The 72,089-nt window shown below is 35.9% G+C and overlaps 1 protein-coding gene across 2 annotated transcripts; it reads right to left on the bottom strand.

Annotated features, from left to right (window-relative positions):
• Positions 1–13,382: 13,382 nt before the first annotated feature.
• LOC128982470 (ras GTPase-activating protein-binding protein 1-like) lies at positions 13,383–70,885 on the bottom strand. Of its 2 annotated transcripts, none has more exons than XM_054401430.1 (11): positions 70,651–70,885; positions 60,147–60,312; positions 54,305–54,488; positions 53,914–54,030; positions 52,539–52,640; positions 28,062–28,416; positions 24,653–24,762; positions 21,998–22,175; positions 19,518–19,645; positions 18,421–18,567; positions 13,383–14,215 (listed from the first exon to the last, which is right to left on the bottom strand). In XM_054401430.1, exons 2-11 carry the CDS (start codon positions 60,242–60,244, stop codon positions 14,003–14,005), a joined length of 1,632 nt encoding a protein of 543 aa, XP_054257405.1. In that variant the 5' UTR covers positions 60,245–60,312; positions 70,651–70,885; the 3' UTR covers positions 13,383–14,002. The 2 variants fall into 2 exon arrangements, with proteins under 2 accessions (XP_054257405.1, XP_054257406.1); XM_054401431.1 differs by having other exon boundaries at positions 28,062–28,413.
• Positions 70,886–72,089: the final 1,204 nt, after the last annotated feature.

Raw genomic sequence — 72,089 nt, 5'->3', positions numbered from 1 at the left:
ATATGAAACTTTAAAGGGCCCCAGGGCCTCACTCTCTAATTATTTACCTAAAAAGAAAGTTTCCTGCACAACTTCAAGTTACGCTCTTTCCAATGACACCAAAAACATGTCAATCGGTTCAGTAGTTTCGGAGGAGTAATTGTCACAAAAATCCTGCTTGCGTATTAAATAAGTACTAGTTGCTCTGCCCGTGCTTCGCTACGGGGTGAGAATGCAGAAAAGAATAATTTGGTTTTACTTTAAGATACTGTAACATACTGTAAAACAGTTATAACACACTTAACGGGAAACATATATTCAAAGGCTCAATCGTACTTATTGATTAATTAAATGAATATCTTTTAATGTATTACAATGGTATTACAGTACCATCATTTTATATAGTGTATATCATTTAAAATATATGCAAAAATATAATTCATTGACCACATGGCACCAAGAAACAATTCTCCTTGTAAACAAATTAAATTAAATAGCAGAACAGCATTTCTGACAACAGCTGGAGTTTCATAACAATGTTTGTTTCCCATGTTAATCTTATGGAGAAATACGAAACTTTAAAGGGCCCCAGGGCCTCACTCTCTAATTATTTCCCTATAAAAAAAGTTTCCTGCACAACTTCACGTTACGCTCTTTCCAATGACACCAAAAACATGTCAATCGGTTCAGTAGTTTCGGAGGAGTAATTGTCACAAAAATCCTGCTTGCGTATTAAATAAGTACTAGTGTCCCTGTTGCTCGAATTCGAGCAATTGCTAAATAAGTTATTACAGGCGTTATTTTAAAACGAACATCAACCAAGTCAGCAAATATTTGCAGCAAACTGTTTTATTAGCAAACTTATTGACTGTTTACAATTAACCTATGCTCTTCTTCTCACTTTTGATTTCTGACAACAGCTGGAGTTTCATAACAATTTTTGTTTCCCATGTTAATCTTATGGAGAAATACGAAACTTTATCAAAGGGCCCCAGGGCCTCACTCTCTAATTATTTCCCTAAAAAGAAAGTTTCCTGCACAACTTCACGTTACGCTCTTTCCAATGAGACCAAAAACATGTCAATCGGTTCAGTAGTTTCGGAGGAGTAATTGTCACAAAAATCCTGCTTGCGTATTAAATAAGTATATAGATAAGATATAGATAGATTCTTTTCAATGATAGAAAATACTAGTGTACCTGTTGCTCGAATTCGAGCAATTGCGAAGCATTACAGGCGTTATTTTAAAATAATTTCCGATGACTTTAAAAGAGTAAACTCAAAGATTATGGAAATACTCAAGATGTACACAACAGTTAGATGTAATTAAAACTGTTTGTAATATCTTTTTTCAAAAGCTGACCTTGTTTTTTAGTGTTTTCTACAAATGCTTCCCACTCATAGCCGCATTAGGTTGTCTATAATAACGATTATAAATGAAAAAAAAAACATTATTTCTATTTCTTCTACTGTACTTGGTTGTGTTCTACGACTTTCCTGTTTTTAAATCGGCTCTTTCAATTATTGCTCAAGAAATGTAGCACAGTGTTAATTCAGTTTTATTTTTAGTATATCAAATTGTCCATAATTTCTCGCTTTTTTCTATTGCAATTTTAAAAATGACACCAATCAAGTATCGTCTTCTACAGATGCAATACGCCAAAGAATATTGTCTACGTGCAATCTCCAAGAAGTGGTAAAAAAGGCAGAAACCAAAACCCATACAATAGATATAAGTTAACTTCATAAGAAATAATTTTAAGAGTTACTGTGATATTAGGATTTTCCACTGATTTGGTAAAAGAACATTATATTGCAAAACATAGCACGATTCAGAAGAAAATTGATTTTAAAATCAGCAAAAAACCATTGCAAATACTTTATTTTGACAAATTTAGTAAATCACAATTTAAATATTAACAGCTGTTTCATTAAAAAGTAGTGTAAATGTAGGCAATGGGCATATGGTCGTGATGTAAACAATCTGAAGAGGGGACTTTAAAGGCATCTGGGGAGGAGCCCCAAGGGAATTTACCTTGTTTCTCTTTTGATGGCTCATTTACAGACTAAGACCTTTCTTTAGAGACCCCTACCAAGTTTCTACGCCCAGCCGTTCTCTGAAATTAGCTGTGACAAAAACCCGTTTTTCCTCCATAAGAACAACATGGGATGGGAATTTAAAGGCCACTGGGGCAGAGCCCCAAGGGAATTTACCACGTTTCTCTTTTGATGGCTCATCTACAGACCAAGACCTTTCTTTAGAGACCCCTACCGAGTTTCTACGTCCAGCCGTTCTCTCAAATTAGCTGTCACAAAGAAAAGCAGTTTCAAATTAGCTGTCACAAAGAAAAGCAGTTTCAAATTAATATATAGATTCCTAAAACCAAAGATTACATGTAGCATATATGTAATCTTTGCTAAAACTAATATCAAGAACTTCTGAGTGTTATTCTTTAGACCTATCATAAATAATCGTACAGGTGAATGCAGGCCCTATCTCTTACAATAAATGAAACTCGATAAAAGAAAATCAAAATTACTGTGGCAAGTGTTATGTGATGTGTATTCACCAACTGTACTCTTCAACTTCAACAATAGACATGAGACTTCCAGACCTTCAACCGTTGCCTCTCCTCATAGATCCTGCCAGCTCTTCATAGTGTTAACTTCTTTTGTAGGTCATTGCCTTGTCTTTTGTAGAGGTGTATGTATAGTCAATGACTACGCAGTATCACTGTATGCCGTGCTTGTTACTACATAATGACTATAATAACTGTATCTACTAGCATTGTATAAAGCTCAAATGGTGATTGTATCACTGTATGGCATGGAGTGCTAGACGACATTTAGTTACTGGTTGTGAGATGGAGCTGGAGGTTCTTTTATAGTCCCGCCTTGTCCATCCAGGCGTTTTTCATTTTTCTTGAAAATTTTGATTTTTAATATGATTTTCCCCATAAAACGCATAGTTACTCCACCACTAACCTATAATAATAGTGTAGAAGGATGTTCAGTTTTAATGCCAGGATAATGGGAGAAAGTGTGTGTCGGTTTGCTGATAGGTACCAGTAGTTTATTTATTTCTGTAAACAACTTATGTTGGTTTTGTTGTTCCATAATTTTCTTAATAATAGGAAGAATAGGAAATGACTATTGAGCTATGGAATTCCAAAAATATCAACATGGATTCTCTGAATCTGTGAGTGGGTTGCCCTTTAGCATTAGCCAAGCTGTTAGTCTTGATGCAATTTATTTTCATTACATGGTCTTTGGCTATCTACTTCCCTAAATCATTCAAGTAGTTTGAACAGTGTAGATCAAGGAATTGACTAGTTGACCTCAATCAAGATCATGATGTTCCCCACATATTTTACTTATGAATTTAAAAATTACAGTGTTTTGGTGACAATAAATGGAGCATTAGAAGAATTTTTTAAGTAGATGTTTAGTTTATATAGTATTTTCTAAAATTGTGTTGTATTATCCACATTACATTCAGGGCCATATTTCCGAATAGGCGGACTAGGAATGCGTCTTGGTCGACAAATTTTAGGGGGCGGCAACATATTCGAAGATAAATAATCAAAAAAGAGGTTTTAATCTAAAAAAAATAAACATTGTGCAATTAATATTGAGAACTGCAAAATTGATATTTTAAATACTTTGATTAAGTAACCTATCTAAATATATAAAAGGCAAAGCCCTCACTGACTGACTCACTCACTCACTCACTCAAAATGTTGATCTTATTAAGACCTTTTTTGTTTAAAATTATACTAAAAAATCATCAACCGTTTCAAAATGGCGACCATTTAAAATATTTTATGACAAATTTCACGAAAACCATTAACTTTAAAAAAATTGCAAGATATAAAAAGTTGGTAAATTTTATTTAGTTTTCAATGATTTGTTGAGAATGGATAAATAATAACAGAGAAATGTGTTCTTTTTGTAATGCATGACCACTTTTCTTCATTTAAACAATGCTAATTCTCCTTTTATACAGGGTGAATTTTAAATGAGTTCCCCCCCTACTTTTTTCTACATTTCTTAAGATATCAACTTCGGACCACGTCAGATCATTGTAGGGTAGTAAGTACTTCATTTTAACTGGATAAACATTTATGGCTGCCATCTTGGATCCGCCATATTGGTTACAAAATTTTTTTTTCAAATGTAAAGGTAGGGTTGTGACCCATTATTCCAAACTAGAATTTTACGCTGATTACAATGCCACAATTAGTTTAAACAAATCTTGATCCGTTCTAAAGTTATGAGGACTTTTTATAACTTTATTTTTAGCCCATTTTAACATTGTGCCTTTACAAACTAAGACCATAATCTCAAAATAATGCTAGATAAAGATAAGTATACACCACCATTCATTGTCGACCTATTATCACTTGGTTATGACGGATGTATTTTTTTGGCCGCCATCTTGGATCTGCCATTTTGAAATGTGATAAATTAATTTAAATATGAAGGTGGTGTTGTGACCCATCATTTCAGACTACTTTTTTATGCTGAATTTAATGCCGCAATCCGTTTTGCATTTTCATATTTGTTTTTTTTTAAATATTGGAAATTTAATTAAGATAATTTTAATATTTCATCAAGAAAGCCTGAGAAACAAAAACGGATTGCGGCATTGAGTTCAGCATAAAAAAGTAGTTCAAAATGATGGGTCACAACACCACCTTCATATTTAAATTAATTTATCACATCTCAAAATGGCAGATCCAAGATGGCGGCCGAAAAAAAATAATCCGTCATAACCAAGTGATAATAGGTCGACAATGAATGGTGGTGTATACTTATCTTTATCTAGCACTATTTTGAGATTATGGTCTTAGTTTGTAAATGCACAATGTTAAAATGGGCTAAAAATAAAGTTATAAAAAGTCCTCATAACTTTAGAACGGATCAAGATTTTTTTAAACTAACTGCGGCATTGTAATCAGCGTAAAATTCTAGTTTGAAACAATGGGTCACAACCCTACCTTTACTTTTGAAAAAAAATTTTGTATCAAATATGGCGGATCCAAGATGGCGGCCAAAAATGTTTATCCAGTCAAAATGAAGTACTTACTACACCACAATGATCTGACGTGGTCCGAAGTTGATATCTTAAGAAATGTAGAAAAAAGTAGGGGGGGAACTCATTTAAAATTCACCCTGTATTGTCTAAATATCTTTTCCTACAGTTACCTAACAATGTACATGTTCTCTCACTGATTTGAGAAAGCAAAGTGGCCAATTCGCTCATCAGTGAAAAACATTGTCTCACTCTAATTACTATGTCTCACTCTAATTACTTTGTCTCACTCCAGATTTGCAATGTGAAGGCACGAAATAGTGAGCGCGTAACATGCAGACAAGGTTGTATGGGCGCAAAATACGTTGGCAGCACTGGCTGTAAATCAGCTGGTCAGCTGTTGTGCTGTTGTATTTGTAACTTCACATTAAATGTTATATTAAAAGTTCACTTCTGTGTAAGGGTAAAAACACAGTGGAGCAGGGCAGGTAGCTGGTAGCCTGGCTGGTCGCTTACTCGCTTACTGCGATCTAGAATTAAAGCACACGTTGTTATGGGTAACCACACAGTCGCGCCTAGCAGGTAGCCAAGACGGTAGCAGTGGTAGCAGTAAGCTATGCGGCAAGCTAAAAGAATTGCCAAGTCGATTGTTTGGGAGCTGCAAGCGGGGAAGGCACGACTGGGGCATGCGCAAATAGCAGAACTTGACAGCCACGTGTTCACGAGTTCGCAAGTTCAACGCGGACTCTTTCACTGCGCATTCTTGTATACGGAGTATTGTTTATTTTCATTGATTTAATTGGTTGTTGTTTTGTTCAAATGAAATACAATAATGGACGTAGACAAATTGATATCACAGGTTTTATCCGTGTGCCTTTGTGGAACCAAGCCCATCCGGACCACCACAACCGTCACGTACTCAACGATCTGTGGAATGAAATAGCAATTGAACTATGATTCAAACATAAGTTTATTCTATAATACTAATATTATAAGAGATAATATTAGTATCGGCGGCTGACAAGCGACTGTACTGAGCGCCACTGTGTGTATGTCCCAGCTAGCAGGGTGTCTACCAACTGGGAAATCTGGGAAAACCGGGAATTGTACTTAAATTTTTACTGGCCATGAAATGTACGGGAATTGTCCTTAAATGCCAGACTATGTCCTTAAATTTTTAATGGGCCATAATTTTATTGATCGCTAGTTGGTTAGGAGCACATAAAAGGTTTATCAGATGTTTGTTTACATTTTCATAATTTATTACTAGAGTAATTATGCAATAAAAATCCAATAACAAAAATGCAATAACAATCTCAAACCCATTAAATATTTTATCACGACAATCAAGTGTCAAGTCAAGTACTTCCAAGAACTGTTGACTCAGCAGCTAGCTCATAAAAGTTGTGTCACTTTTATTCCTTTACAACTTCTTTTTTTATTACTAGGGTAATTATTATTAGATCCCAAACCTATTTTATCATGAAAATAATAGCTTTATAGCTTTATAATGGCTGTTAAATTTCACTTCTTACTTGTACTTTCGGCAATTCAATTTGCCATGGCCAGTGCCTAGTGCCATAAAACTTTTTATGGTTTCATATTAAACATGTAAATAATCTACAGTCTTATTTTGTAAGTTAACCCCTTTTTTATGGACATTTTATCTTTCAATTGACAAAACCACGAGCATTGTTGTTTGCATTAATGTTTTATCACTATGTAAGCCTGCTTGGTTTCAAATTATGTCATTGCATTGTCTGTATCTTTGTCTTATATTGTTGGCTATTCAGGCTTCAATGTTTTTTGTTTCCCATATATTTATTTATTGAGTTGTATGCTTTAAGCAATCTAAATCTTATGAACTAGAATGATGATAGTGACTTTGCTGCTATTATAACCTCATTGTTTGTTACTCAGTTTATATAGGCCCTCCTAAATAATTAGGTCTAGGCCTGGGTATTTTGATTCTTGAAAGAGCTGTAAAATATATTAAGAAAATGTAATTTTGCCTAAGATAAACAACTAATGATTGCTATGTGTCGATATTAACTTTGCAAATGAAAATACAATAATCCATACCTTGATTTTGTACTAAGAATTGAGTAACAATATGCATTAAAGATGTTTTTTCAAAAGTAGTCAAGAACCTAATGTTGTGCCAGGGCGAATCATGCCAAATTAATCGGCCTGGATCGGATAAGCTATGTTATGAAGTTTACGTGACCGATGGAGATATTTGTCGCTATCGCAGGAGACAATGATTGCGTTTCTCTGTTACACTATACAAGCTTTACCTAAAGTATAGGTAGGCCTATGTTTGTTTACTTTCAATATATTTCTGTAATTTTTAACTCTTATCTATTATTATTTACTTTTCTCTCTGGTACAACTACAGTGAATAACAAGATTAATACAGTTTGACAAATCAGGAAAATTATTCGGTAGGCCTAATGACACCGACAAAGGTTACGGCAAAGTGTCCGTAAATGTACGGGAATTGTCCATGAATTTTTTATCCAGAATGCAGTAGACACCCTGGGAGCTACCCTCCAGGTAACCAGCCGTAATGCAGGGACCAGCGTATATACAAGTATGCGACCTGCCCTGCTCCACCGTGTTTTTACCCTAAGGATTTCTCTCGAGTGAGTCAATTGCTCACTAGTTGCACAAATAACTATTACAATCATTTGTTATATGTCAATCAGGAGTTTTATAACATAAAACTGATTAAATAATTTGTTTTTGTTATTTATAAGTATAAGTTATTGTTTATTATAAGTAACATTAATCTCTCTTTCTTTATTTACAAGAGGCCTCCTTTACTTACAACAACTGTTGAAAATGACACTTTCAACCCGGTTGCGTAAGCACCTAGTAAAGACTTGCAGTGATATTCAGAAAACAATACTTTTATAAATAACAAAAACAAATGATTCAATCAGCTGTTATGTTTTAAAACTCCTGATTGACTTATAATAGATGATTGTAAAGATATTTAGACAATGTAAAAGGAGTATTAGCATTAGTAAAATGGAAAAAGTGGTCATGCATTATGAAAAGAACACATTTCTCTGTTATTATTTATCCATTCTTAACAAATAACTCATTGAAAACTAAATAAAATGTACTAACTTTTTTGTATCTTGCAATTTCTTTGTAAAGTTAACGGTTTTGATGAAATTTGGCATCAAATATTTTAAAAGGCCGCTATTTTGAAACGGTTGATAATTTTTTAGTATAATTTCAAATGAAAATAGGTCTTAATAAGATAAACATTTTTGCAAAATCTCAACGCTGTATTTCAAACCGTGTAGGTGTTATTAATTTTTTTGTAAAAACACATAAAAACAGACAGACAGGAAAACTAGGCACCACAGACCCATGTTCCTATGGTGAAATGTGTTTGTCTTTACCTAAGCAATAAGGTTTATAACTATGTGTCCAGATAGTTACAGGACACTCTGTATAATGCTAATAAAGCTTTTCATTTAACACTTTAAGTCAGATCCACTTAATTTGTTATGCTTACTTTTTTCATTTGATTCATTTAGTTTTAAATTAAAACAGCTTTGTAAATAAAAGTATTTTTGATTTCATATCCAACTATAAGTGATCATTGAAAAGCGTTATCAAGAACCCTTGTATACGGACGTTTTTGTGTGCCGTTTCCACACCGCAAAACTTGATTATGACTCTTCTAATTGGATACAACAATGTTGCATTCCATGTATCCAAAACAGAATCCCGTACTGCATGAAAACGGCAAAACAAATCATCTGTATAAAAGGGCTCAATATGTTTTCATATTTGTTGATGGAGCATGTAATTGCCGATTACTTTTCTACAATATCAGCTGACAGGGCATGTATTGGGGTAATCTTAGTGAGGTCGGAGAGCGAGCTAAAGAGTGGTGGGGGAGGGGGCGGCTAACTTCGCTACCTAGAGGTGGCAGATAGTTAAATATGCCCCTGATTACATTAAGCACGGGTCACACTAGGCTGGCATCAGCGGCGAATTGAAAGAAGCCGCGACTGTCAGCTTAATGTGACCACAAAATTCGCAGCTGACACTGAGCTGACTCAGCCTGGATTGGTGAGCCGGTGATGCTGGTGCCAGCTGCTGATCACCAGTGCCTGGCGAACAGCTTAGTGTGACCCGTGCTTTAGTTAACACGTTCGCGGCGGCATGGGAGCGATCGCTCCCATACGGAACCCTAATGCCATCCTGGTGGGTGCGATCGCTCCCAAGCTGCAATGCAGTACGAAATGATTTATTTTTAAGCCAGGATTTGAGCTAGAAACTTGAAACCTCACACAGCACTGCTCAATAGTATACTGTATTTTGTTGTGGTGTAGGTTGGTAGTAAATTTCCCCGTCTGGCAATCTCAAAATTCTACTTTTGTCCCGTCTTTTTCCCTCCATTTGGCAATACAATTCCAATGGGACCGGCTACGTTACAAGCAGTGCTGCTATCTGTTGGTGTTTAGCGAACTACGTCGACTCTTGTTGTAAAGCAGGACATCCTCGCTCGTTATTTGCTATTTGTCAGACCGAAATTGAAAAGCCAATCACACGAGGCAATCGGGTTTGTTCGATGCTGAGGGCTGCGCCGCACCTGGGATACGCCCGCCATTTGACGTGCCGCCGCGAACGTGTTAATTTTCAGTCATGGTTTTGATTCAGTTTGCACTACATAATTTTAGCAGTTAGCAGGTATATAAATACACCCTGCTGCAGCAAACCTGCCGACTAAGTGGATTTCCATTAGCCTGGATTGATTTTCAATTAATCTATTATAAAGGATTTGCAATGTGAATTATCATTTATGTTTAACGAGTACCTAGATTAGCTGCTACAGGGAAACTAATAAAGTGTGTTTTCTACTAAAATATCAATAGCTTAGTATGAAATAAATAAATCTGCCAATAGTATTATCAAAATATATCCATAAACAAGCCAACTACAACATTTTACAATATTCTCTATAAGAATAACATGGGAATTTTAAATTAACTTTTTGAATTTTCTCCGTAACCAATCACCCTACAAACACACTTTGATATACTAAATTATTTGTTTTTGTAAGCTCTTTAAAAATTGATAAATTTTGTGTTTTAAGGGTAAAAATGAGAAAACCCCATTTTTACCTCATAATACCCCTCGATAAACCCCGTTCCCATGGTCCGATCATGCTGGTTCGCGAACTCATACCTTCAAACAAAATTTTATCAAAATCGGACAAAAATTACTCAAGTTATCGCCAGGACACACAAACACACATGAATATATATATGTTTATACACAGTGGTATAACAGAAGGGCCCGCAATGCGGGGGGGCCCGGGAGCTGAGGGGGCCCGCGAACCGGTGAGCAGAGAGGCCCGTGAGACGAGTGGGGCCGAAAAATTGGAGCTCATTCTTATTTAATTGTATTATCAATCATTCAATAATTGTATTGAACAAGTAATAACATTAATGTCATTAATAATATGTTGTTATCTGTTATCAATTAATTTCGTTAGGCCTCTTCAGTGATACCGAACTAGGGTAACAAATGTAGGCCTAATGTGTTATAACATGGGTCTTTGATTATTATGCAATCTTACTTTCGTCACCGAGAAATATTTTACTTCTCGGTGATTTCGTACACTGCTTGTCGTCTGCAAACATTAAGTTACTTTGGAGCCTGGAGTCATGAACGTTGGCTGTTGGCTGGGGCTTTTAATATTGTATTATTTTACATTTTAGTTTTGCCCTAATATTGATTGCATTTTGTTAAATACAATATACTGCAACTCTACTGGCTGTGTTTGTTAGCCCATATCTTATTTGACCTCACAATTAACCAATACTAAAGACATTTGTTGTAAGTTAAACGCTTGAAATCCATACAAAGATAAAATTAAAAAATGCAATACGCTATTTTAGGCTGTGATAAAATTACGTCAATCTATTAAATTAACCAACTTTTAGTTTTAGTGTATGAGTTAATTATAACCAAAGACTAAACTAACCTAATAAATTAATACTTTAATACTTTACTTTGAAATGGCGACCATACCAATGTAGGTATTTTAAGCCAAGAATTAATGGAGAGATGTGTAGGATGAGTGGCCCAACCTTTTAGTTTTGAATGGGACTAAGGCCGACATATTCATAAGACACAGACTAAGGGGCCGATAGTTTATAGGTGAATTCGAACCACATTTTTACCTTGTAACGAATTAGTCTAATTAATTATCTGGGTAATAAAATGGATAACGTGTGTGATAAATTAAATGTAAAACCTCCTTGATATAAACATTCTGATACGATGGAAAATAAGGTTTTTTTTATTTGATTTCAAAACTATTTAGCCTACACACACTGATATTGATATAATAATGTAGTGATGTAACATTTTCATCAAACCAAGACTGAAATACTTAACACACCCTTTTATGGAACATAACCCATAATTTATTTACTACTCTATATTTATGATTAATCTGTTTAATCATTGTAAAGGTGGTCCAAAAATAACTCTGGGGGAGGGGGAGGGTGTTTCACTATGTTGTATCGGTGGTCTAAAAATAACTCATGAGAGGGGGGCCCAAAAAATAAGTTTGCAGGGGGGCACGTAAAAATTTGTTACACCGCTTTTATACATATATAAAAATGTGAACGATGTTTTTGGCCTCTGGGGACATCAAAATTAAAAAGAAAATCAGTCCCGGGCCTAGGTCTTACCATGAGACCTACGATAATAGCTACTTTCCTATAGGGAAATTCGCGAAAAGAATGTTTTGATATTCTGTCAAAATATTGTTTTGTTGGGAGAGTGTTTAATTAAGTAAGGATCCTCATTTGGTAATATGAAGGAATAACTGTATCATAGGAGTAGAAAACCGTTTAGCCCCTATGAAGTAAAAAATCAGCTGTTGTACATTTTTATTGTAGCAATCGCATGGATCAAAATTATTTATGGATTGATTTATGGTTTTAGATAATTGTTGCATTCTTGTCAAAAGTTGCGACATATTACTGTTAAAATATACCGGGTCACAATCATAAACGAAATGAAACAGCTGCTTATTTTATTAGTAGAATTGAAAACAAGCTGGAAGTCGTTTTGGGAGGTTATCTTTAGGTTAGTTAATTAATGATGCAATATGATTAAAAATATAGTTCATCACACGGGCAAAAGGTGTCTATTCAACCCTTGCTCATTTTCCGACCTCGGCTTCACCTCGATAGGGTCAAATACCCCCGCCGCAGCAAACCTGCAGACTAAGCGAATTTCCATTTGACTGATTGGATTTACACTGAAATGTCTACTTAAAAATATAACATTTATTCCGGATTTAAATAGAATTAGTTTAACACGTACTTAGGTTTGCTGCATCAGGGAGGGTAAAATTGTTTTTTTTTTGTAAAATGTTAATAGTTAGTAAGAAATAAAAACATTTTCCAAATGTGATCAAAATATGTTCATAAACAAGCAAACTACAACAGTTTACTTATTCTCCATAAGAATAACATGGGAATTTTAAATTTACAATTTTTTGGAATTTTCTCCGTAACCGTTAGGCGCATAATAACGCTTCAATATACTAAATTATTTGTTTTTTTAAGCTCTACAAAATGGTTTGGAAATAAATTGCAAAATTTTAAGTTTTTTGGGTCAAAAATGGGAAAAACCTATTTTTACCCCATAAAACCCCCCGTAAACACCCATTCACATGGTCCGATCATGCTGGATCGCGAACTTGTTCGAATAAACGTAGGTTTACACGTTTGTACCAAATTTCATCAAAATCGGATCATTTTTGCTTGAGTTATCGTGCTGACGGACACATATATATATATATATAAATATATATATATATATATATGAATTTGAACGGATGGTGTTTTTGGCCTCTAGGGACCTCAAAACGAAAAAAAAAATCGGTCCCGCGTCCAGGTCTTACCATGAGTACTACGGTAATAGCTTATTCCCTATATGGGAAATTCGCTAAAAGAGTCACTTTAAATCCCAGTGATGAAATATACTATTATTGCGCACATATGTGATCACTATCAATCACTTATGTTGATTGCTTGTTGATCACAGGCAAATACCAATGTCCAGGAACCAGTGGTATTGATAATCGGTTTAGTATTACCAGATTATTTGTATTAATAGTGTATGGCATCACTAATTTAAATAGCACTAAATTGAGAACAAAATTTTACTGTCAAAGTTGTATTACTTTTTAGAACAACAATTTGAGTTGAAAATTAAAAAGTATGTAAATTAAAAAGAATGTTCCACAGTGTATTCCAATCTGATTCAACCTTATAGAACATTCTTAATAATACAAAGGGGAATAAAATAAACATTCATTCAATTATTGTTGTGTAATCGTTTGTTATACAAATACAACAGGAAAACTGAAAAAACAAAGTGATGAAAACAATAATATAAACTGATAGATATAGAAAATAGAGAGTAAAAAAGAGATAACTAATAAAGGAGGTGACTTTTGAAATACTACACATTACGATGTTTTTGGCTGCACCATAAATTACAAATATACAAACCAATCACAGATGAAATAAGTCCGCTTAACAGTGTTTGCAATAGTTGATTAATCGTCTTTACGTGTTAAACTGATTTTTTCGATAATTCGAATAACAAAATCGGCGTATCGGCGAGACCGGGATTCCTTTTGCGGTTTCTTCTTTGGCACATAAACAGAACAAGATAAAGAGTCTCAAATGGAAATGAGCTCAATACAAACCGGAGATCACCAGAGAAGCCTTAAGACCGGATCGACAGATACGTCTGCTAGATTAAAGCCTCAATGTTTCACTTTGACTGCTTCCAATTCACAGTTCAACACAACTCACTATTAAATAAAAAAAGAAACATGATAAAAACGCGGTGTCTTACTGCTCGACATTAGTAAAAAGGTAACTCTAGCGAGGTTCAAACACTCTGTAAGTGCACTGTGACTGGTGTGTTAGCGAGGTCCCCCACGCTGTGTGAAGCCAGCTCCTGGCCGCATGCCTGTACCTCCCCTGCTGAAGCCTCCCCTCTGTCCTCCACGATTCAGCCCTCCTCTCATGCCTCCTCCTCGGCCACCACCACCACCACCACCACCGTCAGAGCGAGGCTTGGTCTTCTTCTCTTCAACATTCAGCTTGACGGCGTTTTCACCAGGGAAAAATATAGGCTGTAAAAAAAATTTTTTTATAAACAAACTATTATCCCTTGGTAATTATTAAGAACTAGATTTTTTTATAGGACTTAATAAAGATTATGGTTTTGAGATGTTTGGATTGGTTTGATTATTAGATAAAGATAAGATGACCCTGCGTTTTCAACTTACTTTTTCAACTTACGATTTTCAACTTACTCCCTATGGGCCGTCCTCCTTAGGCGATATCCGATTACCTCGTACATAAAAAGGTTTGCTACACACATACATATGTGTTTGCTTGAAAATCCAAAAAATAGTGGAAATGTTTTTTGGGTTGATGGAAGTAAGTGTGGTGAATAGCTAAGAGGCAGTGACTCAGGGAAATCTTATTGTTGGAGCTGGTTGGAGACTTTCAGAACCCGAACAGCCAAAGACACGGTAGGCCATCTACAAACAATAAATGACTGTGCTATCTGCAGGAATAACAAGAAAAAATTCCAAGGACACTAGGCATGAGCCTACGACTTTTTCACATTACATCAGGCTAAAAAAAAAAGTTATGCTAGGGGTTGCAGCAATATCACTTTGATAAAATTTATTGGTGAATTGGCAGGTTTTGAACCTGGGACCTCAAGGACCAAAGTCCCGTGCTCTACCACTAGACCAGCTCGTTCCCCACTATCTGCAGCATTAGGAAGGTTCCAGGCCAAAGAAGGGAGACCCACTTCTACTGTGAGACATGTGATTGGAAACCTGGACTCCACCCTGGACAGTGTTTCAAGCGCTACCATACCATGAAAGACTACAAGCAGTCTTAGCTGAATAATCTAGGCTAGTTAGGATCCCTATGATCAAATTCTTAAATGCTAAATAACCAGGATTGATTAGGTACCAATGCCTGTTTTAAAATCTCAGAGTACGCTGATTTATATATTTTTTATCATTAGCTATATTCTTTTATCACAGTTCACTTACTAAAAATAAAACAAACAGACAATAAGAAGGAAAATGATAACAGTTGACAAAAGCTATTAAGAAACAATATATTTGTTTAGTTCTACTTTTTAGTATATAGATAATGATAATCTAATCCTTATATATAATACGTGAAGGCGATTTCTACGAAACACTACTCCTCCGATAATAATGGACGGATTTTTACAAACAATGTGTCAAAATTAAGTATTTTTTGTGTAGACGCCCCCTTTCACCAATTCATGTAATAACTGTCTTCGGGCTTTGCCACACAGGTCATCAAAATCCCAATGTACTTCTTGTGAAGAAAAGATTTTATTTACATAAACAGACGAATAATTTGTATTAATTACAGCTGTTCATAGTAACACACATGATACACACAAGAGCATCGTTTTCAGTTTCGATAACTGGAGTGGAGTGATTGATTACATTATCTTTGAGTCATTGGAAATTGTGACTGTTATTTGTTTTGAAATATAACACCTGCAATACTTTGCAATTGCTCGAATTCGAGCAACAGGTACACTATTATTATATAACTAGTGGCTTGAAGGGACATAAGTCCCTGAAAAGCTCAAATGTAAAACAAACTATTGTAATACAGTATAAACAAACTTAAATAAATCTAATACATATATGAGATATATATCCAAGTACAACATATCTTTTTTGTAAAAAATAGTTTGTTGTTTGTCTTTGTTTGCTTTTGTTGATGTTATTTTTAATAAATAATTTAAATTACTCCAAAGGTTTAACTCTGCTAAAGGCAGCAAACATGTTTGTGAATAAATATTAGTTTACTAAGGTAGCTTTGGTCTTTTGATAGTAAAAAGGCTTTCCTGATTAAAATATTGGAAATTGTCTTCGTCATATATGAAAAGACAAATAAAGGTGTGTTGAGATAAGCTAAGTTCTTAGTTAAAACCGCTAAATTAGCACCCCGTCCCAATTATGTCTAAGTGCATGCTCCTTTTGTAAACACTACAATAAATCTCAAATTAAAAATGTTAGTAAGTATACAAAAAAGTGTAGAATAAATCTTTAACTAATGTTTTGAAATCAAAACAAAGCAGAAGTTTTCAACAATCTTGAATCGATTAATATTTAGTCAATGTAGTTATTTCATGTTGAACATTCCTTCAACACAACAATAACCGTTATGTTAGAAGAAAAAAACTTCATAATTTTTTTCAGCTATTCTAAGTTTAATTCCTTTGATTTGAGCCATCTCCTATGATTCTACTACTTATCATACGCTAAACTAATTTACCTAAAAATACGCAAGTTTGCCAATTGCACAGTAAAATAATTGATTTCAACATTCTAAGACGTAACTAAAAGTATTTATAATTATAGGTAGGCCTAAAGTTATCCCTGGTCTTATATAGTATACAGTACATTGTAGAATTGACTGGCAAATGACTAATCCAAATGTAATATTGCTTACTGGTTTGATTAATCACGATCAGCTGTATTGAAGTAAACAAAAATCAGCAGTAAATGGCTTCTAATGCATTTCTTATGGAGAACATTTTATGTTATATCCAATTTTGTGTAAGAATTTAGGGAATTTCACTATTTTTCCCGCCGTCACAGGATCGAGACCTTTAATTTGAGCCCTCTCCTGTCGTTCTACGACTTCCCAGTCGCCCACAATCGGCTTACGTAATTAACATATGTAGATAGATGACCGAGATGAATGTGTAAATAGGTAGCACATGGAAATACAATTTCTTGAAAATCCTGAACAAATGTGTATCTATTTTTTGTAGGGCCAATAACAAAACTTTTCTTAAAATTGATTTTTGGGTTTTTGTTTACTGAATTACAAAAAAAATTTCTACCTAAGAAGCTTTAGCCACCGAATAACCAGTATAGAAGAGCCTCACTGATACCAGTCCGCTAGTTATGGTTAAATCCAGGAATTTCGTATCTTGAATCCTGAATTTTGAATCCTAACCTTATCCTCAAATTCCTATTTAAAAATAACAATCCTCATCAAACATCAGGGTTAGTTTATTTCCATTCAAGACTAAATCCAGACTTTTCAAGACTACTTTTTTCAACAATTAGTGATGTGTCAATACCAACATTTATCGATTCTCGATACAGATACCTGAAAAATCTCTTCTTAATTTTCGATAGATAGGTCCCTACCGATACATTTTCATTCAGTCCTACCAATTTTCTTAATGAATTTGTTATATTAAACCAACCTCTGTCTAAATGTCATAAAGTATTTTTGAGATAATAGACTATTTTTCAAGAAGAACAAAATTAATGCAGCAGTGCTATCAAGCCTATTTGAGTTTAAACCCTTCTTAACACATTGAATAACTATTATATGAAAGGAAAAAAAGATCTAAAAGAAAGAACAATTTCATTATAACTAGCCAGTAGCCAGCCTGATATTTTCAGTCAAGCCAAACTAGAGGTAATAGCGCGATCACCTCCTGCGGTTGTGGAGACATCATCTTCAACTTCTGGGATCACTGCAAAATCCTGAATATCTTCCTCAGTCACAGAAACATCATCGCTGTCGTTCCCAATCCTGAATATCTACAGAATCGCCATCATCGTTTCCCACAGTCATGGTTGACAATGTAGTCGATTACAGATTCGATTCTTGAATCCTATTAGTCGAATCTTGAGTCCGAATCTTTCCTTGAGATTCGGGCCACATAGATTCTAAATACGGCCCTAGTACTAGTATAATACCCCTACCGCAGCAAACCTGCCTACTAAGCGAGTTTCCATGAATTTATTTCAATTAAATCTATTTAAATAACATTAGGTTTAACCAGTACATAGGTTTGCTGCTACAAGGAAACTAATAAAGTGTGTTTATTAACAAAATATTAATAGCTTAGTATAAAATAAATAAAATTGCCAAGCTTGATCAAAATATATCCATTAAGAAGCAAACAACAACATTTTACAATATTCTCCGTTACCAATAACCGTACAAAATTGATTTGATCATGCTGGTTCGCGAACTCATTCAAGTATATCCCGCCTTACACCAAATTTCATCAAAACCGGGCAAAAATTACTCAAGTTATCGCGTTTACGGTCACACACACACACACACATATAAAATGTTAACGAATTGTGTTTTTGGCCTCTGGGGACATCAAAATGAAAAAATAAATCGGTCCCGGGCCTAAGTCTTACCATGCCACCTACGGTAATAGCTACTTCCCTATGGGGATATTTGCTAAAAATAAAATTGACAATATTAGTAAAACTCCGCTACTTACCCTTGCATTAAGGACAGCCTGCACAGTCTCAACTCTCTCAAAGATTATAAAGCCATAGTTTGGGACCTTGTTCCCATTTTGCCCCTTCAAGTTGGACTTGCTCATTATCCTAAGATCCACGATGGGGCCGTAAGTTTTGAATAAATCCTGCAAAAAAAATTAGTATAATATAACATTAAACTAAATCAAAAATGTACAACCAAGTGAAAAATTGGTTTGTTTGTATAATTTCAATCAGCGGATGTTGTATGTGGGATTATTAAATTGAAATGTCATAAATTGGTAAATTTGTATGCAAACACTCATGAAACTTGACCGTACATAAAAAAATGCCGCTTTCAGTAGGCTACTAGTAATGAAATGTAATATGACAATGATACAAAATGTTTGATGTCGTAAGTCAGAAGTATATTTCTCCATTTTTATTTTAACAAAACCGTTACCAGAGGAGAGCGAAAGGAGCACATTTTCAGCTTTAAACAGGTTGTAGCAGATATTTATATCCTTGTGTTTTCAAATTTAAGTATACTACAACTAAGATTTCATACAGTTTCACTTGATTGTAGCCTATGCATTTACTATTACAGTAGACTTCCTTTAGTTCTGCCGGTCTCAGAAGTGTGCAAAACTCCCTCTAGTTTGGCCGTTTTCAGAAGCGTGAGTCATATCCGATACATTGTCGCACCACAGGTGAATGAACTATGCAGGACTTAAAGTGAAAAGTTTAGTTTCTGCCCGTGGTCGTAAAGTGAACATTGTTAGTAATGTAGCGTAGGTGAAAGTTGTAGGTGTTGTGTGCTCGAACTCTAAGAAAATGTTTTCTAAAATGACTAGCTGAAAAACGTAAACATACTTTTATTACAATGGAACAAAAACTCACGGTCCTCCTAAAGCATCTGGATGGAGAAAAATCTGAGTAAAGCATTTGCAACTTAGAGGTGGTCGGACTAGAGGGAGTCTACTGTAAGCATAAACGCCAGAAAAAAATATTTTGCAAGTGTTATAGTAGTTTGAGTTTTAAGTATATAGTCTTTACGTCCAAATATTTTTATAGTTTAGTATTAATAACGATTTCATCAGACATATCTAATACCTACCCTAAGGTCGTTCTCAGAGGCATTGAGAGGCAAGTTTCCAAGAAACAGCTGATGGTCGTCCGAATACTGTGTCTGGGAGTTAACAGATCTCCGTCTGTCTCCATCAGAGGCTGGTTCTTCTCTTCCACCTACAATAATATGTCACATCTCATACCTGAACTACATGATCTTATAGCCATGCACCACTACAAAATCATCACTGTCTCCCGTGCATGGTTGTGTCATATTCCTGAATATCGATCAGCAGTAATAAATACATCATCGTCGTCTCCTGAGGTACGGAAAAGTTACACCAAGATATCTCTATCGGAGTTATGGAAACGTTATTTAGGTTTTCCACTGTTACAATAACATTATTAAGTTGTCAAAATCAGCAACAAAGGATTACTGTATGCAGGTATTGTAAACCATTTTAAGTATAATACAGTAATCCGGAGGCTATACAACTATTTTAAATAGCGAATTTCTCATATAGGGAATAAGCTATTACCGTAGTACTCATGGTAAGACCTGGACCCAGGACCGATTTACTTTTCCGTTTTGAGGTCCCTAGAGGCCAAAAACACCATCCGCTCGAATTCATATATATATATATATATATATGTCCGTTAGCACGATAACTTGAGCAAAAATGATCCGATTTTGATGAAATTTGGTATAAACCTACATTTATTCTAACGAGTTTGCGAACCAGCATGATCGGACTATGGGAACGGGTGTTAATGGGGGGGGGGGGGGAGTTTATGGGGTAAAAATTGGTTTTTCTCATTTTCAACCCATAAAACATAAAATTTAGAATTTCTTTCCAAACTATTTTGTAGAGCTTAAAAAAACAAATAATTTAGTATATTGAAGCGTTATTATGTGCCTAATGGTTACTGAGTATATTCCGAAAAATTGTAAAATTAAAATTCTTGTTATTAAATAAATGTTATTCTTATGGAGAATAAGTGAACTGTTGTAGTTTGCGTGTTTATGAACATATTTTGATCAAATCTGGAAAAAAACACTTTTACCCTCCTTGTTGCAGCAAACCTAAGTACTTGTTAAACTAATTCTGTTTAAATAAGGAATAAATGTGATATTTTAAGGAGACATTTTAGTGTACCAATCAGGCAAATTAAAATTCTCTCAGACTGCAGGTTTGCTGCAGCGGGGGTATTTAAAATGTTATAAAGGTTTCCCGTGGTCATAAAATCGTTATTAATGTTTTCCACAGTCACGGTAAATAAAATATTGAATATCTCTCACAGACATGTGGACATTATTATTGTCTTCCCTGATCACACAACAAATTCTGATACTCTTCGGTAGTTGTGAAGTCATCATCTAAGTCTTCTACGCTGCAAAATTCTTATCACGTCAGGCGATTGTGTAAATGTGGTATTTTTTGCTACAACGACGATCTTCCGATATATCAGAAGTTCAAACAAACTATTATTTTTTTATAACGTATATAAACATGTTATATTTACAAAAAAAATACTAACTTTATCAAAACTAACCACTTTTGAGAAGAAAATGAATTAGTCTTAGTGGGTTATTTTCACTTGGAAACAAGAACAATGAAATCGTCAGCTGATCCATCCATTTGCTGCTTAGTAATAAAACGTATGTTGGTGTTGCTTTGTTTACTAAGGGTGTTTAAATAAGTTTTTACTTTTTCAGAACATTTTTTTTATTGTGTTTCCAATAGTTTTATGTAGTTTGGTGTTACATAACGTGTGAAATGAGTGATGATTTGAGGTCAAACAAAGTGGACAGGTTATTAGATCTGGAATATAGTGATCTAAGTGACAATAACCTTAGCGATGATGATGAAAACTACGACGACGATGGTAATGACTATTTTAGTCTGAATATGTGGATTATACAGGCGAAAACCCTGACTATCGGTTATTTACCTTTATTATTTGTAAAAAATTTTTGTTAGGTAACTGGAATCTGAAATCATAATATTTTTATGTTCATTACTTAACAACCTTAACCTACAAATAAATTTCCTTTTTTTTGTCTTTTTACAAACATGCATTTTCACAGAGACTTGAATAATACTTTGGACTGCATCTATATTGATTAGCCTACATATTATTATTAGGTTTGAATTGTCATTTTCCAAGTAGTTTGGTTATCCAGCCAAATCGTTATCCAGCTAGGGGCTTGGTCCCGTGGTGGCCGGATACGAGCGGTTCTACTGTATAGTAAAATTCACAACATTTAAATGTTGTTTTGCAATTTTTTTAGTTCTGCAAAGGGTGTTCATCTGAGTTTAAAGTTAGAAGTCACAACACAGACTGTTGTAACATGTCTGAGAATCAAATGATTCTACAGAAAACTGTAATGTAATGAGTTTAAAATTAAGAGCACAGGTTTAAGCACATTGTTATCTAACTGTGGACTCGGCAGAGAGTTTATAGGACAACTACTGTCAAAGATTCTAAAATTCTGATTAAATGGGACAATGACTGATCTGTACTCACCATACTCTCGACTATCCTCAGACAGACTCTGACGAGGGGGTCTGTTCTCCATACCTCGGCCCATTCCCCCCCGCCCTACTGGTCCACTTCCTCTCAACGGACGCATTCCAACACCTCCACGAGGCCCACCCATGTTGATCTCGTTGTTGCGGCTTTCCAATCTTGTCATTGGAGGTGGCTTTAACAACAAATCACTTATTTACTTGATTTTATTTTGATTATTCATCAGGCAATTTTAAAAATAGAAAATATACATATAAATAGATCTTGTATTAAAACAGAATCTAGTTTTATACTGTATTAAAAATAACTATTTAGTCTAAAGAAGCCATCGTTAGCGAGAAAATATAACATGGAAGTAGTGATTCAATCTACAGAATATGATTGATAAGCTACAATATCTATAGAAATTACAATTTTTTATAATAATACTGAGTAAAACTCACTGTGTTTGATGACCATATATGTTTTATTATACAGTTGTCTGATGATAGGTAGGGGTGTGCGAGTACTCGAATCTTCGAGCTTTTTGGTCGAGCTTTTCATTATTCGGCTCGGCTCGAGGCATTTTGAAAAAGCTCGAAGTTCGAGCCGAGCTTTTAATACAAAGTCAAAACACTTAATTTTGGGTCATAATTGAAAACAATGTCATCACAATTCTACGTTGTTCATGCATTCGAGGTTTGATAAGCACGAACCTCAGCTCAGTCAAGACGCAATGATTATCGATCGTAATTTTGAGGAGATAGGAAAGAGACAAACGACCACCTATCACATTGTCTTTCTAACAGCTATTCGTATCGTAATATACAACGCAGTGCGAGTGCGTGATTGGCCTATCGCTATGACGACACACGGTTGCCGTGACAACCTACAGTGCGCACTGAGCACTGCGCCTTGTGTGGGAGGGGAGATTATACCAACAAACAATTTCAGGAATTCTATTTTGGGACGGATGAAAGATAAGGAAGAAACAAAAAGTGGTCACGTGTGCAAATGTAGTGGGCGACACAATAAGGCTGTAAACGAGTATCGTCGTGTCGTTGTTCCTTGTTTGTTTACTTTTTCAGATTTCTTGCGATCCGCCGAAGTTCCTCCGAGCGATCCGCCGAAGTTCCTCCGATGACTCTATCAAACGCCCCTATCTGCTATCTCTCTTTCTCTCTCTCTACCTCTCTCTCTCTAACAATGTACTGATTAAACAGATTGTGGTTGAAGACTTTTCTACTTATAAGTTTCCCTGCAGTTATTTTAGTTCAATCAATCCTATAACCTTTCTAATGTTTATCAAAATAATTAATTATCTGTTTTGTATTTTATTTCCTTTAAACCAACCCCTATATACCATATGTATTTTATAGAATAAAATGTTTGTTTATAAAGTTTGACTGGCCACACAATTTTGTACCTTTTTTTTATTTTGTATAAAGTAACAGTTACCTTGATGATTATATGTATCAATAAGTTGTGCGTGCTGTAGTGAATGCTTTTTATTATCAAAATAAGTAATGAATTATTAATTTTTGATAATAATACATGGGTCATTAAATACCATAATGTGATGTAGTTTCCTATTTGTAACTTGCAAATAATAATAATTGATAGTTAATTCTGGAAAATGAAAAATAGTGATCGCATTCATAAACCTGTTGTCAAAACAGCAACACGGGTGTAAGGGTTTATTGTTTCATAGGGGTACAAAGGACGTGGGTGTTTCAAGGACAAAGTGTTGGGCCTCCCGGTTTAGGCGGGAGGGGTGGCGGTGAGACTGCAAGAAGGGGAGGAAACTGGTTTTGGCTATTTATTGATTAGTTCGCCGACCCTTCTAGATAACAAAATTGAGTGATAGTGTTAATTCATACTGTTCTTTATTTCATTTCTTGTTTACTTTGTGTGTTATTCTATTAATTTTAGTGTTTTGGTCTATTTCCTCCATATGTCAATTATATCTTTTTTAATATAAGTTTACTTTTTACTTGTCTCTCCACCTTTTTGGATCCAAACCAACTATGTTCTTTTTTGATTAATACGATTGATAAAACTAAAATATTTTGTGCATGGAAAACAACAAGAATTATCACGTGTTTTTAAATTTATTTTGTATTTATTTATACAAAATAGAATTAAATATTCATAGTAGTTACAATATACATAATAATGTAATCGACTTGCTAGTTGTTTTGTCGTCATTCAAGGTCGCGTTGCTGTTCTGTTATGAAAGACAATCTGATTGTCTCAGTCTGCACTGCATATCTCGTCAGGCCTTCAATTATCCTTTTATTTCATGCATCTTAATTTAGTTCAGTTGAGTTCTTATCGTGATTATCTACTATTTGTTGTCTTGACAATTCTCAATGTTTTTAAACATATTAAAATAACATTGTGTTTATTTAAACACTGACTGAACATTATTATTATGCACTTTTTGAAGAAAAAAAAAAGTTTAATAATTTAGATAAGGTGACGCTAGAAAAAGCTCGGCTCGAAAAAGCTCGAGCTCGAAAATTTTTGAAAAAGCTCGGCTCGGCTCGGCTCGAGGTTGAAAATCACTATTCGCACACCCCAAATGATAGGTATTTGAAACTAATAAAAAACACAAACCAACTAATTGTTACAACAACACTGATGTATTGTTAACTAGATTCATGTATGTACCGGTGAGGGAGGAGACTTGGATGGTGCGCTGGGACTGGTGTTGAAGTTAGCCACACCACCTCCAGACTTGACCAGAGTTGAGGCATAGGTCTTGGGCTCGTTTGATGATACTAAACAAATAGAAATTATAAATTAATTATTGTGTTCGAGATATTGTCAATTAGGACTAACAATAAGAAAAAACACCTAATAGCCCCATTCTTGGCAGCTATTTAAAAACTTTTTAGTGGCAGGACATTTTATACTTTCAAGTGTAGAGAAAGTAATACAAGTTTACAGAATGGCTGCTGTCATGGCTATTGCCAACTATGAAGTGTTGCCACATATCAAGTACAAAGCATAAATTTATACACACACACACCTATACACAATAGGCCTATTATGCATTTAGCTAGATGCTTGGACAGGACTATCTTAGATTAAGGTTGGGGCAGTGACTCGTCCGTTGGAGCACATGAACCCCCTATGAAATAGGGAACAAAAAAAAAACAATGATAACACAAGTTTATGCTCAGAAGACTATGGTCTATTAATTAGTAGGTTTTAACAAGTTACGCCATGACAAGGTATGTCGGCGTGACTGAAGCGCCTGCAATCTGAGTGCGACAGTACGCACAAACACTACGAGCTGAGCTGCCGGCTATGCAGCTCATGCTCTACTATACGAATGGACAGGTCTATTTCATGCCGGTGGAGAGGAGGTCGCTTCATTCCCTGCAAAGCTTACGAGGAGCTGCTCATTGGCTGATAGACGCACACGTGACTTTGTTGTTGTTGATCTGTCACTTGCTATTGCACTTCACTGCACTAGTTCACTGTGTCACCATTGACTACACACAGAATAGACGTTCCATGTGATATGAAAGTTTGAAGACAAGAAAATAGATGAAGTTCAGGACCATCTCACCAGAGTTTACTAGTGCAAACAGCTGATTGATTTATCACTTAACATAGAATATTGTCATTAGTTGGTGACAATCTCAACAGATTTTTTTTTTTTTTTTTTTATATATAAGTCTATTCTATAGTATAGTCAATTGTAAGGTCCCAAATTAGACCTCGATTCAATTTTAAATCAGAGCGGGAAATTTTACCGGCAGTGTTCACCCGCCGCAATAGTAGCGTCTTAAGGACGTAGTGGTAGGGGTAGGGCGAGAGTTCTCCAGGACCTAGGATCAACCGGCACTCGATTGGCCGGCGTGTAGCTGGTCACTTCCCTCTCTTGGCTACTCCCTGTTAACCTGCTCTAATTTACCAAACCCATTGGGTAAAATAAACGTGGACGTCGTCCCTATTCTGGACGATCACCAACTGTAAGTACTCTGGGTATTAAATATAATTAAATTCACTATTATTATTTTTTGCTGTTATATTCCTTTTTGGTGGAATTTATAGGCCAAGGTAGTTTCGAACTAAATAGCTAGATAGGTTATACTCTTAACAAGACTAGTTTCGGGTATTGTTAGTTGTCTTCTTGAGAATTAGATTGATTAATTCTTGGTGTAGACTAATAGATGCCTACTACCGTATTTTATTAAATTGAATTGTTAGGGGACGGGCGAAACAGCTCACGTCCATCGATAGTAGCTTAGCTCTACACTTGCCATTAACAACCATATGTTAAAGAACGTATTCTATTACTTTTGTTATTAAAATTTGGTGGTTAGGGGACGGGCGAAATAGCTCACGTCCATCGATAGTAGCTTAGCTCTGCACTTGTCACTCATAACCATAAATTATAGTTGTTACAGAACGTATTTTATTTTGTTAAATTGAACTACTAGGTGGCGGGCGAAAAAGCTCTGCTTATATTACTTCACTTGTTACCAATTTAAATTCTTATTAGGTGACAGGCGGAACAGCCTTGTCGTGATCCGTCCCGTCGTGTGGTCTATTAATTAATACCCATCTATTTAGATTAATTCACTTAAAATTGATTTAAACCTGAGATATTCCCCACGTCACACCCGGGTGAAACAACTTAGGGAACCTAGGACGTAGTTGTTAGTCGTGACAATAATTTTCATTAGTATTCTTATTTTTGATTTTATTGGTTTTTATTAAAAGGTGAAGTGACCTTTTTGGAAGTAATTTTATTTTGGTGAGCGTAGGTAACGCACTAGAGGTAGTGTTGGTTCACGGCTAACCTACGGTTCTTTCCTTTTGTGACGCTTGATTAGCCTTTTTAACTCAACATAAATGATAATAAAAACACGACCGGGGATTAATTGGCTTTAATTTGGGCAATGATGATGACCAATGATTTAATGAATAAATGATCAAATCCTATGGTCTGAGCCCAGCCAATTAATAATTTAACTTTAACCCTGGACACACCGGACTGTAGCAGATCCGAGGCATATAAGGTGTATTTTTACCCCCAAGGAATTAACACCTTACACAATGGTGTCACTTACGACCTCAGAAAGTGTTGAGAAATACTAAAATGTCACCTGCAATGTTCTTATTTTTTTGGTGGTAGGCCAACTCCGAAACTTAATTTATGTAAAACGTTATTAATTTCCAACAGAAAGGTTTTAATGAAACCTTTTTAACAAAACATATGACAGCAATGAAAAGCTACGTCAAGTCCGATATGTCATCTTTGTAACCCATACTACCCCTCTCCACCCTGGTGTTCCCCATCCACAGGGCCTGTGAACCTCCTAAAATCAATGGTGTGTTGATACCAAAATGTATCGATTCTCAATTCTTGATCCCAAAACCAATTTTTGTACTTTTACCAAATTTATTTTGAGCTACCCCCCAACCCCGCTACCCCTAAACGCAAAATTTTCAAAACTGACCATAATTATTGTAGCCCTTTATATCCAAACAAGTTGCCGCAAACCGATTTCAAATATCTCTAATGGTTAAAAAGTTAAAGAGGGTGCAAGTTAATGTTTTTGCCACCCTCATGGTTATTTGCATTTGAAACGTTTTATGGCGCCATTTTGTTATTAGTGAGCCGATTTTGGTTTTCTTTATGTCAATGTTTATGTTTTGTCAAGACCTGTAAAATGATACCAAACTCGACTGTACTTGTCATTTGAAAATGTTGAGCTACCCCCTACCCACGCTACCCCTAAGGGCAAAATTTTCAAAATTGACCATAATTATTGTAGCCCCTCTCCCTCATATCTAAGAAGGTTGCCGCAAACCGATTTCAAATATCTCAAATGGTTGAAAAGTTAAGGGGGGGTGTAAGTTACTTTTCAGCCACCCTGTATTTGTAACTGTTTACAAGTGAGTAAATGAGTTTAAACGTACATCAACGCAAGATGAACCCTGTTCAGGATGACGCAGTGGAAGTGACTACACCCACATAAATTTTAGTGAGAAAATGTATGCTTTTCTTAATACTGTATAAAACTTAATAGGCCTACTATTGTCTAGCCACTGATTATACCATTGTCCTGAGTGAGAGGGGGGTTGTTGTTGTCCTGGTCCAAGGGAGGAGGAGTGGTGTACTGGTCTTGAGGCTGCTTGTCCTCTATCTCTATGTCTGCTGACTCAGGCTGTTCAGGCTCAGACACAGTGACAGCTCCGTACACAGGCACTGTCTGTGGAGGAGGAGGCTGCATCTGTGGAGGCTGCTGCGGGACGTGGTGGGGAATTATGTCATTGTAAGAGGGAGTGGCAGGAGTAGGCTGTACAGGGGTGGGTTCAGTCACATGTTCCACGTGAGGTGTTCCATTGACAGTAGGCATGGTCGGGGGCAGGGCCGTCTGGTAGTAAGTGCTCTCCTGCTGCTGCTGCTGCTGCTGTGACATAAAAAACAAGTACTGAGTCTGGTATAATATTTGGTTTCTATATTATATTATTATATTGGGGGTTTTTATAGGAAGCTGACCAGTTAATTGGTGTAAATTGGTTGACAGATTGTCAAAATGAAACAACAAGTCCTCAAGATTTATTTCTGGCTAAAACATTTTTAAAGGGTGATGTGACACAATCAACTGAGTCTCCTCCACCATCTCAAATGAATGATTCAAAATGTTCAATAAAAACCTATTCACATTCTCCAATTAGGAAAACACTGGAAATACTTTATTTTTCACAACAAACAACATTAAGACTTTTTTTATGTCAAAAGCAAATAGTTAACTGAACTTGCATTACACACAAAATTTCAAGCTACATACACAAACATTAGAATATTTCACTGTCACTGACAGCATTTTCAACTGGTCTAATGGTGGCAACTGTTTCAACAACACCTTGGACACCATAGAAATGTAGAAAGCTATCTTCCTCAGTTGAAAATTCTGTCAGTGACAGTGAAATATTTTGTGTTTCTTGTGCCAGTTTAAAGTCTTCCCCATTTATTTAAGAGGCCTTGGAAGCTGGAGGCTGGCGACCATATTGGATAATTTTAAACAGCTGCTGAAGAGTTAATTATAATCCAAAAATAGTTTTTCAAACACCAAAGTGGTTATAATGTAAATAGTGATGGGTCAGGACCACTTTTTCAAAGTCGGTAGTGGTTCTTAGCCAAAATTGATTCTCGGTTCTCGGTTCCGATACCTTATTTTAATTTTTTAGGATAGTCTACTTAATTTTTATTTTTTAAATAAAACAGTATTTCAATTTTATAGTATTTTGCATTAGTATAGGATTGTACAAAACTTTTTGTACAAAAAAAACACACTAAAGTAGCCAAACACATTCAAATCAAAATAATGTAGCTTGTTATTTGATGAATTGGTGATGTGTCGATACCAAAACTTATCGATTCTTGAAACCAATACCTAAAAACAATTCTCAATTCCAATATCATTTTTTAAATAGTTTAACCAAGTTTACTGAATGGATTGGTTATACAGTTGAACCTCTATAAGACGAATTTCAAGGGGTACGGTAAAAATTTGTACTATAGAGGTTTTCTTAATAAAGGGGGTCGTTTTATCGAGGTTTAATGCTGCTGTTATTCTTCTTATAGAGGTTTCTCTTCACTCCAAGGTTTTCTCCAAACAATGACTGAGGAATGAGGAGGGATGGATGGGGGTTTCATGTTGAGACAAACTTCTGTTTGTTTTGAAAACTACGTACTATGGAGGTTAAGATTATGAGAAATTCGTCTTATAGAGGTCACGTTCGTCTTGTAGAGGTTTTGTGCTAAGAATATTCGTTGTATAGAGGTTAATCAGTCCTAGCCCATGTAACAAACAAATTCGTCTTATGGAGGTTTTTAACTTAATTAATACGTTGTATAGAGGTGTTTTTAGCATTGACCTATATGAAAGTTTCAAGGGTATTAAAAAAAATTTGCCTTATCGAGGAATTCGTTTTATCGAGGTTCGTACAAACGAGGTTCGACTGTACTATAACAGCCCCTGTCTTTATGAATTTCTATTAAGTATTTTTGATGTAGGCTATTAGGGGTATTTTTTAAGTAAAAAAAAGTATGCAGCAATGAAACATTCTAACTAGCCTACTAGTGTAAACCCTTCTTATCACATCAAATAACTACCATATTTAAGGTACTAGAGGTGTGCCTGTGCCTGCCTGATATTTTCAGTCCAGCCAAACTCAAAGTAATATCGTGATAATCGTCCTATTCTGAGATCACTGCAAAATTCGAAATATCTTTCTCAATTACTAAACCATCATCACTGTTTTTCACGGTCCCGACAAGATCATGAACATCTTTTGTGGCTGTGTAGACCATCAATGTTTTACGGATGGCGGCAAGATCATAAAAATCTCCCGTGGCCGTGTAGACATCATCTTCCACGATTGTGGCAACATCATGAACATCACCGACAGTCATTTAGACATCATAATCGTCTCCTGCGATTCTGCTATCGCGGCAAAATCATGAACATTTCCCACGGTTGCAGAAATGTCTTAGTCGTCGTCCACGATTGGGGCAAAATCATGAGCATCTCTTGCGGCCATGTAGACGTCATTGTCGTCTCCCGGGATCGCAGTAACGTCATCCACGATCGCAGAAAAATCTTCTCCCGCGGTCACAGAAATGTCATCGCCGTCTTGCGCGATCGCGGCAATATCGGTAATCTTTCAGCATTATCGGTACCGACATTTCACCGTTGGTTCTCAGTCCCGGTTCTTTTGCCAAGAGCCGGCGGAATCGACATTCGACGTGGAGACCTATCACTAATAAATATCTAGTATACTGTGAGATTAGAAGTGTTGTATGTTGTTTTGAATGTATTTCCAAAGGAATCCATGGAAGCCAACGGCCATGTTGGATTTGCCTGCCATAAGAGCAATGTTAATTTTGTTATTTTCAAATAGCCGTTGAAGAGTTATTTACTAATTCAAAATATTTTTTCAAATACTAATGTGATTGTAATTTTAAAATCTAGTGTACTACGAATTAGAGATGGACTGACCAAGTATTGAACGACATCAGGACAATGGGTGCAAGTGTCAACTTGGCAGAAGACAGAGAAGGGTGGAAGAGGCTGGTACACGAGGCGAAGAATCAACTGAGATTTGTGGAGCCACGGCAGTAAGTAAGTAAGTGTACTATGAGATTAGAAATTGGCTTTGTAGTTTTTTAATTGTTTTATGAGTTAGAATGTATAGGCTCCAAGCCTGATATCCTCATAAAAAATCGTGAAAACCTAATCTCTTGTGCTCTAGGTTACATTCTGAACTTCTAGTATCTATAAGTATTAAAGAGGATGTTTGTATATATATATATTTGGCAGTGATAAACTCAGACACCGCTAAACCGATTTCCACGAAACTTGGTACATACGTGTAGAATTTCATGGAATAGGTTCATATACCATCAATTTCGTGATCCGTCCAATCGGCTCCCCCCCAGTGGCTCTGGAGTAAAGAAACTTATTCTAGTGTGGTATTTTTTTTATATTTTTTTTTAGTTTTTCATGCCTGAATGAAAAATTATTACAATTTTATTCTTTTAGCTGTTGTTTTGAAATTAGAAATGTTAAGAAACATTGTTTTCAAGGACTAACTCTGTTAGGTGTTCATGTACTCAGGGGTGCCCATCCCCCCTGTGGGATAATTTGAATATGTTACTTTAAAAATGTAATAAAAAGACAAATTTTGTAGTGATAATATTTACATATTTTGATGCACGCACCTTTTGACGTCTTGAAGTCGAGTTGTAGTTAGGGGCGCCCCTGTGATGATGGGAGATGCTTTCACTACTTGCACTGTTACCTAGTTTCGTCCTAGTTCTTTGCAACACTGAATTTAATATAATAATGTGAATGTCCAAAACAATAAATAAAACAAAAAACTGCTGCTTGCTTAACTAAAATAATAATAAACTGGTATTTTAAAAAGGGAAAGTAAATGGCAACTGATGGCCTTAGAATGAGAATTGAATACAGTACAAAGTTACTGATGAACTTGTAGTTTTAAGTTTAGTGGACTGTAGTTGAGTTGAGAGTGACCGGTTGACCGGTAGAAAGAAGGGGGGAGGGAGGGAGAGAGAGAGATAGAAGATATGACAGTCTGTCTATGGAATTGAAACAATTGGATTGGGACTGAACAATATGGAACTGAAATATTCTTCTAAGGCCAAATGGGAACAAACAATATAGTAGAAATCCTTGACATATTCCCCCCCTTGAACCAATCCGGTTCAACAGAAAATAAATGAAAGACAGCTTTTTTGAGAAAAATTAAGAAATAGAGGGGTACAGTAGCCAGGTTTTGAGGTTATTGTAAGGGTAAGCAGGACACCTTAACAGCAGGACGGGTTAAGGATCTGCCTGAAGTCTTGACCTTTACCACTCTCACGGTTCCGTCGGAGCCAGGAGAAACTTCGAGGATTCGTCCCATTTTCCAAGACAGTGGAGGTAAATTGTCATCATGGATAATAACCATATCTCCTATCTTTAGGTTCTTCTGAGGTTTGGTCCACTTGGAACGCTCTTGAAGTGTTTGAAGGTACTCTCTATTCCACCTACGCCAGATGTGTTGTGAGAAAGCTTGAACTCTTCTCCAATGCTGCACAGGTGTAGAGTCTAGAAGATAAGGCTCAATTAAAGAAACTAATGGTCCTCCAGTGAGGAAATGTCCTGGTGTGAGTGGTTCCAAGTCATTGGGGTCAGATGATAATGGTGTGATTGGTCTAGAGTTCAACATAGCTTCTACACGTGTTGTTAAAGTGATAAACTCTTCATAAGTCAAAACTTGGTCACCTATGACTCGATAAGACCTACTAAGTAAGATGATACTTAGCGCTCTTGATTGCGCGTTCCCATAATCCCCCTTGATGAGGTGCTTTGGGTGGATTAAAGTGGAAGGTAATTCTGTTATCTTGAGCATATTGCTGAGTTTCTGGTGATTTCATCAGATCTTCAAAGGTTTTCCGAAGAGTTGAGCTGGTGCCAATGAAGTTGGTGCCACAGTCGGAGTAGAGATCTGAGACTAATCCTCTTCTAGAAATAAATCTTGTTAGTGAGGCAATGAAAGTGTTTGTAGACAAATCGGTAACAACTTCAAGATGTACTGCCTTGGAGACGAAGCAGATGAACAAACAGAGGTATACCTTGATGGGTTGTACTTTTCGAAGTTTGAAGAGTTTCACTGTGAATGGACCTGCATAGTCAACAGCAGAAACGTTGAAACATCTAGTAGGAATTACTCGACCTGAAGGTAAGTCAGCCATTAAAGGGAAGGTGGTTCTAGGTTTAACCTTAAAGCAGCGAACACACTCAAATATTACAGAACGGATGACACTTCGTGCCGATAATATCCAATACTTCTCTTGGAGTATTGCTTGTAGTTGCAGAGGTCCTACATGAAGATGAGACTTGTGGTAAAAATCAATGAGATGACGTACAACAGGATGACGTTTTGGCAAAATTATTGGGTGTTTTGCCGAAAAAGGCAAGTTAGAGTTTTTTAATCTTCCTCCAACTCTTAAAATTCCTTCAGAATCCAGAAAGGGTGCTAAGCGTAGAATGCGATTAGAACAGACTTTGTTCTTGCGCAACACTTCATCCTTAAAGGACAAGCTTTGAATTAGCCAACAAATTCGTTTGTCAGAATTCTCAAGTTCTTCACTGGTAAGGGAATGTGTAATCCTTTGTTTACTTTTCAGACAAGAAATAAAACGCAAAACATATCCCATAACATGTAGTGTAGTTTTCCACGAAGAAAATTTTGAAATCCATCCATCATTGTCCGATGTGGTTACAAGATTGAGGGTCGTAGTTTTCAATTCAGGAAGCTCATTATCTGGGACGAACATATGGCAAGTTTGAGGCCAGGTAGAGGAGTCTCCTTGGAGCCATTGGGGACCAGACCACCACTGCTCAAGATGAAGTAGGCTTGAGGCGGTTAACCCGCGAGAAGCGTAGTCCGCAGGATTATCGTTGGTAGACACATGTCTCCATGTACAAATAGGTATAAGTTCTTGTATTTGAGCCACACGATTAGCAACAAAAAGCTTGAGTAGATAAGACGGGGTTTTAATCCATGACAGGGCGATACTGGAGTCACACCATGCAAACATGGAAGTTTTGTAAGAGCTAGAAAATTGCTCGTGACAATAATTTAACAATTTTGCTAACAGATGAGCACCACATAATTCCAATCTCGGAATTGTTACACGTTTCAACGGTGCAACTTTTGACTTTGCAATCAACAGATTCACATTGACATTTCCAGAAGAATCTTCAGCTCTTAGATAAACACAAGCTGCATAACCACACTCGCTTGCATCGGAAAATCCATGTAGTTCAATATTTACACAATTGGCTAAATGTAAGTAGGTATCGAGGTATTCGGAGAGTTTCTATGTTTGGTAGCTCTAGAATGAACTGTGACCATTTTTCAGCTATAGGCTGAGGGAGTTGTGTGTCCCAGTCGAGTCCTAACGTCCATATGTGTTGCATTAGGGTCTTAGCCCAAAAAGTAATAGGGGCTAACATTCCAATCGGGTCAAAAATCTGTCCTATGGTAGAGAGGACAGACCGTTTTGTTATGATCTCAGAAGGTTTATTGATCATATAAGAGAATTCATCTGTTTCAGAAATCCATTTTAGGCCTAATACACTGTGGTACGATTGACCTGTAGAACGAAATATGTGAGGGGTTTCACAGAAATTCTTTGGAAGATGATCGAGTAGTTTTGGATGGTTAGAAGACCATTTGCGGAGCTCAAAACCGCCCTTCTGCAGGAGATTGATGACGTCCCGTTGAAGTTCCAATGCTTCTTCAATGGAGTTACAGCCTAACACAGCATCATCTACATATATCTGATTTTTCAGGGCCTTTGCCGCAAGTTGGTGATTCTCACCCTCGTCAGTTATTAACTGTTTCACAACTCTATTAGCCAAGTACGGTGATGAGGTAAGTCCATAAGTAACAGTAGTTAGCTGGTAGATCTGTAGAGGACAACTTTCATTCTCTCTCCAATAAATCAACTGGAAAACTTGATCATCACGATGAATCTCAATTTGTCTGAACATTTGTCTTATGTCGCACAGTAGTACTATTTTATGCTGTCGAAATCGAAAGATTATATCGGATATTTCACTATGTAGTTTAGGTCCTAGATGCTGAATATTATTTAAGGTTACACCAGTGGATGTAGGAGCCGAAGCGTTGAAAACTACTCTGATTTTTCCGTCTTTGAAAACTCCATGATGGGGTAAGAAACAGTGTGGATGTGAAAGATTCAAATCTGAATCTACTAGTTTCATATGACCAGATGACTTATAATCCTCCATAAATTCAGAATATTTTTTCTTGAATTCTGGCTGTGTTTGAAATTTGCGCTCTAGTGACTGAAAAGTGCGTTTGGCAATGTTAGATGAATCGCCTAACTTAGAAGGACTGTCTTTGAAAGGTATGCGACATACATATCTACCCTTAGGAGTACGAGAATGTGTCTCGATGAAATGTTTTTCACAGTCTTTATCTTGAGGCGAGAGAAGAGGTATTGAAGGTGGTTCTTCGAGAGACCAAAACTTCTGTAGAGTAGAGTGAAGATCGATATCAGTGGTAGATAAGAATGTAGAAGTGCCCATAGGGTATGAAACTGATTTGAAGATAGGTGTGGTACCTATTACAACATAGCCAAAAATAGTGTTGAGAACATATGGCATGTTAGCTCCAAGACTGACTGAGGATCCGAGTAGAGTTTGAGGGAAGAGGTCCGCTCCGATGAGTAGGTCGATGGGACCAGGCAAATCAAATGTTGGGTCAGCAAGAGTGTAACCCTTAAGTGTGGATTTCACAGAGTTAGGTAACTGAACGGCTGGTTGATTATTTGAAATTTTGTCCAGAATAAGCACAGGATGTGAACCAGCAAAAACATGTCCACTAAGAGTGGATAGTGACACATGAGAGATGCCTCTTGAATTTACTTTGGCAGAAGAAATTCCCATTATAGAAGGGACATTTGCTTTTGTTCGCTGTAGTTGCAAAAGTGTAGCACAATGCTGTGTGATTATAGTATTTTGCGAGGCGCTGTCAAGTATAGCACGCACTACTAATGACTGGCCGTTGATTGAGGATACATTGACTAGAGCTGTAGCTAGGAGTACTAGACCTCCATTTTCAGCTACACTGACAAGACTTGCTGAAGTGCTCCCGGTTGTCGAAGATTCTGAACAATTGTTTTGCACATTTCCGACAATAGTATTCGTAGACAAAGGACTACTATCAGAGGAATTAGGTAGGCCTAAACGTGTTTGCTGAGAAGCATTATTCTCAATTTTGCCAAAATGAAGCAAAGTATGATGTCGTCTCTTACAGGTACGACAAGTATGTTTAGAGACACAGCTGCTCAGTCTATGCTGCTGGTTTAAACAGTTAACACATAGGTTCTTAGATTTCACAAAACCTTGCCTAGTTTGTGGAGTAAGGGCTAAAAACTTTTCACACCTGTAGATTGAGTGTGTATCAGAATTGCAAAATACACAATTTGAAGTGAACGGCTTGCTTGTTAGCATGACATACTTGGCTGTTTTTCCACTAGTGGAGTTTTTGGAAAATGAAGCATTTTTGCTAAGACTAGATGAACTGACCTTACCATGTGACCCACATGACACAGTCAAGAGGCCTATGTTTGCTGCCTCCCTCTGTGAGCACTCTTTTTCTAGAAAGGAAACAACATCCTTAATGCTAGGGATTTCTTCATAATTACTGCGCTTACGCTCAAACTCAGCACGGAGATTGGTGTCGAATTTTCGCAAAATACAAGATGTCAGAAGAACACTTTCATTAGAGATATCATGGCCTAAGGCCTTTAATGCCTCATAGTTTTCGTTGTATTTTGATAAAAAAATCCCTTAGTTGGTTGACAGTGGGTTTTTGTAAGACAGGTAAATCCAAAATGTTGCTTACATGAAGATTAACTAGTAGCCTAGTGTTCTTATATCGCTTAACTAATGCGTTCCATGCAATTAGGTAGTTAGCCGCATTGACAGGTAATGATTTGACTAAGTTTAGAGGCTCATTTGCCAAACAAGACAACAAGTATGTTAACTTTTCAACATTTGACAGAGAATCATTTTTGTGGACAGTTTCCTCAAATAAATTTTGAAATGCAATCCATTGTTCTGCATCTCCAGAAAATGTAGGTAGAGTTATGCGTGGAAGTTTTACTGTGCATTGTGAAACAGAGGGCTGATTAGGTTGAGCAACCTCAGTCGATTCATTAAGTTGAGGTACATTGCTAGGAAGCAAAGTTGTTGCTGTACATTGAATTTCAATAAAAAGATCTGAGATAGTTTCCTGAAGTTTACTTATTTTGTCAGTGTCGATGTCAGAATCACATACAGTGCCAAAAAGTTTATTGAGAGATTTTTCAAATTCATTATGTTTTTTAGTAGCAGTGTCTAAGAGTGCTCTCAATTTATTTAACTGTGGATTAGTTAATTCCGCAACAACACTTAAGTCATATAAAGCCTTGACTTGTTTATGAATAGCCTTAATTCTAATCTCAAGAAGCTCAGAAGATTTAATAAATGTAGTAAACCTCATATTGTAAGACGAAATATGCTCAGTAAATTACTGTACTCACAGATAATTGCTGTAAAATCACATAGCCTAACTTGGGCAATATCAATCAACATTAAAACATTTCATTAAATAAATCCATAAATTTCCAAAATAAAAATATATTTCTCTTCCTCAGTAGATTTTAAAACTGTTCCTTAATAATCCATCAAGTTTATTTGCATTAACAAGTCCATAAATAATACGACAAAGTTTGTAAGCAAAAACATAACCTCAAAGTTGCACTGACTTTGATCATCAAACAGACGATTTGATCTATGTAGCATCACACAGCTGTTGATTCATGTAGGTTAGGTTGTGGACATGAACTCATGGACATGGAACAAGGAGATTGAGATTTTTACCAATAGGATTGGGTTAAGGTGGCTACTAGTGGCCTAGAAATGAACTAAATACACTTAGTTCTGGAAATCGCCTACAGATGGCATTAGTGAAGTGACATCACATGATTTCTATGATGGCTGACAGCTGACAATGCTGACATAAGAAATGAAATTGTGGAAATGACAAATGACGTCATAGCAGCACATGGAATGCGTGAATGTTTGGACATGAATGGTTTGGACATGAAAAGTTTGGTCTTTGCAAGCAGCTTAGCAGTAAATTGAACAACTTAATTAAATAACAAATTGATATGAAATTGACACTTTTAATTAATAAATATTGCACAATGTATTTGTCTTCAAAATAATAGGCAAATTAGTCCATAGTCTGATTAAATTATCCTGCTCGAAGGCCAAAAAATGTGGGATAATTTGAATATGTTACTTTAAAAATGTAATAAAAAGACAAATTTTGTAGTGATAATATTTACATATTTTGATGCACGCACCTTTTGACGTCTTGAAGTCGAGTTGTAGTTAGGGGCGCCCCTGTGATGATGGGAGATGCTTTCACTACTTGCACTGTTACCTAGTTTCGTCCTAGTTCTTTGCAACACTGAATTTAATATAATAATGTGAATGTCCAAAACAATAAATAAAACAAAAAACTGCTGCTTGCTTAACTAAAATAATAATAAACTGGTATTTTAAAAAGGGAAAGTAAATGGCAACTGATGGCCTTAGAATGAGAATTGAATACAGTACAAAGTTACTGATGAACTTGTAGTTTTAAGTTTAGTGGACTGTAGTTGAGTTGAGAGTGACCGGTTGACCGGTAGAAAGAAGGGGGGAGGGAGGGAGAGAGAGAGATAGAAGATATGACAGTCTGTCTATGGAATTGAAACAATTGGATTGGGACTGAACTGTTTAACAATATGGAACTGAAATATTCTTCTAAGGCCAAATGGGAACAAACAATATAATAGAAATCCTTGACACCCCCCCTAGACTCATGACGCACCCCCCCCCCCCCAATTGAGCAACAGCCCCCACCCCACCACCATAAATGAGGTACACAACAAACGAGAAATATTATTCCCCCGCCCAGTACAATTTGTAAAACTAAAAGAAGTTTTATACATTTTTTTAGATATTAAAAATTCAAACCCAGTTAGTTAATCTATAAAAATAAAGTTATAGTTTTGTATGTACATTGCTCAGAATTATACATATTTTGGGTTATTTTTATGTTTTATACATTGAAGAAGATGAAACATGTCTTATCTCAATTTATGTCCGTCTGTCACGGCCCAGAAGGCAATTTACGCGGCCTACTCTAAAGAAAACTAGAATACCGATTATGATTCTAATGGTTTAATTGTATTCACAGGATGTATTATATATACAGATCTGTTAAGAGAACACGTCATATATGAAACTACGAACAGCTGTTTTGATAAAGATTCCTTTTTCTAGCTGTCACTGATATGTTTACATAAATGTTGTTTACTGTGTAGGCCCTAACCATTTCCGATCACGTTTGTAAGCAAATCCAAAACCAAGTAAGATTAATAACCGTGTGGCTTTGGCTTACATAACGGGTTTGATTTATCACGGGTACTAATATGTAACTGTAAATTAAATTATATAACTAGCCATCATCCAGGTCGGGAACCGGAGATTCTGTGTGTATCAAGTTGTACTTGAATTTTGATTATCGGGAAAAGACCGTGAATCAGTGTTGTACAGGACTGGAAAACTTATCTTTCTATATAAATAAAATTAGAGTATTATAAGTCACCTCAATTAAAGGAATTTTTTATTGCCAGAATATCTATATATAGCGTTCGTAACCTCTGCTTAACCAATTGTCAGTCTTTCTCTTGATACGAGTATAACGACCTCCTCTCCCTCCCTTTGGAAACATCACAGCTCCTTTGATGAAAATGAAATGGAACAACAATCGTCTGCTCCGTTTTACACTTCTGTCTGCTGTGCGCTATGTTACAACAGATTTCAGATACAACAGCTCGGGAATGATGACGATATAATGCTTAGTAAACTGTGATTAGTAACCATGGTACCTTTAGTAAGGCTGTGATTGGGCAATGAGTAGGCCTAAATATGGCGACTTGTTGAATTTGTGTATGAATTGAAGAGAAACCGAATAAAGAACAGAAGAACAAAGAAAAAGAATAACAAGATTGTTCTCGTTACATTCTTTTTAAGAGTGTTTTTATTATCTCTAAAATATACTTTTACACTTTTTTAGCAAATTTCCCTATAGGGAAGTAGCTATTACCACGTGGCACGGTAAGACGTCCCCAGAGGCCAAAAACACCATTCGTTCAAATTTTTATATATGTATATACACTTGAGTCCTGCTAATCCGAACACGGTTAATCCGAACGTCCGCTTAATCCGAACACGTTCCCGGTATTAATTTTAATAAATTTGCACTATATAAAATACAATGGGAAAGGTAAAACATCTTGAAATGAAGTATAAACAGAGTAATCAATTAAGGAATACAATGGTTTGTTTATTACGTAAAGTTTAAATTTACAAATCGTAATAAAAAACAAATTGAGATAAAACATGAATGTACTCATATGTGAATTGTAGCTAAATTACTTTTAATATTTATTAATTACTGTATTTTCAAAAAGAATATTTAAATTTAATGAAATATAAATTAGTGAAGAAGAAAAACTATATTCAAAAATACCATTCTAAAATTAAATAGTGTCTAGGTAGGAAATATTTCTTTTGTACTGTCCAGTGTCCAGGTGTGAAGTAATTGTTGGAAAGAAAGCTAAAGAAAAGGAAGAAAATGTGCTTGTGGTGGAAGATATAGAGAGAGATGGATGTGGGAGCCAAGTCTCCAGTGATTTAAATATCCAAAATTGAAAATTAACATTCAGAATACATATAAATATTGAATATAAAGAGACATAAAGAAAGAAGAAAATCACTATTCAACAAAATTGGTAATATCAACCTCAATTAACACTTAAAAAAACTCATCATCAATTTCCAACCACCACATTGTGAATTTACTAAATTCAAATGACTTTCAAATTAAGAACTTATAGCCTAAATTTTTTTATTCTCATTATTAGCCTATCTCATATTATTTAGCCTACTTTAGTACTGTATAAATTAAGTTAATTAGCCTATCAGAATGTCATACCCGGCACGAACCAACCCCTAGATTAAGATAATTTGCTCTCCAAATTGTTAACTAGCCTAGCCCAATGAGATTGTTAATAGCTATAGAACCTAAATATATTTTATTGTAACTTTATGGGAATTTTATTATCTAATTTAAGTAAATTCATATTTTGAAATTCATTAATAAAGAGGAGTAGGTTGCAAAATGGCGTCCCAACGAGTGGGCTATTGAAAATTCTGATCTAGGCCTAACCTACGATTAACCTACACAATTTAAGATAGGCCCTAGTAACCAAATTAACACACAACTAACAAACCTTCAAATACACAAATAAAAAGTATATGCAACAACACAGGGAATAATCATTTATTTAATCAATATGAGTGACGATGACAAAAGGTACAATTTACGACCAAAGCCGAAGTTATCGTGGAAGGCAGCCGAAAATAATTTGCGTTACAATACCGACAGTGAATCAGACCCAGACGATAATTGTGGCGAATTAGCAAATGCTAATAAGCAAGATAATTTTGTGAACACCGTAAACAAAATACAATCAAACGACATGAACACACAGCACAACGAAGGACACGATCTACAAGAACACATTCATACACAAAGCATCACTAGAACAGCAACAGACAACACAGCAGCAGACGCACAAGACAACGCCGCCATGACATCCGCACCGAATTCACACCAGCCAATGGGAACACAGGGAATGGTGGAACGAGAACTGGACACAGCAGAAGGACTTGACGTAGAGGAGAAGAAGAACGGCGGAGATGAATCGTCACAACAACAGACAGACAAATCAGCTGATGTGAGTGACGTCACTATGAAAGCCACCACACTGACATCGAATGAACATACGACTGGAGTCACAGACATCGCATCACTGCCTCTAACAGCTGCGAGTGAAATAAATATGAATGATTCTATTCTTCAATTAATGCGAATGGTTCAACAGAATAATGCATTAATAATTTCACAACACGACACATTAAAATTAGAAATACAATCTGAAATGTCAGAAATAAAATTACAAAATGATAATTTAAAATCAGAAATTCAGCGTGAAATTAAACAGTGCCAGATTTCCCTTGAAGAAAAAATCACCTCTGTTAAAACTAACCAAGAAAACATGCGTAAGGAAATGGATCAGATACAAATAACTCAGATTCAACATTCCAAAGAGATCCTTACAATGAAAGAAACGTTTAAAGCAGAAATATATGAATGTGATACCAAAATACGTGAAAATTTAATCCAAGACTTAGAAGAACAAAAATCCGAAATGAAGTCCATGATAATCTAAAATAATTCTCAAACTCTTGAAAAAGTGAATTTGGAAATACAAAAACAAAAATATGATATTCATTCACAGATAAACCAATTCAGGTTGGAACATGAACAACTTATAACAGCAAAATCAAAACAAAATGACCATGAAATACAAAATTCACTGATCGTTATTAAAAATCAAGGTCAAGAAATTTCAGCTATCCAACAGAATCTACAAAAACAAAGTGAGGAGATTATTAAAATAAAACAAAATATCACTAAACATGGACAAGTAACATCGTCCCCTCAACATATCTAACTTACATGTAACGGAAACTCCGGAATCGTGTCAGATATGACATTACCAAAATTCAATGGTAGAGGACATAACCCTAAAGAGTTCATTGCCAAATTATATAAATATTACAAGAAAAGTCTCCTTAAAAAGAATCCAAACGATGACGATGTTGAATTTTTAACTGACCTTATTGAAAATAGCCTAGAAAATCACGCTGCACGTTGGTTTAACCTAGTGAAACGTGACGTAAGTAATTGGGAATGTTTCCAAAACATGTTCGAAAGCAAATACTGGAATAAAGACACACAACGAGGAATCAGACAAAGACTGGAATCTGAAAAATATCGTAACAATGGTAATCTTTCACGATCTGAATATTTTGTCGAACGTGTCCTCACACTACAATCATTGACACCACCCCTTGATGAAGAAGAAATAGTGGATTGCCTGTGCGAACATTTCGAAGAACTAATCCAGAATGCACGACGAGTACAAAATATAACTACTATCCAAGGGTTTGAAGCCTTACTTTTACGGGAAGACATCAAAGATCAACAGAAGAAAAATCAACATAAACCATACATCTCAAACTTACATCAAAATCCGCAAAACAAATTCAACGAGCAATCACGAAGAAATGAAGATTATAATGATCCACATAAGAAAGAATGGAGGGGATCAGATTCAAATCAAAACCGTTACAATAATAGAGCCTATGTTCCAAAGAACCAATACTACCGGACAGCACCTCAACCAAATGATCACCCTTATAATAGATATAACGACCGTAGGACAAATAATTATCAACCACCAGCGAATAACCAGACAAGTTCCAAACCCAATTACCACGTTAATCCAAATGACGGAAGGCGATATCCTACCCATGAACAAAAACAAATATGCCACATGACTATCGAACGAAGTCCAAATCAACCAAATATTTCCCCAACAACTCCTAACCATAAGGAGCCTTTAAACTGTTAGGCACTGTCGATAATAGTTGCCTACAATCAACATCAGAATCTAAATTAAATGAACAAAGATCTTCAGTGCCAAATATTAACAAAATCGGATTAAGTAGGCAAATTAATAATTATAAACCAAATGACGAAGACGCTCAAACTATATGTAATATCTATTGTGACCGAGAATTCCTACTTACAGAAGAACCAAGTCTTAATGAACAATGCTCATTAAAACAAATTCCAATTCATTATCCAGAAATCAAAATTAAAATTAATAATATTTCTGTAAATGCTCTTATTGATACAGGTTCAAACGTAACGTGTATGTCTGAAAATTGGTACTCTGAGAACCAAATAAACATTGGCCGTCATGAACAATTACCAGTTGTCGGTACAAGTATTAAAACCGCTGTAAATGATAAATCAAAGAAAATATCAAAAATAATAATGTTGCCAATCACCATAGATGATCAAATCACGAACATTCAAATGTTGATTGTACCCAATTTAGTAAGACCTATTATATTCGGAATGGACGTGTTAAGCTCATGGAAAACTGTTATGGATTTCAATCAAGAACAAATAATAATAAATATAAATGATTCACAGAAAATATTAAAGTTTGACAAAGTTAGTACCCAAGGAGTATTATGTCATATAATCAATGAAAACATCAATCAAATTAATAACCATAAAATGAGTGATAATACATTTGAATACGAAAATATAAATAGAAGCAACATAAATAGTGATCTTACACCGCAAATGATTAGCAAAGCTATATGTGACAACAACTTAATCAACAATGAAGAGAAACAACAATTAGCTGATTTATTACTTAAATACAAAAGTACCTTTTCTGACATTCCTGGTATATGTAACAAATATGAACATGTTTTAAAGGTTGATAATCCCAAAAATTTCAAACATCATTGTTATCCAGTCCCAACCATACACCAAAATGCTGTTATGAAAGAAATAGAACGCATGGAAACTCTTGGAATCATCGAAAGAAGCAATAGTACATTCATAAACCCAATAATACCTGTAATAAAGAAGAGTGGAGAAATACGCTTATGCCTTGACGCTAGAAAAGCGAATGAGATTATCACACCGGATTACGAATGTAATCGAAGTATCAATGAAATTTTAGCAAAATGTCGCAACACTAAATTTATAAGCAGTATTGATCTAACGGCATCTTACTGGCAAGTCCCGCTATCTTTTGAATCACGACAATTTACCGCCTTTCAATTCAGAGGTAAAACATATCAATATAGGGTCACACCTTTTGGGATATCCACGTCGCAAGCCGCCCTAGTTCGAGCACTCGACCAAGTATTTGATGACAGCGTTGAAGACTTCACAATGATCTATGTAGATGACATTTGTATAATATCTCCTGATTTCAAAACTCACTTAAAACATTTAGAGTACATTTTCAAGAAACTACATGAAGCAAATATGACGATAAACTTTGGAAAATCACAATTCTGTTTGAATTCAGTACCATTTTTGGGCTATACTCTGACAGAAAACGGGTTGGAAATGGATCAAACTAAGATAAAACCAATATTAGATTTCCCCAGTCCCAAAAACCGAACACAACTAAAATCTTTCTTAGGATGTATTAATTACTACAACAAATTCTTGGATAAATTTGCAGCCAATGTACAGCCACTTTTACGTTTAACATCAAAAAAGAATAAATTCATTTGGACACCCGAAGACGAACAAACTTTTACTAAGATCAAACAACTGTTCTTAAGTGCAAATGTTTTACATCACCCAGACATTTCAAAAACGTTCTATTTACAAACAGACGCATCTGATTTATCCATAGGTGGACACTTATTTCAGTATTTGGAAAATGGAGACAAAGCAGCGATAGTATTTATGTCCAGGGCCTTGCAGCCAGCCGAGCAGAGATATACTACTACGGAAAAAGAACTACTAGCAATAGTATATTGTTTACAGAAAACCCGATACATCATCTTGGGAGCAAAACTTAAAATTTTGACTGATAACCATGCCATTACTTTCTTGCAAACCTGTAAATTGTTGAACAATCGGTTAACTCGCTGGACTCTAGCCATACAAGAATACAACTTTGAAATTGAACATTGTAAAGGATCAGATAATCTCACAGCAGATGCTCTAAGCCGCATCACCCATTCAGAACAACCAGAGTCAACAACTCCTGAGTTAACCATTAATTACATTCGTCGTGTTCCTGATCCTCAACTGAGAGACGCTCTTCAGAATTTACCCAAATTACAATCAGAAGATTGCCGACTCCAAACCATATATCAAATACTCTCTAATCCAGAAGATACACCTGAATTCCATCGAATCTCAACGAAATACAAACTTCATAAAGGGATTCTCTATCAGAAATACAAAGATAATTGGTTAATTAGTGTTCCAAATTGTGTCATTGACAGATTAATATGGGAATGTCATTATTATTATCTGCATTGCGGACCAAAGAAATGTTTTCTTCTACTGCAAGAATATTTCATTTTCAAAAATATGCATCGACGTATTAGAGTTAACCTAGCCACCTGTGACTTATGTCAAAGATGTAAAGTTTCTCCTCATACTCTGTATGGTTCTGCTCAAGGGATTAGTTGCACTGGCAAAAATGAACAAGTGGCAATCGACATAATCGGACCACTACCGACTAGTATTGGTAAAGTAAAATACATATTGATCGTTCTAGACATTTATACTAAGTTTGTCAAGTTATATAATATGAGACGTGCTACTACTCAGACTATTTTGAATAAATTGTTTAACATTCATTTTCCCACATATGGCATACCAAAGCGATTACAATCTGACAACGGTACTCAATTTAAAAGCAAGGCATATATTAAGAAACTAGAAGAAAATGACATTACTCCAATCTTCAGTCCAGTATATTATCCCCGATACAATATGGCAGAACGACCCATTAAAGAAGTCAAGAGGTGTTTACGCACATATTGTGCTCATCAACAACGAAGGTGGGCTACTTATATTCCAGACATTAATGAGTGCCTTAATGAAATATATCATGAGACAACTGGTTTCTCCCCAAATGAATTACAATTTGGGCAAAGAAACATCCGCTTTTGGGAAAAATACATTAAGAATCCTTTCATCAATGAAGTACCACTCCCACGCAAACTATATTTAACTTCGAAGAGAATCATAGAAAAGCGTCATATAAGAGCCAGAAGAAACCATAACAAATCACATCCAACTTATTTTCATCCAGGCGATTTAGTACTCATAAGAAATCATCCTCTTTCAAATTTAGCGCAAGGCGAGACTGCCAAACTATTTGAAGTGTATGAAGGACCATTCAAGATTAGCAGAGTGTTAGGATCATCGACATACTTCATTAGTAGTTTAGAAAACCCAGAAGAATTCGGTCCATACCACATTTCTTCAATCAAGAAGTATTTTCCCCCCATGAACAACGAAAATGTTTAATTCCCTTTCCTGTTCTCTGAAAATCAAGTGCATAAACAATCTTTCAGTGAAAATTACCGTATTGTTTAAAAGACAATTATAGTGCTCAAGATAAACTTTTATAAGAGATGAGAGGACTGTGTGTTCAGTGGTGATAGACTGATAGACAATAGGAATGGTTAATTCCCACACACTCACACATCACAAATATATAGACACAAAACCACTTTATGTTTTCCACTGTTTCTGTTCTTTACCACTGTTTGTTTGTAATAATAATATTATTAATCATGTTTTGTTGTGTTAACGTCCCATGTTATGTTTTATCAGGTTATATTTATGTTTTCAATGTTTGTTTTTATTCTAGATAAAAAAAAGGTTCTGTTTATGTAAATTAGTTAAGTTGTCATACATTCATTCATTATCTTATCGAAATAATGTTCTGTTGATTCATCACCATACCATCATTTCTGAGGGGATATTGAGATAAAACATGAATGTACTCATATGTGAATTGTAGCTAAATTACTTTTAATATTTATTAATTACTGTATTTTCAAAAAGAATATTTAAATTTAATGAAATATAAATTAGTGAAGAAGAAAAACTATATTCAAAAATACCATTCTAAAATTAAATAGTGTCTAGGTAGGAAATATTTCTTTTGTACTGTCCAGTGTCCAGGTGTGAAGTAATTGTTGGAAAGAAAGCTAAAGAAAAGGAAGAAAATGTGCTTGTGGTGGAAGATATAGAGAGAGATGGATGTGGGAGCCAAGTCTCCAGTGATTTAAATATCCAAAATTGAAAATTAACATTCAGAATACATATAAATATTGAATATAAAGAGACATAAAGAAAGAAGAAAATCACTATTCAACAAAATTGGTAATATCAACCTCAATTAACACTTAAAAAAACTCATCATCAATTTCCAACCACCACATTGTGAATTTACTAAATTCAAGTGACTTTCAAATTAAGAACTTATAGCCTAAATTTTTTTATTCTCATTATTAGCCTATCTCATATTATTTAGCCTACTTTAGTACTGTATAAATTAAGTTAATTAGCCTATCAGAATGTCATACCCGGCACGAACCAACCCCTAGATTAAGATAATTTGCTCTCCAAATTGTTAACTAGCCTAGCCCAATGAGATTGTTAATAGCTATAGAACCTAAATATATTTTATTGTAACTTTATGGGAATTTTATTATCTAATTTAAGTAAATTCATATTTTGAAATTCATTAATAAAGAGGAGTAGGTTGCAAAATAAAACAAAGAATTATTTTGTAAGAAATATTGCACATACCGTACTGAAAAATTAACTTTGGTTAGGCCTACTTGTTATTGGACATGAAGTCCCGCATTGTCATTTGCTGCAGTTTAGTAAGTCTGTTTTTTGCCGCGTAGTTCCGCCATTTTCTCATGAACATCACGTCTGCAGGCGTGGCAGTAGACTGTTGTTCTAAGTAGCGAAGGGCAAGGTCAAGCGCTGCAGCTGCCTCATTGTGAGTCACTTTCTCCTCTCCTCCCCCGCCCCCTGGCTCGTCATCACTACCCTCCCCCTCGTCTCCCTGAACATGATCTTGCGTCACTGCTGCTACGATGTCATCGTCAGTCAGAGTCTCTGCACTAGTACCGTCTGCCGCCATCCATTCATCCACGTCCTCTTCTTCCGCGTTTTCACAACCGGGAATGTTTCGAATCATTGGTAATAAGTTAACTGGGTCATTTTCGGTAGGGGTTTCTTCAAAATCTAACGATTTCCACAACTTTTTCCACGATTTTCTTATCGCCCCAGTTGTCACATTTTCCCAAGATTCAGCTGCCCAATACACAACATCCTTTACGTTCGTTTGTTTAATTTTTTGAACCAAGGGAATTGTATCATCTTCAATTAGGGACTTTAAAAAGTGTTTGCGATACTTAAGCTTCAGAGCCTGCAAAACCCCCTGGTCCATTGGTTGCAATAATGGCGTCACATTTGGAGGTAAAAAGGCTGCCTTTATTTCGCCACATGTTAGTTCGTCGACATCTGGGTGGGACGGTGCATTATCTAGCAAAAGAATAGCACGTGGGGGAATGTCATTTTCTTGGCTAAACCGTTTAACAGATGGTACGAATTGGTCATGGAACCATTCTTTAAACAGTTTCCCGTCCATCCAGCCTCTCTTCTGGTTCCTGTAATACACTGGAAGTGACTTCATGTTTATATGCTTGAAGGCTCGAGGCTTAGCAGCTTTGCCTATCATCATAAGAGGAAGCTTATGGTTACCAGCAGCATTGGAACAAGCCATAATGGTTACTCGGTCCTTACACATTTTAAAACCAGGAGCACGACTTTCTGATTTAGAGGCCAAGCTTTTAGTTGGCAGTGCTCTAAAATTTAGGCCGGTTTCGTCGGCGTTATATATCTGTTGGGGGGAATAATTTCCTTCGCTTATTAAATTGTCAAATGAAGCAAGGTATTCCTGCGCTGCAGCCTGATCTGAGGAAAGTTGTTCACCGGTGACAGTTAGCTGCCGAATACCATGACGTTTTTTCCACCGGTCAAACCAACCGGTGCTGGCTGTGAAGGAACTGTCGCCATTTAACAGATTGTTCAACTGAATTGCCTTTTCTTGAACGATAGGTCCACTTAAAGGGGTTCCCCTTTCCCTTTCTTGCGAGAACCACAGAAAAAGCGCTTCGTCAACTTTATCATACTGCGACTGTCGCGCCGTTTGCCGATTTTCAAGGGTTACCTCTGAAGACGTTGTGCAATATTGTTGAAGTTTCGCACGGTTTTTTTTCCAGTCGCAAATTGTAGCTTTGCCAACGTTCAGCTCTTTCGCTAGTTTAGTCACACTTTCACCATTATCCAAACGTTTTAAAGTTTCCAGCTTATCTTTAAGAGTCAAAGTGTTATGTTTACGTTTGTTAGACATTGCACTTATCACACTAAAAACCCGTACACACGCAAATCCACAGGTGACTGACCGCACTACGTAAACAAAAGCAGACTAGATCAAGGTGTTGTTGTGTTGCGATTCTGACAATTAAGCTAGGTGTATTGGTGAGGGGAGGGGGGCAGAACGGGGCAGACGTGTAGGCTACTGTGTACAGTCTCGGTAAGCAGTGCGTGCAGACGTACAGTCCGCACGCATTATCGTCACATCATACACGTCTGCCCACCCGTTCATATCGCTCTACGCTAGTTGATTGTTGACACGCTAGATATTGCACAACTGATGCGCTTATTTAAGTTTAACTGTTGTTTTTTTAATTTTGTTGTAGTAAATGGACTATTAAAATTGGTTTTTGTGTATTGCTCGTTCATATTACGACACTACGACCCCTTAAAATTGCTTCCATCTTGATTATTTACGTTATTTCGGCTAATCCGAACAATCAGCTAATCCGAACGGGGTTCGGTCCCAATTAGTTCGGATTAGCCGGACTGCACTGTATATATATAGACTTTTATATATATATATATCTATATATATATATATATCTATATATATATATATATATATATATACGTCCGTGAACGCGATAACTTGAGTAATTTTTGTCCGATTTTGATGAAATTTGGTTTAAAGGTGTAAAGCGGGATAAACTTGAATGAGTTCGCGAACGAGCATGATCGGACCATGGGAACAAGGCTTTACGGAGGGTTTTATGGGGTAAAAATTGGTTTTTCTCAACACAAAATTTCCCAATTTCTCTTTAGACCTTTTTAAAGAGCTTAAAAAAACAATTAATTTAGTATGTAAAAGTATTTTTGTTCGGTTAAAAGTAACGGAGAAAATTAAAAAATCGTAAATTTAAAATTCCCATGTTATTCTTATGGAGAATATTGTCAAATGTTGTAGTTTTCTTCTTTATGGATATATTTTGTATTTTGATCAAATTTATTTATTTTGTACTAAGCTATCAATATTTTACAAAAAAACACACTTTATTAGTTTCCTTGTAGCAGCAAACCTAGGTACTCGTTAAACCTAATGTTATTAAAATATATTTAATTGAAAATCAATTAAGACAAATGGAAATTCGCTTAGTCGGCAGGTTTGCTGCGGCTGGGGTATTATTACTTATCTGTCAATACCCTATGCTGTGATACAGCACCTACCGGTAGCCTATCCGTCTATCATGAGCAGTAGCTTATAACACTTTCTATAGGTTCCTTTAATATTTACGTCAGCAATGAAGTGTTTGGCTAGTTATTAGTTGAATTTGAGTTGGCTATTATTTTAAGTGTTGCCGTTTTTACAACTGAACCAAGATAAACCAATGATTTGAAATGTACAATATGTTATTGCACAATAATAATGATTGTGCAATATTGAATTTTGTTTATAAAAACGCAAATCGTGACATTTATGGCTGTTTATAGTGTTTTAATGGGTTTGTCATCTATGTTTATATAATATTGGATTAACCGTATTTTTCATTACCCCATTACCCCCCGCCCCCTCCTATTAACTCAGGTAATCGAGTATCTACACAACAGTGTAAAGTATTGTAGCCTATGCTACTTGATTGTATTTTAACGAGCTTTATGTCAACAAAGTGTCCTGTGCTAAGTCGCGATTTTAACGAGCTTTATGTCAACAAAGTGTCCTGTGCTAAGTCGCGGTGTAGCTGGACGTGTCTGTACCACGCGTTATCTTTTATCTATCACAACAGTTGAGCCATTCCGTGCCCTCTTAGATCTCACGTCTGGCTAATCTTGAATAATAACTTCCTACACGAATCCTAAACTATCCAAATCCTATTTTAACTAATTGAATTCAATAACATAACTTACTTACTTACTTACTGCCGTGGCTCTTGGTACCCAAGGTGGTACTTTGCCTCGTCAACACACTGCCTCCAGATTTTTCTATCCGTTGCCTTCTATCCTAACATAACTATTGTCATTAATTAATCGACTTTCTATCTGGCGACTTCGTAATATATTTTGATTGTCGTCACGTTGAACACTGTTGCAATTTACTTTAGCCACCCCCCCCCCCCCCCAATTTGAATTTTTGCAACCGCCGCCCCCAAGAAGCTCAATGACTCAGTCTGCGTCACAGCCCCCCCTTGCTGATGTACTGTTGAAGAAGGTGATGGATTATTGGGTGTTCTGGGCCATCAGAAGCCGTACCAACTGAAGTTCACTGTATTAGGTTACCAGTACTGAACTTGTACATGTACACTACTAAAATCATGTGATGTATGTACAGTTAGTAATAGCCCAACAGAAAGCCTCTGATTAGAGGAGCGAAACCTTTCAACAACCAGTCTGCTCCCTACAACATTACCACACTCCACCAAATTTCTGTACTGTACCACTAAAATGTAGTATGTACTTGTGTGCTACCTGTTAATACTAATGATCACTACAGTAGGCCAGTACTCACCACTTGAGGGTGCTCTGACTGTGGAGGGTGTTCAGGTTCCTCATCCTCAGGCTCATAATGGTGGGACTCCTGATCCGGGTCATCATCACCAAACACCAAATCCTGCAAACGTCCAGTTTGCTATAGTAAACTTGAAAACTAACTTATTAATCCCAACTTACTATACTATGCTTGCAAATCAAAATCCTAAATTATTTTGAGTGAACATTGAAATAAAATTTATGTCACAGGCTAGTTAAATCCTATCTTACAAACACTGTGTGGTATATAATAATTAGCTTTAATACTTTCCCTGCCAAGTAACTCACTTACGACATATAGCTTGTCTGATTAAAATAAATTATAAATAATGCAATATTTTAAGTTATTAGTCACAAACCTTTTCAAAGTGCAAATTAATGTTATGATTATAGAGTAAAATATATGACGTAGGCTAAACACAAAAGATGATGATGCAAAAAAAATGAGCTAAAACAATTTTTACTCATTGTAGCAAATTTCCCAAGCTACTACCATAGTACCCATTTAATTTGGCCAAAAACACCAACCGTTCAAATTCATATATATATACATATGTGTGTCCGTTAGCACGATAACTCAAGCAAAAATGATCCGATTTTGATGAAATTTGGTATAAACGTGTAAACCTACATTTATTTGAATGAGTTCGCGAACCAGCATGATTAGACCATAGGAACAGGATTTTAAGGGGTAAAAATTGGGTTTTCTCATTTTTGACCCTAAAAACATAAAATTTTACAATTTCTTTTACCCCATAAAACCCACCGTAAAACCCCGTTCCCATGGCCTCATCATGCTGGTTCGCGAACTTATTCAAGTTTATCCCGCCTTACACATTCAAACCAAATTTCATCAAAATCGGACAAAAATTACTCAAGTTATCGTGTTTACGGACACACATATACACATATATGAAAATTTGAACGAATTGTGTTTTTGGCCTCTGGGGACATCAAAATGAAAAAGTAAATCAGCACCGGGCATAGGTCTTACCATGAGACTTACGGTAATAGCTACTTCCCTATAGGGAAATTCGCTAAAAGACAACATTTTCTGAAGTTACACAAGTCTATGACTTAGAAAAAATAATAAATAACTATTTAAATAATAATAGATTCAAATTGCAACTGCCATTGCCATTCCTCCAATCTCCAGTGGTTGAAAAAGTGGTCAGTGACCACGAAAATTTCTACTTTTAATTTTGTGATGTTTTATGTGTCTCTATGGACTTATTTAAAGGTAAGCCTGCTTTCCTATCAATTTCCTTAATAATTCCTGGCAAATGCCCTATCTTTTTATAAGATATATTTAAATAATAATTTTCCTTAATTTAACAGAATACTAGTCTCATTACTTGATAGCGGAAAATATCGTTGTGAACGTAATACTGTTTGGGTGACTGGGCTCCCAAAACAAAGGTTTGGGTGAAACGCCTCATCGGTTGTCCTCCGTTGCTCAGCTCTCCAGTAACCTGTAAAAAGTAACTAAATAGTCATATAATTTTCTTACTTGATGATGATGCCCTTTATTGATCGAAAGGCCTACCACCAACGACTATGAATGCTGAACTACATATCCAATATGATATGGACCAGTGGTTTCTACTAGTTTTTATACTCAAAGAGAGCGTGGTTTAAGAAGTCTCTCATATAGTTTGCTGCTTTTAGTTTTAATTTAACTATGATAGTTTGTATACGGTATTTATTAGCCTAAGTTGTTGTAATATGGCAGTGAGCAAAGCTTACCTGAACCACCACACCGTTGCCCAGAGTAGCCTGGGAGTCAACCTGTGTGATCTTTGCATGACAATCACGGAAGTTGAGTTGTTGGATGCATTGGTGGATCTGCTTCTGTCCCACAGCTGGCTTGCCTTCACGATTGAACACATCCAAGCCCCCATGTACAAATGAAGAGTTGTTGTTGTAGAACCTGTCAAAAACCAAAAATTTCTGCACTAGAGTAGTGGTAGCTTGAACACTCTTAACAATTAAAAATATAAACGAGAATGTAAAAGTTTTTTTTTTTATAAAATGTTTTATAGTACCTATAGGATGAATAAATACATTTGCCAAATTTGATCAAGATATCCATACTTTGATATGAATTGTGTATTGTGAATTGTACAAATTGTGGATAATTATAGGGATGCACTGTGGATGCGATGCTACCTGGTGTGGATTAACGTCCGCACTAGTGAGTACTACGACTATCCACAGTACTATCCTAATAATTAGACCAATTCGTTAATTACGAGGAAAAAATGTGGTTCGGATTCCACAATAAACTGTAGGTCCCTTAGTTGCCATTAGCTGTATGGGCTATTAATTAACAGCTGTGTCTAAGGAACATGTCGGCCTAAGTCATTAACAAGACTACAAGATCGCGCCACTCATCCTTCACTCATATTTGGTTTAAAATACGCACATAGTGGCGTCCCCATCTTAAATAATTGATTGATGAGTAGTGTTTGCACACAATGATTTCAAAAACGGCTCCTATGATTTTCCTCAAAATTGTTAAAATTGTCTGAGTTTTAGGCTAAAAACGATATCCATACTAGGCTCTGTTCTGGGAAAATTTCTTTTCCGTTAAAAAATAAAATGAAATTTTAATATTTTTAACATTTAGTCTTATGGACTGTCAATAGCTATGGCAGTTTTACTAAAATTTAAGCAAATAAAATGTAACATATGCTTGTAACAAATCATCTACAGTATAGAAGCAAATTACAAAATACATTACAAAGGAAAAGATCATTCCTATGAATGTTATTGAGTATTGATTATATATAATACATTTGGGGTGTATGATGTATTACTAACCAAAGGGATAATTACGACTGATCAAAAACATTAAGTCTTTTACCGCAAAACAGTATACACTAATATTGAACTAAAAGTCTAGAGGGAGGAATGCCATGGACGTTTTGTAGATTTCGAGGGTGCGCTGCCGGAATTTATGCTTTGTTTCACGATCCCATAATTAGTTAAGTTGCGATGTTCCGCGATCCCAGTGACTAACGCAATAACTTTCTTATAATAACTTTTTATTAGTGATGGTCGGATCCGGATATCGGAACACCGTATCCGCCGGATCCGAGCTAAAACTGGCACCGGATCGGATCCAAAAAACTCCGGATCTTGGGCTGGATCCGGTTTTGATGGATCCGATTTTTTGAAATTTTTTCCCTATTTTTTCCTAACACAAAGCTGTCTGTATCACTGCACAACCCCGATTTTTTTACCAACACAAAGCAGTCTGTATCACTGTACAACCCCGATTTGTTTACTAACATAAATCTGTCTGTATCACTGTACAACCCCGATTTTTTTACTAACAAAAAGCTGTCTGTATCACTGTACAACCACGATTTTTTTAATAGCATAAAGCTGCCTGTATCACTGTACAACCCCAATTGTTTACCAACATTAAGCTGTCTGTATCCATGTAAGAGACCGATTTCCCCCCGATTTGTTTACTAACACAAAGCTGTCTGTATCCATGTACAAGACCGTTTTTCCCCCGAGTGTTTGTCTCTTGATGCAAATAACTTATATGGCAAGGCCATGACTCAGTGTTTGTCTTTTGATGCAAATAACTTATATGGCTAGGCCATGTCTCGATGTTTGTATCTATATGCAAATAACTTGTATGGCTAGGCCATGTCGTGATGTTTGTATCTATATGCAAATAACTTATATGGCTAGGCCATGTCGCGATGTTTGTCTCTAGATGCAAATAACTTATATGGCTAGGCCATGTCTCGATGTTTGTCTCTAGATGCAAATAACTTATATGGCTATTCCATGTCTCGATGTTTGTCTCTAGATGCAAATAACTTATATGGCTAGACCATGTCTCGATGTTTGTCTCTAGATGCAAATAACTTATATGGCTATTCTATGTCTCGATGACTGTCTCTAGATGCAAATAACTTATATGGCTAGGCCATGTCTCGATGTTTGTATCTATATGCAAATAACTTATATGGCTAGGCCATGTCACGATGTTCGTCTCTAGATGAAAATAACTTATATGGCTAGGCCATGTCTCGATGTTTGTCTCTAGATGCAAATAACTTATATGGCTATTCCATGTCTCGATGTTTGTCTCTAGATGCAAATAACTTATATGGCTAGGCCATTCCTCGATGTTTGTCTCTAGATGCAAATAACTTATATGCTAGGCCATGTCTCGATGTTTGTCTCTAGATGCAAATAACTTATATGGCTAGGCCATGTCTCGATGGTTGTCTCTAGATGCAAATAACTTGTATGGCAAGGCCATGTCTCGATGTTTGTCTCTAGATGCAAATAACTTGTATGGCAAGGCCATGTCTCGATGTTTGTCTCTAGATGCAAATAACTTATATGGCTAGGCCATGTCTCGATGTTTGTATCTATATGCAAATAACTTATATGGCTAGGCCATGTCACGATGTTTGTCTCTAGATGAAAATAACTTATATGGCTAGGCCATGTCTCGATGTTTGTCTCTAGATGAAAATAACTAATATGGCTATTCCATGTCTCGATGTTTGTCTCTAGATGCAAATAACTTATATGGCTAGGCCATTCCTTGATGTTTGTCTCTAGATGCAAATAACTTATATGGCTAGGCCATGTCTCGATGTTTGTCTCTAGATGCAAATAACTTGTATGGCAAGGCCATGTCTCGATGTTTGTCTCTAGATGCAAATAACTTGTATGGCAAGGCCATGTCTCGATGTTTGTCTCTAGATGCAAATAACTCATATGGCACGGCCATGACTCAGTGTTTGTCTCTTGATGCAAATAACTTATATGGCAAGGCCATGTCTCAGTGTTTGTCTCTTGATGCAAATAACTTATATGGCAAGGCCATGACTCAGTGTTTGACTTTTGATGCAAATAAGTTATATGGCAAGGCCATGACTCAGTGTTTGTCTTTTGATGCAAATAACTTATATGGCAAGGCCATGACTCAGTGTTTGTCTCTTGATCTAAATAACTTATATGGCAAAGCCATTTCTCAATTGAATTTGAAACAGTATGATTTAAATTGGAATTCTGTTAATTAGGTTTTTTTACCCGCCCTTATGACAGTGTGAAGATCCGGATCCGAATTTTTTAAGATCCGGATCCGGTACCGACATTTTCTTGGATCCGCCCATCACTACTTTTTATATTGAAGTTTATTGTAGAAATTTTCAATATAGATTGCCACATGAAAAAGTTTGTTAGGTAAATTAAGAATGAGTGAATGTCTATCGAAAACGAATTGTCTTTACAACTTAATTAATCGCACAACTGATTTATGAAAATTGGACATTTCCATAGTTTAAAGATAAAAATATGAGAAAACAGTTTTTGAACAACTTTATAACCCCATAACTGGTCTTGCTGGTTCATGAACAAGTTTGAACAGCTCTACGCATTCATACCAAATTTCACCAAAATCAGACCAAAATTACAAGTCTTATCATGTGGTTAGTCTCATCTATTTATAAACCCCAATGCATGTTTTGTTTGTCCTTTATGCATTACCAAACCGGCCATCTAATCGTGATGAAACTTTGGGAAGTTCCCATTCCTGTTCTTGAACTCCCACGGACTGCTCAAAGAGTTTTTCATGTTTACCTTATGTGAAATCATATTTAAAAAGAATTTATGCATTTTGACAGTTTTTTCAAATAATAAACGAAGAAGTTGGGTTCTATGATCTACAATAGCATTAAAAAGTTACAAGCTTTAATAACAGAGTGTAGCACAAATTTTCTTTGTTCTCCCCGTTGCAAAGAATGGGTACAGCAGCTAGACCAAATAAAACCTGTGACTTAATTAAAAACGTTGAAAATTTCTTATTCTATACATTCAGTGTTAGTTCTACCTGTTACCACTACTGGCCAATATAAAGTAAAATAGTGATCGTTATCATTAAAAAATTAATACAGGGTGAAATTAAAGCAAACCTGCTACTCCCGATTCCCAATAGATTTTGATCAAGAAAGAGATAAAATCACAACAGCTAATCAGATGTCATGTTTAAATGTTTGTTCTTGTCAAAACAAACTTTTCTAGATCTATTTTTATAACATCAAGACGAAATGTTTTTAAATATATCAGAGAACATTATGTCACAAAATAAAGTTTGTATGTTACTTAATCCTACTTTAAGATAGCCTATCTAACAATGTTCAATAAAGTTATGAAAATAATGTAAACTGTACTATTGGCAAATTTGGTTTAACACTTTAACTGCTTAAAACAACGTGCAGGCACTCCCCAGTGGCAGGCGAAGCCCACAACTGAAATATTTGAGAATCAGGAAATGCAATTGGCATTCAAATATTTCAGTCTGACAAAACACAAAAGGGCAGTGGTGATTGTACTGCGTTATCCCGAGAGTGTTCACTGAAACCCCTAAAGGTAACAGCACTGCCTGGATCCGTAGCCAGTGTCTTTGTAATGTGAGTCCAAGAGAGAAAATCCCCGAAACCGAGACAAATGCGCCAACCTACACCAAAATAAAGCATGCATTCTAAGCTACAGGCTGGCAACGATTATAACGTTCTCCGTCTGAGGCTAAGGCCACACTGACTCAATATATTTCAGTTGGTTTGGTGCCGACTTTTATCGGCAAGCGTCACATTTAAGCGCAGTCAACCTGTTAAGGGCATAACTATAAGTGTAAGGAGATAGAACGAGAATATAATTTTAGTAAAATCCTTATATATAATACGTGAAGGCGATTTCTACAAAACACTACTCCTCCGTTAATAATGGACGGATTTTTACAAACGATGTGTCAAAATTAAGTATTTGTTGTGATTACACCCCCTTTCACCAATTCCTGTAATAAAAGTCCTCGGGCTTTGCCCCACAGGCCATCAAAATCCCAATGTATTTCTTATGAAAAAATGATTTTGTTTACTTAAACAGACGAATAATTTGTATTAATTACAGCTGTTCTTAGTAAACACATGATACACACAAGAGCGTTCGTTTTCAGTTTCGATAACTGGAATGGAGTGATATTGAATACATTATCTTTGAGTTTACTCTTTTAAGTCATCGGGAATAATTATGACTGTTATTCGTTTTGAAATAACACCTGTACTTGCAATTGCTCGAATCCGAGCAACAGGTGCACTAGTAGGCCTACATTATGATTTTGTGTCAGAGAGAGCAGTTCGAAGCTCTTTGTAGAAAAGGCAGTTAATTAGAAAGAACAGTGAACTTTTAGTTCACCCTTCAGTAGTTCCATATGTCTAATTGGCTTAAACGTGATTAGGCTCTAAGAATGGATTTAATCCTTAATAACTGTTACTATACGGAACAATAAGGTGAAATAAAACTCGAAAGTATATCGGGCAAAGCCGACGGATAACAGCTAGTATTGATATAAATATAAGTTTAAACAAATTTTTGGTACAAATTAAGAAGGTCCTGGGTCAATGTCTTTCTGTGCCGACTACGGTAAAAGCTCTTCTCTCTAAGCAAATTTGATAAATAATATTCAAAAATCAAAATCCCGTTTTAATAATCAAAACCGTGGGAAATGTGATGCAGTTTGTTAAAAGAAATACTTTTAACGTACGAGGCCTACCTGTGCACATGGGTGGGTGCCTTATTCAGCAAGGTATAGTATTGACGCACAAACTCTCTTCCCACGCACTGGGGACTAGGAGAAACCTCCATGACCATTGCAGCTCTGGCTCCTGAATATCAAATTCTTCTTCTTAATACCTAGTGGTTCATTAAGAGATGAGACCCTGCAATATATTTGTTTATTACAAATCAACATTTACTTAGGTAGTATTTAATTGTAGACTGCACCATACCTGTTAAATAATGTAATAAAAAACGGGGAAGGAACATATGTCCTTGCCTCATCCGTGTCAAAACAATTCAAGTTTGAAAAAAATTTATTTTATTTAGCCTATATGGATATAAGTTGATTACATTCCAAATATGTGGTTGCTAACCAATGCTTAACTTTATTATTACTAATCCCTACACACTTTAAAAAAAAATCATCACACTCTTGTGTACATATAATATAGGCTAAAATAATGGTTAATGATAAGCTTTGACACATGCAGTTTTGCGACATTTGTCGACAGATGACACGCTGCAACACCAACATAATAAAACTTTGCTGGTACAGTAGACTCCCTCTCATCCGGACATCGGTTTAACCGGAATACAGTCGGCGAAAATGACATCTCTTATCCAGACATATATTATCGGCACATTGGTTTAACCGGACTAGATCGGCAGGAAGTGGGCTGTAACGACTGTTCTCGTGGGAAAGATTTGAGACCAGTGATCACATGTCTAAATGCAATGCTCTCCTAAATTTAAGTTGAATATCACCGTAAACGGCCCATTTTAATGAGTTTTTGGGGACGTCGGCTTAACCGGAAAAACCGTTATCCGGATTGGCCTCGGTCCCGAGGAGTCCGGATAAGAGGGAGTCTACTGTAAGTAGTTTAGGAAAAAAATCCCTTGACACTTTTCAAAATCATCACTCTCCTTTGTAAAGATAATATAGGCGACGCATGCTGCGCCACTATTTTAAAACTTTGCTTTTAACTTAACCTATATCATCAATTTGCCAAACTTAGCTCAGTTTGAAAACGTATAACCTAGGCCTATATCTACAAATTGTACATAGCTAAACATAGAGCCTGAGCTTAGCCTCCTCTTAGAGAAGGCCACAACATATGCCTAAGATAGTTGAGTAACTAAGCCACGTAGGCTAGGTCTAGATGAACTAAGGGATAAACGTTTGCCGGGTTGATCCTTGTTGGTGAGTACCAAAAAGGAAACTTAGGTAGGCTATAAAAAATGGTTGTAAATCCAAGTTTGGTTGTACTCGAATTAATTGCACTATTTTATTGACACTGATAGGCTAGGCTGCCCTATAAGTTAATCGGGAGTTTATTTAATATCTAGTACTAAACTTATAGCCATCTTAAGGCATACATCTAAAATCACCGAGAAGTAATATAAACACTCATCCTATGTAGGCCTAAAGCTACCCATATTTTATTTGGGTTAGGATTAGTACTTTTTGAGAGTGTCATTATGTACTGAACACACCTAGATATAGGGTATTAGTGATTCATGAAATTATCAATTTATAAAAAGCAACCTAACCGAGTTAACTAGTGATGTAAAATACCCGGGTATTTAAAACTCGGGGTAAATACCCTGGGTATTTACCCGGGTAAATACCCAAAATCCATAAATACCCGGGTATTTTGGGTATTTATGAAATCGATTGAAATTCATTTATATTTACCCCTAAATATGTTATTGTTATTATTACATGATAAATTAGGATTGTCTATAACACCTTTTACAGTAACTTTAAGCTTTGCTAGTACCTTTTATTTAATGATTCATCACTTTTTTTAAAATATTACATTTAAAGTTTCTAAATAAGCATTTAGTTTTGTGTCTTAAATCGAGTAACATTTTTTTAACTTGCTAAAAGATAGTATATTAAAAAAGGCTGTGACTATTTCAATTGTTATCATTTTATAAATTTATAACCAATTAAATAACATTTAAACAAAATTATTTTAATTTATACATATCCAGGAATTGTTGGGTACCTATTTATGATGCAATAAAAACAGTTGAACTTGCCATGAATAGTTTTATTAACAATACATTATTGCGTAGGCCTATAACATTTTAGAATACTCCAAATTCCTAAGGCCTGATTGACATAGGCAGAATACTAAAAGTAATTATAATTAAACTTTTCTGTGTTACCGCTTGGTTGGAAACAATAATATATTTGGATAAACCTACTAAAAAAATGTATCTCCTGTTTTTTGGCCTAACTTAATATAATTCTGAAAGATTTATTGTGCTACAGATTTAAATGTTTTGTATCACAAGTTTATGAAATTAGTTTTTTTATTTTGATACCATTGATACTAACAAAAGATCTGGAACAAAAATATGATTAAATCCTGCCATACTACTGATTGATTTTTAATTATTTTCTTCTTAAAAGTTGTTAACACATAGGCCACTACTAGGTTAAATTTTCCTGTCTTTCTAAATAATAATTATTACTTTACAAATTATTTTTCTTCGCTTTCAATAAAATAAATTCATCTCTCTATCATAGAAATTAAAAAATCATAAGTAGTCAGGGCCAGTGCAACCATGCGACCAGGGTATTTATGCCGATTATGCTTTATGCTGAGACCTGGGTATTTATGGCGATAATACCCATAAGTAAAATGCTAGTAGTGTCCATATGAAATGTTGTTTAACACATTTTATTATCATTTTACTATCCTTACAGGGTAATAATTGCAAAAAAACATCTCAATCTTTTCTAACTTTAATACAAATTATAAGTACCCAGTTTTTGGGTATTTACCCGGGCCTGGGGTAAATACCCGGGTAAATACCCAATTTATATTTACCTACCCACTGGGTATTTACCCGGCCCACATCACTAGAGTTAACTAATGATGTACCCAGTTATTAATATAAAAATAAGGCTTAGGCCTATGGATATTAGTTTTAAAACGGAGCAGAATAAGGCACTAATAATCTAGATTAGGCATTGATTAGTGTTTATAAACTCAACATGGATAAACAACCAAGTCAAGCTACTAACCCAGTTGTTCAGGCTAGGCTAACCCATAACTGGAGCAAAGTCGAGTCTCTTTCTCTCTGTCTCAAGTTGACAAAATTGTAGGTCTTAAAACGTAAACAAAATGACAAGAATGGCAGAATGTTTTCCTATAAGGCCCATGTAAAATTTTCAAAAGTTTGAACTGTACTCATATTATGGTGAAAATAGATTTTTCCTAGTTACACTAATGGTCTAGAACTTATTTTTGACACAGAACTTAGTTATTCCATAAATATAAAAGTTTTTGTGTTTGCCGATTCCCAGATCGAAGTAACAAGTATTTAAACTTTACTCGTATTATATATATGGTAAACCTTTGCCAATGTTTAATACCTCCACCGCAGCAAACCTGCCGACTAAGCGAATTTCCATTTGTCTGAATAGATTTTCAATTAAATCTATTTAAATAACATGAGTTATTCAACATAGGTTTGCTACTACAAGGACTAATAGTGTATTTTTTTAAATATTAATAGCTTAGAATTAAATAAATAAATTTGCCAAGTTTTATCAGAATATATATATAAACAAGCAAACTAAAACATTTTACAATATTCTCCATAAGAATAACATGGGAATTTTAAGTTTACAATTTGTATTCTCTGTTACCAATAACCGTACAAAAACACTATGATAGCCTATACTAAATTATTTGGTTTTTAAGGTTTTTAAAAAGGTCTAGAGAGAAATCGGCAAATTTTGTGTTTTGAGGGTAAAAAGTGAGAAAAACAATTTTTTACCCGGTCCCGTAAAACCCCGTTCCCATGGCCCAATCATGCTAGTTTGCAAACTCATTCAAGTTTATCCCGTCTTACACCTTTAAACCAAATTTAATCAAAATCGGAAAAAAATTACCCAAGTTATCGCGTTCACGGACGTATATACATACATACATATGTAAAAATTTGAACGAATGGTGTTTTTGACCTCTGGGGACACCAAAATGAAAAACTAAATCGGTCCCGGGCCTATGTCTTACCGTGCCACCTACGGTAATAGCTACTTCCCTATAGGGAAACATGAAGGAGAGTGAGCGCAGCGAACGACAGGATCCTCTTCACCCAGGACCTGATTGAGCAATGTTTAGAGCTCATCTTGTTTAAAAATAAATGTAATTTTATTAGTTAAGACTTGGCCAATGCAAAATGTTTGTTAATATTTTTGACAAAATCTCAAGTGGGGGTTGAAGACGAAATTAGTTAGACATAGGCCTAGTGGACAATAACGACCAAGACAATCATGAGGGGTCGGATTTTATTGATATTGATTTAAGCCCTAACGTTAGAAAGTAACGATGATGATGATCTAGTAGCAAGGTAAGATGAAAGGACTTATATGAAGAGATAGGGCAGGGAGATTTTGATGATCTACAGGTAACAGTAAGTGAACAATTAGTAAATGCATGTGATGATGAAGGTGATATATTACCAGGGCAAGAAGAAAGTAGGCTACTATGAAGAGATAGGGCAGGGGGATTTTGATGATCGGCAGGTAACAGTAAGTGAACAATTAGGATATGTATACAACGATTATGAGGAAGAAGCAATGAATGTAGTAGAAGAGGAGGGGATTGGTGACAATAGTAGGCCTAGGCTCTCTGCTCCTAGGGGAAGAGGAAGGTGTAGGGGCAGGGCAAACCGAGGTGCTGGTATGCCTAGGGGTATCATCAAAAGAAACCTAGGTGGAAGTAGGAGTGTGACAACAGTGAAAGATATATTTTATATAAACATTTCTGGAATAAACCCTATTTCTAGTTGTAGACTCAGAAACAACCCTACGGCACTAAAATGCCTAAATGAGTTTCTAGGTGAGGAGTACAGTGTATGATAGCACTAGAAACAAATGATTATGATACCAAAATACTATCAGAACCAAATCGAAAGAAAAAAAACATTTGAGGAAGCATGGAAACCTGATAACACTCATGAAATAAAGAGCATACAGTAGAGAGTCAAAAATCCGAAACAATTGGAATCGTAGGTAGTTCAGATTACCGATCTGTTCGGATTTTCAAACATAACCTAGAAATGCCTAATAGACACATAATTAGGCATAGAGTATTAAAAATGCAGTTCTAGGATACAGTGAATGAAATAAAAATAATGATTTTTGTACTTAGGTATTTTGGTTAACTGTAGGCCTAATTCGTTTCTTGAAAAAAATATGTAGAGCTTATACATTGGAAACAAACAAAACTCAGACCGGCTCAGCGCGTTCACTCATTTCCCTGTCAGGCACCGACTGTTTGGCCCGTGTAATTGTAAAACATCTGTTTTCTCTGTGCTAATTCAATATTTTTAAACCCTCAGGAGCAGTTCGGATTTTTGAGGTTTCAGATTTTTGACGTTTCGGATTTTTGACGTTTAGATTTTTGAATCTCTACTGTATTTGGCTTTGTATATGCTCATGGGACAGGTAAAGAAACCAAGTATAGCCTACAGATGTAGCCTATTGGTCAAAGAGGAGAATTATAGAAGAATCATAAGATTTTACTAGATTTCTTGATTCCTCCATTTTACAGTAAATTTATAGACGATGGATATATATGCTCAAGAAATTACAGCCTGTTATCTCGTACCTCAAAACCAAGTTTATGCACATCCATAGCCTGGAGAATAGAGATGAATGTCGGAATTGATGAAAGCTTGGTCAAGCTAAGAGCTAGGCTATCGTACATACAATTCAACCATAAAAAGCAAACCACATTTGGCATAAAAATGTACAAGCTCTGTAAATTGTCCAGTGTTTATTACAGCGGTTTAAGATTAATACTGGAACAGACAAAACACCCGACATGCCAGCAAGCTCTGCAGTTGTCCTTCAGTTGGCAGATCCACTGGATCATGGACTGATATAACTCACCTGATTTTGATAGAGCATAAAGCTCACATTGTTGGTACAGCAAATCAAACTAGAATAAATATAAATATGCCAGAAGAGTTTTAAAAGCCTATGCTTGAGCTCAGAGAATCAATGTGCATGAGAAAAGACGGCATCCTCGCTATGCAGTGAAGGATAAAAAGGTGCAGATCCTCTCTACTATCCACGAAGGGATAGAAATGACTGTAGAAAATGAGGTAACTAGAAGGGGTCAAACCCAGTAGTTATAAAGCCCAAATGTGTGCTCGACTAAGTTACAACAATGGCATGCTTGGGGTTGATGTCCAGGATCGGAGAATGGCGTCCAATCCCCATAAAGAGACGGATGATCGAGGCACATAAAAAGCTTGTTTTTCTACTTGGTCTATTTGGCTGTTTTTAATAGCTTCTGTGTCTGGCTTAAAATCCACAATGCAGATATGCACTACCGAGACTACCAGTTGAACATCATCGACGAAATATTAGCTCATGTTTTTCTTCGTGAGAAAACCAGCACAGGAAGACCGTTGCTAGACAATCCAATAAGGTTGCAGTTTAGACAATGGACCCACTTTCTTATACAAAACCCAAAAACTGCCAAAAACCATTTCCTTCTAGAAATTGTAAAGTAAAACATGACAAATTATTGAAAGTAAGGTGGCTCTGAAAGAAATGCTGATGTGGCTGTACACTTAGAAAACTTTTGAGGCCGATCACACTACATCTGACTATTAGGCCATAAGGGAAGAAGTGTAGGAGTGTGTAAATATAGTTGTGGTTTTATAAATTTTATAGTACTAGTATTTTTCATATAGGCCTAGTTATCTTGGTTTTACTCAAATTTTTTATTTATTTATTTTTAATTTTTTTACTTACATTTGGTAACATTAAAAAATCCATCCAAACCTTTATAAATATTATATTTTTTATAAAGGCAATTTTATTAAATTTCTAGAAAAAAAGGTTTAACTTATCAAAATATTTGCACAAAAAAATTAGGCCCATAGCCATTTTATTTCATTTTCTCGAGTATAACTTACGAATTAAAAAATGCTGGCAGCGAAAGAGTTAACACTATTGTAGCTAGTTTAATGCACTTTCATATAAATGTGTACCTATAAACTGCAAAGTCCTCACTGATGACTCACTGACTGACTCACTCACTCACTCATCACTTAATTCTCCTACTTCCCATCTACCTAGAAGACTGAAATTTGGTACACTGATTCTTTAGGCATTGAATAGGAAAACTACGGTATGTAGTTTTTATTCTGATCTGACTTTCGGGCTCCCAACCAGTAGCTCTGGAGTTTCCTATGTTAACCTAAAGTACTTATTTAATAGACTTATTTAATGGAAAAGACCTATAACTTTATTGATGAATTACTGAGTAATGAAGACATTATGTAGGCCTACCAATCTATTTAAACCAAAATGAAGACCACGGCTGAAATGCTACAAGTGGGATACCTTCAAGTATGCAAGTAAGTAAGTACTTTTTAAAGTCAAACTGGGCATAGCTCACGGGTAACAGCTAGTATAATATATTTCGAGGTAGGGCCTACTTTTTATGATACATTTTAGGCCTATAATTTATTTCCTAAAACTCTGTATTTTACCCGAAATTGCTCAACTCAGTAGTAGCCATGCAGAAATATTCATACTTATTCTAATGGGTTAAATTGGCTGAGACTAAGTTTAATCCTGTACTTATACAGAAAGCTTAATTTATTGGTTTATTAAGTTAAGCCTAAAATTAACATTTTGGCAATTTAATTAACTTATGTTCTTTGAGACAGTGACACACTCAAGAGGTGGACAGTCTTATAGGCTATTCAGCTGAATGAGCTATAGCAGATTTATCCTACCATTAATAAGTTATGTATACGGTAAATAAATAGTCTATGAATGCACAATGATTGTTGTTAGGAGCGATGATCTCTGAATCTTATTTTACTTTCTCTTGCCAAAACAATTTATTCAAAGCCCCATAATCAAGGACAGCTGGGTTCACTTTCGAACCATCAAAAGCTCTCAGGGGAACAGGGGACTCTCAAGCACTACAATTACTTAGGCCAGCCGGGTACACTTCCATATCTGTTGGCACAAACAACCGAATATCGATCGATATACTTAGGCTATTGATTATTCGATATATCGTTTTGTTAGTTAAGTTAGGTAAGGTTAACCTGCTATAACCTAACTACTTACTTAACCAAACTATATATTGAATTAAACAATTGAATAGGCCTAATCAATATTAAGTTTAGGCTAATCATTCGGTTGTGCCAAAAGATATGGAAGTGTAGGCCTACCCGGCCAGCCAATGGCTAAGATAAAGGCCAATGCCTAAGTTGACTTAAGTTAAATACTCAACTCAAAATAACAAAACTGATAAGGCTTTAAAGTACCAATTTATATCAGTACGGTAGGTAGGGTAAGGCACCCAGTGGTTGACACTTTTAGACCAGATAACGGTTAATATATTCATAAATAATGTTGGGTTAGAGTTTAAGAAGCCTTGTTGATGTTATTTATTGCTCTGAATCTTGAAGATTAAGATAAAAAATAATTAAACCTTTTTTACTATAATACAATACCAGAAAAATATTAAAACGCAAAGTCTTGCATCAGACCCAGTATTTGACACCAAAACCCAGTAGTTGACAGCTACTCACCCAGTGTTTGACACATAATTATAACTCAATTTGATTACAGAATATCACCATAAAAGCCAAATTAAACTATTAATAATCACAGGATTGGTTTTCTATTGATTCCATTGAAGAAACTAAGGTAAAAAAACCAAAAACAATTGGTAAATAGGCTTTAATTTATGCTTTAACATTACGATTAGACTGTGACACATGGGAACTTATAAAATATTCCATACTTAACAATCAGTCTTATTTTTAAACCTACTTATGGTAAACAAAACTTAGTGTCTTACTAATTCAATTTTTTTAGTGTGTTGTGATGTCCATAGTCCGATACAATTTCATTACCGATAAACAAAACAACTTACATAGCAATCATCTTCAACGTAAACACTATTTAAAAATGGCTTGTAGGCCTAGGTCTAATAATTATTTCATCTTAATAGACATTTCTGTTTTTACAAACAAATCAAAACAAATAGACACTTTTGAACTTGACTCAATAGGTATGGTTTAAGTAATTAGTATCAGTATGGGTGAGACATTTATTCCCAGGCCTGCCATTTGGAAATAACTTAAGTGACTGAGATTCATATCCTTTGATATCTGGCTTGTGGATATCCTCAGTTTTGGTAACAGAAAAGCATTTAGCAGCCATCGCCATAACCCAGTTAACCAACATCTTTTCCGAGTCAGTGCCTAACCTTGGAGCAGGGCCCATCGTTCTATCCATGGGGGTCTTCCCAGTTGATTTGTAGATGAAGTCAATAGCCTAAAACATATTAAAAGTATACTACATCAATCAGCTAGGCTAGCCTAGAATAGGTTTTGGATTAGAAAAATGCATTAATTGACACTTTAAAGCAAGATTTACACTATTGTCAAGCACTAGAAATTTGCCTTACCCAGTCCTTGACATAACTGTCAACCACTGGGTTCCAAGCACATTTCCGAACCCAGTGCTTGACACTGGTTTATTTCTATAATGGTTAAGGTTAGGTTATTTTAACTACAACAAAATTATAGCTTGTTTAATGCTGAATCCACTAGTACATAAATAAGTGTATTTTGATGATAACTGGTCAGGATGGATATGGATAAAAATTGTCTTACCTCTTATTTTTTTGCTTGAGGTTTAGGAAGTAACTGACATGTGTCTCTTCATTCTTCTATAGCAGCACTGAAATGAAACTTTAAAAAATTGGGACAGCTTATTTTTGGAGGGAATAAATTCAGCTATCACATGGCACCAAAAAAACACCTGTAAATCAATTTACAAACATGTGGCATGCACAAACTGTCAAAGTGTCAACCACTGGGTAGGTGTCAACCACTGGGTGCCTTACCCTAAGTTAAGTAATTCGCCATTAATGTATTAGAGGTCTAAGTACAGTAGCCTAGGTTGATTCAAAAATAGAATAGGCCTAACCAAGATTACTTATATATAGGTTACCCTGGCTAGGACTGAAGCCTAAAACCCTACAATTATCTAATAGATAACTCGAGGCTGCTCTTGCTAGTCCGTGTTGAAAATAAAAACGAAGATGTGGAAAAACAATTTGAAACCAGTAAAACATCTAAAACAATTAAAATAAGGTTACCAAAAAGAGTCAGATTTTCATTCAACAAAATTCACTTACTGACAAAAAATCTACTTCCACGAGAGACAAGGCATTTGACATAAACCCGGCTAGAGTATAGGAAGAGAGGCAGGAATTAAAATGTACTGTAACTTATAGCTATTTTAGATTCATGAAAATTAAAACCTCACATTCATTTAAGAACAATAACACAGTGTGTAAAAGACTATGCCGTAATCCTAAGCTTGAGATAGTAGTCTAGCTAAATTGTAAACAACGTTAATTCCGCAAAGGCGAAAGCCGATTCTTTCTTTCACAACAAAAACCCACACCTTTTTAACTTACCTTGTTACAGCAACAGTGTTTACAGTACAGTTGTATGTAGGTTATTATTAATTAACTGATGAAAAATCGGCTTTATTTAAATAGGAAACAGCAATATCGGAGAACTTCCAACGATGAATATCACTGCAGAAGTTTAAGTTAGGTGACAGCGATTTCAGACAGTCAGACAGGAACACGAACTAGGCGGTTGCAGCTCAGCAGCAGCAGCACATGCAACGATGCAAGAACAGATGTGAAATATTAAAATTTGCGCACAGTTTTGCGCAGGAAGAAACGGAAACTCTTGACTATATGCTACGGGTTGGAGACTTTTGGTCCGTGTGATTAGTCATGTGAACCTTTTCCGTGAGCAACCAAAGTTGTTAAACAGTACGAGGAAAATAAAAAAAAATAATATTAGTGGCGAAGCGTCGATCACGTAGTGTTAACTACTAATATATAATTTATTAAATACCTTTACTGCTGGTGCACAGCTACCAAAGGTAGTGGTGGCTGGTGTTGGAGTGATTATTCTTGTAGTCTGTCTAGACTGTAGGCTCAGGCTACCGTTAACGACTCACAAGGCACATGCACACCTTCATCAGTCATCTTAGTCTATCATTGTTATTGTTACCACCACAGTCTATATCGTTGGCATTTATTTATGTTTTTATTGCTTGCAATGCAGTTCACTTTTTGTTACCATTATTACTATACTCAAACTGTGCGAATAGCCTCTGCCTTTTTACTTTCTCCCCCTATACCATAGTATATGGAGAAAGTATTGTTTTCGTCAAAATTTTCGAGTTTGGGTTTTGATTGGATATATCCGTTTTGGGTCCCCCTAGACCCAATAAAGTGGTTTTCGAAGTGATGTCTGTGTGTGTGTGTGTGTGTCTGGATGTGTACAGGAGCTACAACAGAGTCAGAGCCGTCCGAAGGGGGGGGCAACCGGGGCAAGTTGCCCCGGGCGCCGCGGCTGAGGGGGCGCCGTGCAACGGCTATTGGTATTAACCCGAAATTTCGGGAAATTTTCGGGAAAAATCCCGATTATCAGGACATGATTATTGATTACATTTTATTCGGGATTATTTTGGGACGAGATTTGATCCGATCATCGGCGATTTTGCCGCTTCGCGAGTAACGATGACGCCGCTATCGCGAATGATGTTCACGGTAATTCCACTAACGCAGGAGGCGAAGTCATTTCGACGATCGCACCGTGACCGCAAGTCATTTGGACGATCGCGCCGTGATCGCGGAGTCATACCGACGATCGCATCGTGACCGCGGAGTCATACAGACAATCGCGCCGTGACCGCTAGTCATATCGACGATTCCACCGTGACCGCGAGTCATACCGACGATTCCGCCGAGACCGAGAGTCATACCATAGATAAAACATACTCCCTTAGTAGATTTCCTATCCTTATGGAACAGCTGAAGCCAATTTTATTGTT

This window comes from Macrosteles quadrilineatus, unplaced genomic scaffold (assembly GCF_028750875.1).
Source record: "Macrosteles quadrilineatus isolate MER2022 unplaced genomic scaffold, UCM_ALF_1.0 Scaffold_368__1_contigs__length_84752, whole genome shotgun sequence".
NCBI lineage: Eukaryota > Metazoa > Arthropoda > Insecta > Hemiptera > Cicadellidae > Macrosteles > Macrosteles quadrilineatus.
This window is presented reverse-complemented; position numbering and strand designations above follow the sequence as displayed.

What these genes read in the sequence shown, in the direction of transcription:
- LOC128982470 (XM_054401430.1), bottom strand. Translation starts at nt 60,244, where the DNA reads ATGGTCATGGAGGTTTCTCCTAGTCCCCAGTGCGTGGGAAGAGAGTTT. An exon ending in GCACCCACCCATGTGCACAG is followed by an intron (nt 54,489 to 60,146) that starts GTAGGCCTCGTA and finishes GGTTTTTGACAG; the next exon opens with GTTCTACAACAACAACTCTT. An exon ending in AGGCTGTCCTTAATGCAAGG is followed by an intron (nt 14,216 to 18,420) that starts GTAAGTAGCGGA and finishes TTTTTTTTACAG; the next exon opens with CCTATATTTTTCCCTGGTGA.